General features: G+C 35.5%; 1 pseudogene; it reads left to right on the top strand.

Annotated features, from left to right (window-relative positions):
- The first annotated feature begins 36,960 nt into the window (after positions 1-36,960).
- Positions 36,961-38,407, top strand: LOC132366666 (microspherule protein 1-like; annotated as a pseudogene).
- The last annotated feature ends 33,682 nt before the right edge of the window (positions 38,408-72,089 follow it).

Below are 72,089 nucleotides of genomic sequence, written 5' to 3'. Positions count from 1 at the left end.
TTATTCATCTTAAACTCTCCTAAACTATTGGAATTATGCCATCAATGATACTGAGTCCATTAGACTCGGTAACATATACAGTATTCCAACATTCAGGCCTTTGTTGCTGGATTGTAAGGAGCCACACCTGCATCTAAGCAACAAGGTTAAACATAATCCACAGTCCTCAGGCAGCAATTAGATACAGTGATTGGTAGAGATCTGGAGATGTCTACTTTGCAGAGAGTTGAGCATCGTTTATTTTGAATGTGGGGTTAGGGTAGTAAAGTATTGTTTGAATGTTGTTCATTCATTTTTTCAACAAACATTAAATTCAAAATTACAAATGTAAAGAGTATTGTGAATGAGATGTACATGAATCTTTGAGAGGGCGTACTAGAAAGATTTCACCCCATTTAGAAAGTCAGACAACATACATACCTCTGAAGAAGTGACAACTGAGTTGAAATCTGTAGCACCTGTGGTTACTTGGTGAGAATGGCAAGGAAAACCATTCCTTCATAATGAAAGGTGTGGAGTATGTGCAAAGGTCCTGTGGTATGAAGGAAGAGTACATGCTAAAAACTGAAAGAAGGCCTATGGCTCTTGAATGGAAAGACAGTGACAGGAAGTGGCACAAAATTAAATCAGAGAAGTAGATAGGAGTAGACAGTGTGGGATGTTTCAGGCAGTGTGTTAGATTTTGGTTGCTGAGTACTATTATTTGAATTTCAGGAAATTTCTCTGGCTGTACTGGGAAAGAAGAGATTAGAAGACAGAGGAGAAGATGGTAGGGAACCTACTGGCAAATGTGGAGTTCCAGGGGTGAGGTGACAGTAGAGTTGGCTTTTATAGTGATAATTAAGATGCAATGAACCACTTAAGGGGTTAAGTTTACAGAAGGTAGAAATACACCTAATACGAGTGGTAAGAGAGAGGAGACAGCAGGCATGTGTGGCGGTAGACGTCACACACTGAGCCAGTGACACTAGAAGACTGTATCAGTGCATGTGTGGAAGCTTGATGGAGGAAGAAGGGGAAAATAACTTGTTTTTAACTAGGGAGTGTTTAATTAAAGGTGCTCCTAAGAACCCCAAAAGAAATAAAAATATTAACACAGCAGTTTGGTATAGGATCTGTAACTCAGAGGGAATTCCTCAGTTGAGTAGAGTTTTAGTCATCTCTGTATACCTATATTTCAGGTATATCTCTGTATACCTATACAGAGTTTTAGTCATCTCTGTATACGTATATTTTAAGACATAACCATGGAGGAGATTACTTATGGAGGGAATATAAAGTGAGGAAAGAGAAGAGGGCCAAGCACCAAAATTCATGGTGCTCCTGTATTTAATATCTGGAATAAGGAAGATGAACCTGCAAGAAGCACTGAAAAGGAATTAGTCAGGGATGCTAGGAAAATCAAGGTAGTATGGAGTCACTTTTTGCGAGGGAAGAAACTTCTTCAAGAAGTCAAATTCTGCTAGGATGTCAAGTTAGGTGAAAACAGAAAAACAGTTTCTTTGATTTAGCAACAAGAAAGTTAGGTATAGCCTTAACAAGAACGGTTTCAGTAGAATGATCTGAGCTAGAGAAGTCATGAAAGCAAAAGTAGTAGAGGCAGCAACTTTAGGAGACTTTCTTCAGAAATCTGCATGTGAAGGAGGGAAGAGAAAAAGCAGTGGCTGCAGAGTTGGAGGATGATATTCAGTCAAGATAGGAGTGTGTGTGTGTGTGTGTGTGTGTGTGTGTGTGTGTGAGTTAGAGAATTGTGAACATGTTTAGAGTCTAAGGGAGGGCATATGCATTCTAGAAATGGCCTTTGTGTGTGCGTGTGTGTCTGTGAGTCTGTGTGATAGGCTAGATTTGGGAGGCCAGGCACATGGACTGTCTTGGTTTACTCAGCAGCCCTTCTTTCCTTTCTGTGATAAGAACACCCTGGGCTTCTGGCAGAATGTCCACCCTCTTTGTCTTGTCTTCCCAACGGTGCCTGACTAATCAAACCATCCTAATTCATGCCCACATAGATTCTGGCAATTAGTCTTTTTAAAAATTTTATATGCGTGTGTAATGAGAGGGAGTTTTCCATTTCTTCGGGTTGTTTGGTGGGATAATGTAAGCCTGGCCCCAGAGACTCCTGCTAACTGCATTTAGGCACAAGCAGATGGGTGATTGGAAGATCAAATTCAGCCTGAATGCCGCTGGCCAAGCCATGTGCCCTGGCACAGGGCTGCTTTCCCCTGAGAAAGAGGCAGGCTTTTCTATGACCTGTCATTATCGAGCTCATATGGCTGAGCTTATTTTGAAGAAGTATGTTTTGTTAATTTATTTACCTACACAGATACCTTTTCAATTTCACACAGAAGTTCCATATAGGCCGGTCAGTGGTGGCCTCAGCTCCAGCTCTCTCTGGCCATTTCCTGGGGACTTAGTTCATAGAGACGCGCCTACATAAAGTTTTGTATCAGGTCTACATAGAGGGAAAAGGAAATATGAGTGAGAACACGGCACAAGAAAAGATTAGAGAGAGATCTGAACTTATATTGTACATCCCTCTCAGCTATAAAACCCACACCACACCTGGATTTCCCAGATACAACAACTAGTTTCCTTTAAAATGTTTCTCATATTAGAGACACCAGCTAGTTTGAGTTAGGATTTTGCCATTTTCAACTAAAGCATTCTGATTAATATACTGCTTATTTTATAAATTTTTTAAAAATATTGCCATATTCTCCTTGATCTTTCTATAAAAATCATTTCCTAAATAAATAGTTTGTGATAAAACCACATAGAATCAAAGTCAAAATCACCTATGTCTTTATCTTACACCTAGAGATAGGATTCCTCAATTCCCTGGTATCATAACTTTTCTTTTATGCCATAGAGAGTATAGGTTTCCTCTTTTATTCTTCTGTTAGAAGGAAAACTTCCTGTTAGTTATCTGGTTGGCATAGTGCCTTCTTATCCATGGCCACAGTCTACTGGTGTTCATGACCAAAATTCCTTCTGTTCACAGCTGGAGTCACTTCAAGCTCCCTGTAAATCAAATCTCCCTCAGTCTCCAGGTTCCATCCTGTCCTTCACTACTGATGGTGAACTTTTGCTCAATAGCTACATTACTCAGCCTCGAGAATGGATTCTCTCTGACCTCCAATTCTATTGGCTCTTTTCCTTCTTTATTTCTTGACCAGAAACTTGATATCTATCACAGTACCAATAAGTATGTGTGCTGAGGTGTGGGAGGGATGGTTTTTCCCAGGCTGTCTCTTCGGGTTTCCATGATGTGCGATTTTGCTGAACACTCCTAGTCTCTAGCTCCATTGCCATGGGCTCTACTTCACGAGGGAAGTTGGAGTAACTTTTGAGATAGTGAGATTGGAAGCCCAAAGCCGAGTGAAAGCACTTTTTCTGCTGTACCCTACCATGCTATAAGTCATATATGGTTTGGTTCCCCTATGCAGAAAGCCTGTGATTACTCCTGTGATTGAATGGATAAGACTCTAATTCTGGGTTTCACAACTAAGAGGCTTACTGAAGGCCTAACAGCCAATCTAAGTTCTATCAGTAATAGCCTTCTTGACTCTTTTCTGTCTATTGTCTCACTTTATACTGAATAGAAACAGAGAAAAGGGTGCTATATTGTGACCTCTCAAATTCTAAACGGGTTCTCATTATATTCTCTAGGTCACATCCCTTGACTCTGAAGCCTATATTCCTGCATCAAGTTGTTTAGCACCATATTCCTACATCTTTCCTGAGTCTTGATGTCATATCCAGGGACTCTGTGATGCTTTCACAGAGCCTAGCTCCTTGTACTTCTGCCTACATCCTCTGATACCGTCTGCTGTCCAATTGTAAGGATACTTGTCAGTTAACTGTTAACTTTTTCTTGGGATATTGCTGCTTCTCTGCACTGTCTTCTCCTGAGATATGTGACTCAACATTTCCTGACTTTCTAGCACCTCTTGCTCTGTCCCCTTGTCTAGGTCCTCTTCCATCAACCTCTAAATAGTAGAGTTCCTTAATTCTCTGTTCTGAGATTTCTTCCCTTCTCTCTGCATTCTCTTTCTTGATTATTTAAATGAAGTCTTCATAATAGTGAACTAAATGTGTGTTCCAGTCGACCAGCCAACCCGTTCTTTGAGTTCCATATGCATATGTTCACCTTTCCCATCTAGACTATCTTTCAAGAGTATTAAGCTTACATCCAAAACTGAACTCTTGATTTCCTTTCCATTCAAATTAATTTCTTTCTCTGTTTTTCTCATCTACTCCAATCTTATCAGTATTCACCTTAAGAGGAAGTTTGGGAGTCATTCTTAACCCTGCCTTTTTGTATCTTAATTACATCCATCTTCAAATTCCATAATTGTCTCACCTAATTTCTCATATTTATTCACTTATTTTCAGTGTCACTGCCACTACCTTAGAGGTGAAGATATCTTTCTCTCACCAGAACATTAAGATAGCTGGTCTGCATTCCTACCATGTTTGTGAAACTGTTTCAATAGCTTCTCATTGCACTTATATTAATATCTAAAATTTTAAACATGGTTTAGAAGGTACTACATAATCTATCATATCCTCATATCCATCCCATTTCATTTGGAAACAATCTCACTATACAGTACACTCTAAACACATCATTCTTCTTCTTTATCCTATAATTTGAATGGCCATATTCATTGCAAAGCTCACCGTTCTTCTTTTAATTGCCAAAATAAGTAAGCTCTTTCCTGGGTCAGGTCTTTAATACACATAGTTCACTCTCGCTGGAGATACTTCCCTCAAATATTTGCATTTCTGCCTTCTTCTTATCCTCAGAACTCATCTAAATGCCAGCTCCTCAGAGAGGCATTCCCGTGGTAGCCACCTAAAAAAGACAGTCCATAGTAGTCTGCAAGAGAACCTTTTGTTTCATTGTTGTTACCACAGTATCTAATGATATTTATCTTGTATTAGTTTATTTCTTCACCTGTTAGCTTATAAACTAAAAACTGGGGATTGAGTTTGCCCTGCTGATTACTATATACCCTGGTACAGCACAGTGTTTGGCATAGACTCTCAAAAAATATTTGTTAAATGAATTAACAAATGTATTCAGTAATGATTTTCATGAAAATATTTAAAGTGTTTATGTGTGTACATGAGTGTGAAAAAGAATTGTTCTGACAGCTCTTCAAACGATTATATCTAGTAGTCAAATGGCTTGGCAATTTAAGTTCCTTGACCAGTTAGATGACTTTTAGTGCATACACACCTCTTAATTGTCACTAGTTGGATATTTCATAACGCACAGTACAGGCATGCCTTATTTTTTTGCACTTTACTGTGCTTTGCAGATATTGCATTTTTTTTTTTTTTTTTTGCATTTTTTACAAAATGAATGTTTGTGGCAACCCTGGGTCGAGCAAGTCTATCAGAGCCATTTTTCCAATAGCATTTTCTCATTGCATGTCTCTGTCACATTTTGGTAATTCTTGCAAAATTTCAAACATTTTTATTATTATTGTATGTGTTATGGTGATCTGTGATCAGTGATCTTCGATGTCACTGTTGTAACTGTTTGGGGCTATATAAGAATTCGTTCTGACTGCTCCACCCACTGGCCATTCCCCTATCTCTCGGTCTCTTTGGGCCTCTCTATTCCCTAAGAAGCAACAATATTGAAATTATTCCAATTAACAACTTGGTTTTTCCTAGGATGCAGGAGAAGGGAGGCAGAGAGATGGGAGAGAAGATAATAATAGCAGCCTCAAATGAGGAGGAGAAACACAGATGAACTTTGATCTCCCGGGCTGCTCTCTCCCTTTTCTTTCTAGTCACAGTGGCCCCTGTGTTTCCTTCCCTATGATTACTTCAATACTTGTCCCTCCAAAACATAACCCTTGTAAAAGAAAATAAATTGATTACATGAATGATACTTATTATGATTCCATTCTTAAAAGAGTTTCCTTCAGTTATGAAAATTTGATTCCAAAAAGTATTTGTAAATCTGTCTTTATTTCTAATAATCGAATCAAAGAAAGAGTTTCTTGACAATATTAATTTAACTGTTTTTCAAATTTTCTGTTAATGAGAAAAACCCTTGTGATTTGAACAGTAAAATCCCGCATGATTTTTTTTAATAAGGCCATTTGATTCAACAGAACTTCAAAGATGAGTGGGTAAAGATGCAAATTAATTTAATGGATAAGCCACTAAAGGGCTGACTAGGAGCTAGTTATTGACACTTCTTTAGTTGATTGCAAGATAGATTCAATAACTAGGAGTGAAAAGGAAACATAGAGACAACTTTTTTTTTTCTTCTTTGCAAGACTCTTGAAAATAAAAAGGGAATGTAAATGGTCACATTTATCTTAACATAGTCATTCTGAATAGTGTGTTAATAATTGAACCTTTGCATCCTAAAAATACAGGCATAACACCAATGCTAAGGCACTGTTAATCAGAGATGCCTCCAGAAACTGGCAGCAATTCTTTTGATGATCTGTTGCTGGTGCTTTTGCAAGGCAAAAGTCACCTTCTTGATATTGTTGAATTCAGTTGCCTTTTACAAAAGGTTTTTTTTTCCCTGTCATTTTGCATGAAATTAGGATTTAATTTCATAATTTAAATTCTTATAAAACTGTGTATTATATCTGTGTAAAAATAAATACATGTGAAATGTATGAATATATTCATAACATATCTAAAATATATAACAGATCTCTGTTAGTAATTGCAATAAAGTTTTAGAGTCTGAGGTATTTAATCTCAAATACCTACCATCCAAACTGATGAATTACCTATTTGATTAATACTTGAAAATTTAACAACAGTGCATTTTTGAATTATTATGAATTATGATGAGCATCAGGTTGGCATATTACCTTCAGTTAATGTGATTCTTTCTTTTCGCTATGAGACAACTTAAAATAAAAATGTCTTTTGAAAGCCCATCTCTTAAATCGTTCTTTCAATTGTTCCAAAGTAGTATTAAATTACTACTTAGCTTTGGGTAATATATCATGAGTAGACTGAAAGAAATTTGTGAACTCGTAGATTTAATTTTTCATAATGTTCCATAAGCCCGATTATCTTTCTATTTCCTTCACAGACCCCGCCAATCAATTTTTCTTTTGTTTCCATGTTGATATCACTTAATTACCCTGGTACTAATCTTTTTAATGATTATGCTTGTCACGAGAACAATAATTACCCCAGTTTGCATTGTTGGACATAGAAAAAAGAATGGGCAGGGAAAATTTGAGTTTGACACCATTTGGCCCCATTTTTGGCTTTTTCCTCCATTCTGTCCTCCCCTGTTCATGTTCCCCATCACTCTCTCCTCTGGGGGGCAACAAAATTAACCACCTCTCTCACTATGTACTTCCTTGATTTTCCTGTTCTCAAAGCTAAGTAGATTAAAATGTACTTTTTATAATATATAGATATGTGCCATAAAATATATATGTAGTATAATCACTACCCACAAAAATCTATTCATACAATTTAGAGAAACAGATAAAATAACAATAATAATAAATAAAATCTTGTATACTAGTCAATTCTCCCACCCCCCAAAAAACAAAACACTACAAAAGCCTACTATCCTAGAATCCCCTATGCTTTCTTCCCTTGTCTCATTCAATCTGTCCCCCACCTTGAGTTAAAAGCTGTCATAAACTTGGTGAACAATTCCGTGGTATTCTTTTCAAATAGTTCTAATCATCTATGTGTGTTTTCTTAGAGTATACATTGTTTACTTTTCCATGTTTTAAATTTTATTTAAAAGTAAATATATGGTGCATATTTTTCTGTGATTCACTTCTTTTACTTACCACTAAAATGTTGTAATGCAACTATGTCAATGTATGTAACCCTGGTAGATGTCTTTTCATTGATGTTTTGTTTAATGATTGGCCCCAATTCTTTACTGCTTCCTGCATCCACACCCTTGCTAAGGCCTCATCATGAGCAAGTAAACTTCCCTATACATTGAATGTGGGCTTGACCATGAAATGTTGACATGTTTTGGCCTTGAACCGAACAAAATCTTAAAATATGTGGCATTGGACTTGCAGAACGAGTCAAGGCCAAATCATCACAACTTTTTGTAAAGAACTTGAAAAGAATTATGGTGACAACTTATCATTTCAACTGAAAATAGGCTCCAAGAAAGATTGGGAGACTAGACTTACAGAAGCCTGATATGTTCCAAGTATTTCTACTTCACTCTAGAGAGAGAAGCACACCTGAACAAGAATTCTGCGGGTGACTTTAGGCACACTAACTTGATTAGAACCAAATATCCAAAAACCTTTTTTTTAGAGAAAGCCATATTGGCAAAAAGTATTGGCAGCCTGAACTAAAAGAGAATGAGACATTAAGTGATATGAGAAGACATTTTAGCCCCCAACTTTCTACAGGCAGGGAGCAGGGTATGCAAAAAGCATATATTGCAAAGTCCTCTTTAGAAATGTCAAAGGGGGATAATAGAAAAAAAGGAAGAAACTTCCAAAGAGCAGAGTCGAGAGCATGGGAGAAAAATGGTTGAAGAGGGCACTCCCAGGTTGTAGAACGGAAGACTGAACAAGGTACTTTTCCTACTCTAAGTAAGGGTATTTAGCAGCCTTTTCCCAGTGGAAATTCAGAATTTCTGTGGACTAAAGACTGTCACATGCTTCCCATTCTATCTTTTTTTAATTGAAGTGTTTGTTGTGGTTTTCCTGACAAAGGGTCATCACTGTTGATTGAAGGTTGCTTTTGTGCAGAGCAGATACAACTTTTTAGTTCACAGGTCTTTGGATCAAGAGCAACTTCACTCAGACCTGAGGGCCTAATGTATTTGATGAGATCTTGGTCAGGATTAGATGAGGTCTACAGGTCCTGAAATGAGGGTGATTGCATTTTGCATGTGGGACGGTTATGAGTAATTGTGCCCAAGAGGGAAGACTATGGTACTTTGAACTACTGGCTACAATTCTTTACCTCTCACACCTATAAACTTGGCGCTGCCGCAGGATGGGGGAGTTGGTGGGGTGTGTTTCCTGTCCCCTTGACTTTGGACTTGATTATGTGATTTGCTAGGGCAGATTAGATGTGGCAGAAGTGAAAGTACCAGTTTCGAATCCAAGTCTTAAAAAATCTTGCCCTTTTCTAGCTTGTCCTCATGTACTTCTGCCATCACTAATATTGTTACTGCTCCTGCAACCTGAGCTCCAACACAGACCAGAAATTGCTAGACTTGGACCTCAAAAGAGGGCCACCCACTCCAGTCAAGCCCAGCCTAGGTCAGCCAACTCCTAGCCCACCCACAGATAAAGGCTGCTGACCTGTGAGAAACAAACGCTTTTTCTTGTGTTCCAATGTTGTTTTGTAGAAAGTGGTTTTGTACAACAGTTAACTGATTCAGAAGTATAGTATATTACTTATTAACACACCATAATTGCATATCCTTAATGCAATGGTGGACATTTAGGTTCTTTCCAGTTTTAGCCATTATTAGCTTGTTGATCTTCAACTCCAAACTTGTAACTCTACACCCACTCTGTGATTCAGGGGCTGGAACTTCTGAAAGTCACTTTTCCACATTACCAGCTGACTCTGGTTAGGTACCATTAATGTGGGGTGTTCTGGGGAGACTACCAAGCTAGAGGACGAAGCATGGTCTTACATTTTCCTATTTGCTTCCTGTTGCTTCGCTCTGCTTCCTTGAGAATCATCCTAGCAAAAAATCTCAGCTATAGCAGTTCCTTCCTACAGCAATAGCTAGATCCACTTTGCAGTTTTACCAAAACTCACAGAACTGCCTTGTCTTCCCTCAGAGAGACATGAACACCAGGTAACAGGTGCCTCTTACTCAGAGGTCTAGAGCCAAGCCCACCACTCTTTCCTCCCTCAGAGACCTCAGCTATCTTTCAGCTCTGTAGGGTTTTCTCCCTAAGCTTTTGAGTTTTAATACTTCCAATTTTTTTACTTGTTCACCTTAATCCTAGGGTTGTTAGCTGCTCACTGCAGTTTGTACCTTTGTAAAAGCTTACTGTTTTCTTTCTGCCTTTTCTGATACCTACTTTAAACATTATATGTAGTTAACATTCTTTTATATTTAATTCTCTCTGTTAAGACAACTGGATTCCTCACGATTTTTTTTAAAGATTGTTATGAACATTTTTATGCATTACCGTGAATGCACATATTTAAGTTTCTCTAGCATTTATGCTTAACATAGGCTATTCACATGTTTAACCACAAGACAACTCCCACTCTCTTTACAACATGGTTGTGTTCATTTACACTTCCTACAGTAGTAAATGCGAGTTCCCAGAATTCCCCATTGCCGTCAATACTGTTAGTCTGACATGTTTTTCCTTCCAATAGTGGTAAAATTAGATCTCATTGTCACTTTAAGATACATTCTTGAGATTACGAATGAGTTTGAACATCTTTATATATGTATAAAACCATTTTATGTATTCATGGTGGGCCTCAAAATTAAGTAATGGTACATTCAGGGGAATCACATATTTGCTCAAATCACCCCACCCCCAAGTTCAGCACTCCAGTAGAAGCATCGTAAAGGGTGAGTGATCTTCCTAGACTTTCACACAATGCAGCAAATGTAGCTTCAAGGCTACTGTAAAAAGAGATGGTAGGATAAAAGTAAAGCAGTTGTAGAAAAGAAGACTCGTAACATGAATCGAGTAAGAATGAAAGAAAGCAACTCCACCCATTTTCCTCAAATGTAAAAGTTCAAAGGGACCTTTGGAAGGCAGGGAATAAGCTGCCTAATAAGAGTTTTAAAGCACTACCCATTTTAAATTCATAGGAAGTATCTCCGGAGCCAGGATCTCAGTGAAAATTGAGGCAATTGTCTTCTTCTTGGCTGCTTTAGCTAAACATATGCCCCTCTATCCAATATTTTTATAGAAAACATGTATGCTTTAGTGTGCATATGACCACTATGTAAAAATTCAGAAATGGGTTAGCAGTGAAACTGTTTCTTAAATACAGAGATAATATAGCCCAAACCATGATATTACTATCTCTCCATCTAATTTACTCTACATAATTAGATTTTGTCCTAATCTTACAAAGGTAAAACACTTTATGTCTATTCAGATCAGTGAAGAATAGATGTTAATTACATAAAGTCATCCTCAGTACTGGAGAGATATAGGCACCAGCACAAATAAAATCTCCAAATGTGTGTCCTCTATCCATACAATCCTCTTTTAAGTCAAAGTACAAAGCATGAAAATATGATTTACATGTGCCCGAGACAAGGGTTTTGCTATGCAGAAAAAATAGTTATTACTTCTAACATAATTTTTTAAAGTTTACTGGAAACAAAGTGTACAGAGCCTTTGGAGATTTATCACATGCTCAGACTCCAATATTTTGGTCAACTAATCACAAATCTTTGAGATGAAAGTCATGTTTTAGGAACTAAGAAATATTTATTTTGAAGCAGGTGATTAAGTTACCTAGGAGAAATTTTTAACTTTGTTCATAGTAACAAGACCTGCTATAATGAGAAGGAAAATATTGCTAGCTCTGGAACTTGAATACCGAAAAAAGTAAAATAGAATCAAATCAGACATGTTACTTTGATAAGGAGTTTTTAATTGTGACGTGACTTCTCAGTGTCCAAGGTTTACATTCTGTCAATGATGCTAACAGTGAGGGTGTAAGCACAGATTTCAAGAGTGATTTGACCTCAGAAACACTGTGACATCATTTCTTTTATTGGTTTGATGTTTTGTCGGCCGAGGATTCTCTGTGCAGTGGGCTCTCTTGTGGCTGCATTTTCCTTCTAACTCACACCTTTGGGAAGCTCACCTGTTTTATGTTCATTCTAGGGTTTATCATGATTATCTTTCTTCTTTACCTGACAAACAGATGTGACAATACTCCTTTATTCTTTTTGGGAAATCTGTGACAGAAGTGTGCAATTGGGTACAAACGTTCAGAACAGCTTAGATCAAGACTGGCAATTCTTTATTTAACACAAATGACATCCAATTAACCTTCCACTTGTAGCGTGAGTGCTGGGTGTTCTCAGGATTTTCCAGTGCTTTCTCCTGACAGAGCTAAGATCCCCTCTCAAAGAACAGCTTTAGAATTTTGTCCTAATTAGAAAACCAACAAACAAAATTCAGAGTACTTTCAACCAATTATGCTTCATGGATTTTAAGCCAATCTAATGTTAAACTTGGGCTAAAAAGTATGTTTGTGTTTTTCTCCTGATCAGTTTAACAATATGATGACCACATTCACTTTTGACTTCCTTTTTGCAGACTATAATGTACCAAAAGCAGTTTCTTGTCTTTCCTTTATGTTTCTGTTGGATCAAAGTTGATATGCGAACATCAGAACTACGGTTGGGAAAAAATTAAAAACTGACATAGACTATGATAGAAATAGCTGATTATTAAGGTGTTGTGTCTAATTAATTTACATGTGTAATACAGAAAACAGTACAAGTTTAATATAAATATGATATAGTTCTGTCACATAGACATAGTTTTGTCACATAGCCACAGGTACTCTGTGTGCAAAACAGAGGCTTATGTCTCTATACCTCTAATATTTGTGTAACGTCTGTGCATATACACACACATGACCCTGCATACATATACTCTCTTTAGGTGTGTATTTAGTCACTGTTTCTCTTTTATAAACCATTTATATTTTATAAAGTACCTCTATACATTTAGTATCTTATCCTCTGAATAATCTTTGAAGAAGGTATGCCATATCCTAATACTCACGTTCTACATGAGCAATCAGAGCTATAGCTAATTTAAGTAACTTTCAAGACGTGTCCTAACCCTAAGCCCATTCTTCCTCCGGTACACCTCTTTAAAATATCATGATCTTTCTTAAAGACATTATTTACCTGCAACAATTTCTTCCATAGCCACAGAAGGATAGTGTGCAAAACTTAACACACTGTAGGCTATTTTTAATTCTCTAGGCAAGTTAAGAGTTAAAACAATTATTTATATAATAGTGAAAGAGAGCTTGTTGAACAAAAGATACCTGCTCTAATTAGATGCTGAAATTATTTTAAAAGAAGAGAATGCATTCTGAAGTAATTTCCCAACTGATTTAGAACTATTTTAAGAGAAGTGTGATGTTGCATATTTTAGTAGTTTTGTCAGTTCATTAATTAGAGTTCAAATAAATATAGATTTTTAGGTGATTAGCCATCCTTAAGAATGTTTTTATTAGATATCCTTCTTAATATAATTAACTGTACTTGCTTTTTTTTTTTAATTTTATTTTATTTATTTTTTTTATACAGCAGGTTCTTATTAGTCATCAATTTACACATGTCAATCCCATCAGTGTACACATGTCAATCCCAATCTCCCAATTCATCACACCACCATCCCCACACCCACACGGCTTTCCCCCCCTTGGTGTCCATATATTTGTTCTCTACATCTGTGTCTCAACTTCTGCCCTGCAAACCGGTTCACCTGTACCATTTTTCTAGGTTCCACATACATGCATTAATATACGATATTTGTTTTTCTCTTTCTGACTTACTTCACTCTGTATGACAGTCTCTAGATCCATCCACATCTCAACAAATGACTCAATTTCATTCCTTTTTATGGCTGAGTAATATTCCATTGTATACATGTACCACATCTTCTTTATCCATTCATCTGTCGATGGGCATTTAGGTTGCTTCCATGACCTGGCTATTGTAAAGAGTGCTGCAATGAACATTGGGGTGCATGTATCTTTTTGAATTATGGTATTCTCTAGGTATATGCCCAATAGTGGGATTGATGGATCATATGGTAATTCTATTTTTAGTTTTTTAAGGAACCTCCATACTGTTCTGCATACACCAACAGTGCAAGAGGGTTCCCTTTTCTCCACACCCTGTCCAGCATTTGTTGTTTGTAGATTTTCTCATGATGCCCATTCTAACTGGTGTGAGGTGATACTTCATTGTAGTTTTGATTTGCATTTCTCTAATAATTAGTCATGTTGAGCAGCTTTTCATGTGCTTCTTGGCCATCTGTATGTCTTCTTTGGAGAAATGTCTATTTAGGTCTTCGGCCCATTTTTAGATTGGGTTATTTGTTTCTTTAATATTGAGCTGCATGAGCTGTTTATATATTTTGGAGATTAATCCTTTGTCCGTTGATTCGTTTGCAAATATTTTCTCCCATTCTGAGGGTGGTCTTTTCGTCTTGTTTATGGTTTCCTTTGCTGTGCAAAAGCTTTGAAGTTTCATTAGGTCCCATTTGTTTATTTTTGCTTTTATTTCCATTACTCTAGGAGGTGGATCAAAAAAGATTTTGCTGTGATTTATGTCAAAGAGTGTTCTTCCTATGTTTTCCTCTAAGAGTTTTATAGTGTCCGGTCTTACATTTAGGTCTCGAATCCATTTTGAGTTTATTTTTGTGTATGCTGTTAGGGAGTGTTCTAATTTCATTCTTTTACATGTAGCTGTCCAGTTTTCCCAGCACCACTTATTGAAGAGACTGTCTTTTCTCCATTGTATATCCTTGCCTCCTTTGTCATAGATTAGTTGACCATATTTGCGTGGGTTTATCTCTGGGCTTTCTATCTTGTTCCATTGATCTATGTTTCTGTTTTTCTGCCAGTACCATATTGTCTTGATTACTGTAGCTTTGTAGTATAGTCTGAAGTCAGGGAGTCTGATTCCTCCAGCTCCGTTTTTTTCCCTCAAGACTGCTTTGGCTATTCGGGGTCTTTTGTGTCTCCATACAAATTTTAAGATTTTTTGTTCTAGTTCCGTAAAAAATGCCATTGGTAATTTGATAGGGATTGCATTGAATCTGTAGATTGCTTTGGGTAGTATAGTCATTTTCACAATATTGATTCTTCCAATCCAAGATATATCCAAGATGGTATATCTCTCCATCTGTTGGTATCATCTTGAATTTCTTTCATCAGTGTTTTATAGTTTTCTGCATACAGGTCTTTTGTCTCCCTAGGTAGGTTTATTCCTAGGTATTTTATTCTTTTTGTTGCAATGGTAAATGGGAGTGTTTCCTTAATTTCTCTTTCAGATTTTTCATCATTAGTGTATAGGAATGCAAGAGATTTCTGTGCATTACTTTTGTATCCTGCTACTTTACCAAATTCATTGATGAGCTCTAGTAGTTTTCTGGTTGCATGTTTAGGATTCTCTATATATAGTATCATGTCATCTGCAAACAGTGACAGTTATACTTCTTTTCCAATTTGTATTCCTTTTATTTCTTTTTCTTCTCCGATTGCCATGGCTAGGACTTCCAAAACTATGTTGAATAATAGTGGTGAGAGTGGAAATCCTTGTCTTGTTCCTGATCTGAGAGGAAATGCTTTCAGTTTTTCACCATTGAGAATGATGTTGGCTGTGGGTTTGTCATATACGGCTTTTATTATGTTGAGGTAGGTTCCCTCTATGCCCACTTTCTGGAGAGTTTTTATCATAAATGGGTGTTGAATTTTGTCAAAAGCTTTTTCTGCATCTAGTGAGATGATCATATGGTTTTTATTCTTCAATTTGTTAATATGGTGTATCCCATTGATTGATTTGTGTATATTGAAGAATCCTTGCATTCCTGGAATAAACCCCACTTGATCATGGTGTATGATCCTTTTAATGTGCTGTTGAATTCTGTTTGCTAGTATTTTGTTGAGGATTTTTGCATCTATATTCATCAGTGATATTGGTCTGTAATTTTTTTGTGTGTGTAATATCTTTGTCTGGTTTTGGTATCAGGGTGATGGTGGCCTTGTAGAATGAGTTTGGGAGTGTTCCTTCCTCTGTAATTTTTTAGAAGAGTTTGAGAAGGATGGGTGTTAGCTCTTCTCTAAATGTTTGATAGAATTCACCTGTGAAGCCATCTGGTCCTGGACTTTTGTTTGTTGGAAGATTTTTAATCACAGTTTCAATTTCATTACTTGTGATTGGTCTGTTCATATTTTCTATTTCTTCCTGGTTCAGTCTTGGAAGGTTGTGCATTTCTAATAATTTGTCCATTTCTTCCAGGTTGTCCATTTTATTGGCATAGAGTTGCTTGTAGTAGTCTCTTACGATGCTTTGTATTTCTGCAGTGTCCATTGTAACTTCTCCTTTTTCATTTCTAATTTTATTGGTTTGAATCCTCTCCCTCTTTTTCTTGATGAGTCTGGCTAATTGTTTATCAATTTTGTTTATCTTCTCAAAGAACCAGCTTTAATTTTACTGATCTTTGCTATTGTTTTCTTTGTTTCTTTTATTTCTGCTCTGATCTTTATGATTTCTTTCCTTCTGCTAACTTTGGGCTTTGTTTGTTCTTCTTTCTCTAGTTCCTTTAGGTGTATGGTTAGATTTTTTATTTGAGATTTTTCTTGTTTCTTGAGGTAGGCTTGTATAGCTATAAACTTCCCTCTTAGAACTGCTTTTGCTGCATCCCATAGATTTTGGATCGTTGTGTTTTCATTGTCATTTGTCTCTAGGTATTTTTTGATTTCCTCTTTGATTTCTTCAGCGATCTCTTGGATATTTAGTAACGTATTGTTTAGCCTCCATGTGTTCGTGTTTTTTACATTTTTTTCCCTGTAATCCATTTCTAATCTCATAGCGTTGTGGTCAGAAAAGATGCTTGATATGATTTCAATTTTCTTAAATTCACTAAGGCTTGATTTGTGACCCAAGATGTGATCTGTCCTGAAGAATGTTCCATGCACACTTGAGAAGAAAGTGTAATCTGCTGTTTTTGGTTGGAATGTCCTATAAATATCAATTAAATCTATCTGGTCTATTGTGTCATTTAAAGCTTCTGTTTCCTTATTTATTTTCATTTTGGATGATCTGTCCATTGGTGTAAGTGAGGTTTTAAAGTCCCCCACTATTATTGTGTTACTGTCGATTTCCTGTGTTATAGCTGTCTGTTAGCAGTTGCCTTATATATTGAGGTGCTCCTATGTTGGGTGCATATATATTTATAATTGTTATATCTTCTTCTTGGATTGATCCCTTGATCATTATGTAGTGTCCTTCCTTGTCTCTTGTAACATTCTTTATTTTAAAGTCTATTTTATCTGATATGAGTATAGCTACTCCAGCTTTCTTTTGCTTTCCATTTGCATGGAATATCTTTTTCCATCCCCTCACTCTCAGTCTGTATGTGTCCCTAGGTCTAAAGTGGGTCTCTTGTAGACAGCATATAGATGGGTCTTGTTTTTGTATCCATTCAGCAAGCCCGTGTCTTTTGGTTGGAGCATTTAATCCATTCACGTTTAAGGTAATTATCGATATGTATCGATATGTATGCTCCTATGACCGTTTTCTTAATTGTTTGGGTAATTATCAATATGTATGCTCCTATGACCATTTTCTTAATTGTTTTGAGTTTGTTTTTGTAGGTCCTTTTCTTCTCTTGTGTTTCCCACTTAGAGAAGTTCCTTTAGCATTTGTTGTAGAGCTGGTTTGGTGGTGCTGAATTCTCTTAGCTTTTGCTTGTCTGTAAAGCTTTTGATTTCTCCATCGAATCTGAATGAGATCCTTGCCAGGTAGAGTAATCTTGGTTGTAGGTTCTTCCCTTTCATCACTTTAAGTATATCATGCCACTCCCTTCTGGCTTGTAACGTTTCTGCTGAGAAATCAGCTGTTAACCTTATGGGAGTTCCCTTGTATGTTATTTGTCATTTTTCCCTTGCTGCTTCCAATAATTTGTCTTTGTCTTTAATTTTTGCCAATTTGATTACTATGTGTCTCAGTGTGTTTCTCCTTGGGTTTATCCTGTATGGGACTCTCTGTGCTTCCTGGACTTGGGTGGCTATTTCCTTTCCCATGTTAGGGAAGTTTTTGACTATAATCTCTTCAAATATTTTCTCTGGTCCTTTCTCTCTCTCTTCTCCTTCTGGGACCCCTATAATGCGAATGTTGTTGCGTTTAATGTTGTCCCAGAGGTCTCTTAGGCTGTGTTCATTTCTTTTCATTCTTTTTTCTTTATTCTGTTCCGCAGCAGTGAATTCCACCATTCTGTCTTCCAGATCACTTATCCGTTCTTCTGCCTCAGTTATTCTGCTATTGATTCCTTCTAGTGTAGTTTTCATTTCAGTTATTGTATTGTTCATCTCTGTTTGTTTGTTCTTTAATTCTCCTAGGTCTTTGTTAAACATTTCTTGCATCTTCTCGATCTTTGCCTCCATTGTCTTTCCGAGGTCCTGGATCATGTTCACTCTCATTATGCTGAATTCTTTTTCTAGAAGGTTGCCTATCTCCACTTCATTTAGTTGTTCTTCTGTGGTTTATCTTCTTCCTTCATCTGGTACATAGCCCTCTGCCTTTTCATCTTGTCTATCTTTCTGTGAATGTGGTTTTTGTTCCACAGGCTACAGGATTGTAGTTCTTATTGCTTCTGCTGTTTGCCCTCTGGTGGATGAGGCTATTATGTACTTGCTTATTGATACCTGAGTTTACCATCCTTGAGATTAAACATGTGAAATATGGGATATTGTTAATGTTCCCTTTAAATTGAGGCTATTTCATTTTAACAACATATAGCAACAACAACAAATAATTCAATTGTAACTAATCTATTATTTTATTAAAAAACATTGCTATCTAAATGATCAATGAACTTTTAGGAGAATACACAATTACTATAAAACTAGTGCAGTATTTATATGCACAGTACCTTTCCCGTCAAGAAAATAATATTCTTTGCCCATTCATCTTGTAGTTTTTATGATATGAACATACAGGTAGCATTGAAATAGTATCATATAAAAATGTATTACATAAAGAGTCAATTTTCTAAAAAAAATTCTCTATTATTCTATTTTTTACATTAAAATCCTGAGTTCAAAATTCATTTAAATTTACAAAATAATTTAAATTCTTTATTTTCAAATAAAGCATGGAAAAGTGGCCATTCTGGTGCAAAATACATATATGACTAAAAAACAAAGAACACAAATTCACAAATTTTTAATTTGTCTGCTCTTCAGATATTTTAGTTTGATGACCTATTTACATCAGGAGAAATGGGAATTAAAAAGAATAATTGTTGAGCTGTAGATGGTAACTGACTTTTAAATTTTTGGTAGAGTTCATTGAGATAATGGATAATAGAAAATTATATATTCTGCATATTTGAATCCATACTTGAGATTCAATTCTATCCTAATGTATAATACCAAAGATGTGGCCTACTTGTGAATAGCTCATTTAGTTTCTACTTTTTTTTTTAAATTTTTTTTAAAACATCTTTATTGGAGTATAATTGCTTTACAATGGTGTGTTAGTTTCTGCTTTATAACAAAGTGAATCAGCTATACATATACATATATCCCCATATCTCTTCCTTCTTGCGTCTCCCTCCCTCCCACCCTCCCTATCCCTCCCCTCTAGGTGGTCACAAAGCACTGAGCTGATCTCCCTGTGTTATGCGGTTGCTTCCCACTAGCTATCAGTTTTACATTTGGTAGTGTATATATGTCCATGTCACTCTCTCACTTTGTCCCAGCTTACCCTTCCCCCCCCCCGTGTCCTCAAGTCCATTCTCTAGTAGGTCTGTGTCTTTATTCCCGTCCTGCCCCTAGGTTCTTTATGACCATTTTTTATGAAAGTAATTGATTATGTACAAAACATATTGAAGCATCCTCAAATCCATTCTTCAAATAGTTCAACATCAGATGGGAAATTACTTCCAAAATGCATTCTCCTTTATTAAAATACCAATGTGGTACTTGAGATTCCACACATCTTTTATTCTTACTTTCATAGATATTTTTTACATAAAAAATGGCACAGATAAATCTGGACTATAGACATGGTGTGATGTCCTTGATCACATCAACATCAGGAAAAGTCATACAGTTTCAAAGGCAGAAATGTCACAATTTTCAAAGGAAGACCCTGGTGGAACCAAGATTGGGGATGTTAATACAATTACTATCAAAACCAATTCAATTATTTTATCATTAGAGGGGAAAAAAAAAGAGAACTGGGAGAAAACACAGGAATTGAATAGCATTGGTGTACGTAGTTTTCCTTATTTTAATTTTCTTTCTAGAAAAATAATGACTTTTTAAATTGCGAAATTAACTAAAATCTTTATCTCAGCAAAGTTTGACATAAGGAATATGGTATAGAACCTTGATATAATGTTTCCACATCTAATGTGTTACTCACAGTTGGGTAAACTAACAGACATATAGGGAGCTGTGATATCTAGAGAGCAAGTTCTCTCTCTGACTGGCCTCAGTTCTCTAATTCCTATTGCTCTATATTCTGCCTTCTTTACTCTTACAATGACTTTATTGATTGTAAAAATAATATCAAAAATTAGCTTATTTTGTTAATGCCAGAGAAAAATAAACGAGAAAAAAACTTAAAATTGCTCCTAATATCACTAAAGTCACTATTTGCTAAATTATGGTATATTTAAATATTTTTCTAGAAACTTACAATTTTACTTAAGTTTCTGCAGATATCACTTGGATTTTCATTTGTTTGTTTTACTGTTTTTTGGTAGTAAATAACAGTAACCAAATCTGATTAAGAATGAAAGAAAATGCAGAACTCTTTAAAGATACCTGGATGGTTACAGAATCAGTTGTTATAATTAGAGATAGAAAAAGAAAAGCGGATAAAACATGAACAAAATAATCGATTATTAAGGTACCAGTGTTAGTATATAAAAATTCAAATGTTTCATTCTACCCTGCTTCATTGTGTTCAGAATTCAAAATCTTTGTAAAGAGAGTTTACTTGCCTAAATCTAGTCCACGTGGCTTCACTGTGATTCCTCTGGTGAGCCAGAGCTTCAAGAACCCCAAACATGTCCAAAGCCTGGGTTGGATACCTTTATGCTGTTTCACAAGACTAGCTATTTAGCTGTATATGATTTTCAAATTTTATGTGAGTTCATTTTAACTATGGGTAATATAAACTAGATATTCTGTGTATATTAAGCTATATTTAAAATTCAGCATTTCCTAATATATTATTACAAAGATATTGCCCATGTGAAAGTAAGACACAGAAAATTGTGAATAAAAATATCAGGGCATTTGTAAGAAAGCGGAACATATAGTAACATATTTAGCTTTTCAATTGGTTTTGTTTCATAAACTTATTCAGCATTAAAATTTTAGCTTTGCAATGTATTATTAAATATTCTTTGGAATCATAGTTTTAATGATGATATACTTGTACCTCAAAAGTGTACCTGATGCTCTCTTTTTTGTTTGCTTGCTGATTATAAAAGTACCCTACATTGAGTGTCAGAAATTGAAAACTTGAAAAAGCAAATCACATATTTCTTTTTCTTTATCCTAAGTAAGACAATCCCCCCCATTATAGTTTTACTGGAATTGTGGTGTAGCATTTACTTGATATATACCTCACCTCCATTTAGTTTTAGCTACAATTACTTTACAATCAATGACATATTAAAATTGATAAGATGTAGTCTAGAACCATTGGACTTTAAGTATTTAGGTCATCCCTGAACTGCAAATGAACAGCTGGAGGGGCTAATTGAACACAAAGTAAGTTAATAATGTGAAGGCTAGAAAACAGATCCATTCAAAAAATAAAATAAACAGAGATCTACTTCATCTATCCCCATGTGCAGTTGGGTGACATCCTATGCCCTCTGCTAGAGCAGTGTCAGATCTGTCCTGGTTGAGTTAATAAGGATTTACACCACAGCCCAGGGGTTAAGAGATGACCAAACTCCTCCCCTGTAGTATCACTAGAGGCCACATGGGGAGCAATAGGAGGTATTCCTGTCCCTTCCAGTCTAGGAAGTACACTGAAGTTCTCCTTGGGAGCCAGAACAGCCGCTCCTACCCAGCAATAATGAAGATTCCCCACCACTGGGGGTCAAGGAGGCAAAGTGAGGAATTTGGACTTCTAGTGCAAGAATAGTTTGGAAGATACCAGCTACAACAGAAGGATTAAATAATATCCAGATTCTCATAACACAATATCCTTAATATCCAAATTTCAATAAAAAATCACTTAGCATCAGAGAACAGATTGGTTGTTACCAGAGGCAGTTGGGCAGAATGGGTGAAGGGGGTGAAAAGGTACAACTTCCAGTTATGAAATAAATAAGTCCTGAGGATCTAATGTACAGCATGGTGACTATAGTTAATAGTACTGTATTCCATATTTGAAAGTTGCTAAGAAAGTAGATCTTAAAAATTCTCATGAGAAGAAAAAAAATTCTGTAACTGTATGGTGACTGATATTAACTAGCATATTGTGGTGAACATTTTGCAATATGTACATACAAATCATAATATAGTACACCTGAAACTAATATAATATTATATGTCAATTATATCTCAATAAAAAATTCACTAATCGTACAAGAAACAGGGTAATCTGAAACTGAATGAAAAAAAGCCAATCAATAGATGTAAACATCAAGAGGATAGGCATCACAGAATTATCTTACAAAGATTTTGAAGTAGCTATTATAAGAATGCTACAATGAGCAATTACAAATATGTTTGTAACAAATGAAAAATAGAAAGTCACAGTGAAGAAAAAGAAAGTTTCAGCAATGAAATAAAAGTACCAAATATAAATTTTAGAACTGGAAAATACAATAAGAAAAAAACACAAACAAACAAACAAAAATCCCAAATCTCAATCCACACGCCCAGCAGCAGAATAGGAAAGACAGGGAAAAAAATCAAGGAACTGGTAGATAAAATAATAGAAATTACCCAATGTGAACAATAAAGAGGAAATAGACTAAAAAAATAAAAATAAAGAACATGGCCTCAGAGAATCTGTAGGACTATAACAAAAGACCTAACATTTGTGTCATCATGGTCCCAGACGGACAAGAGGAAAAGGGTGAGACTGAAAAAGAGCTCAAAGAAATAATGACTGAAAATTTGGCAAAAGACCCAAACCTAAAGATTAAAGAAACTGAGTGAAGTTCAAACAGGATAAACCCAAAGAAATCTCCTTCAAGACACATCATAATGACACTTCTGACAACTAAAGACAAAGGAAAATCTTGAAAGCAGCAAGAGAAAAATGACCATAGCTTTAGGGGAAAACAGTTGGATTGACAGTAGATTTCTCATCAGAAACCCTAGAGACCAAAATAAAGTGGCACAACATTTTAAAGAAAAGAACCGTAGATCCAGAATCCAAACCCAGTGAAAATAACCTTCAGGAATACAAGACAAAGAGAAATCAAGACATTCTATGATGAAGGAAAATTAAAGAATTTATCACTAGAGACCTAACCTAAAAGAATGGCTAAGGGGAGTTTTCCTAAACAAAAAAAGAAATGAGAAAAGAATGAACCTTAGAACATGAGGCAAGAGGAACATGATAAGCAAAAAATATGGGAACTGCAGTCTTCCTCTTTTTGAATGTTCTAAATTATATTTGTTTGTGGAAGCAGGATTTTAACACTGATGTGGTTCTAAATGTACATAGAGGAAATATCTAACTGAAAATATGTAAACAGCTCATACAACTCAATATCAAAACAAACAAACAACCCAATCAAAAATGTGACAGAAGGTCTACATAGACATTTCTCTAAAGAGGACACACAAATGGCCGACAGGCACGTGAAAAGATACTCAACATTACTAATTATTACAGAAATGCAAATCAAAACCACCATGAGGTTTCACCTCAAACCGGTCAGAATGGCTATTATCAAAAAGTCTACAAACAATAAATGCTGGAGAGGGTGTGGAGAAAAGGGAACCCTCCTACGCTGTTGACGGGTATGTAAATTGGTGCAATCACTGTGGAAAACAGCACGGAGATTCCTTAAAAACTAAAAATAGAGCTACCATATTAAACTAGCTTATTTTAAAATTTATATGGAAAGATGAAGTAGAATGGATAAACTGATTTTGAAAAATAAGAATGTCTAAAATTAAAAAATAGTGACAATTTCAAATGCTGATGAGGAGGCAAGGAAACTGAGTCACTCATTCTTGCTGCTTGAAGTATAAAACGGTACAGACCCTTTGTAACACAAGTTGTTATTTCCTTAAAAAACTTATCATACAACTACCATATAAGCCAGGAAGTTCACTCATGGACATTTACACACAAAAAAATGGAAACTTATGTTTACTCAAATGACCTGTACACAGATGTTTATAGCAGCTTTATTTTAAATAGCCAAAACCTGGAAAGCTGTCCTTTAAGGGGTGAATAGTTGATAAAAAAGAAAAACTGAGGTGTACCCCATCATTGGTTGCTTTCAGCAATACGAAGGAATAAACTACTGGTATACACACAGTGTGGCTCAGTTTCCAGTAAATTATGCTGAGAGAAAAATTAACATACTGCTTGGTTGTATTTATATACCATCCTTGAAGTGACAAAATTATTGAAATAGGGAACAGACTAGTGATTGCCAGGGACTAAGGAGGTAGTAGGGAAAGGAGAGGAAGTGTCTGTGTCTATAAAAGGACACCATGAAGGATTGTTGTGGTGATGGAATTATTCTTCTCCTTGACTGTATTGATATCATTATCTTGGTTGTGATATTGTATCACTACTATAGTTTTCCAAGATGTTACAATAGAAGAAAACCAAGTTAAGGGTACACAGGACTTCTCTGTGTAACTTCTTACAGTTGTATGTCAATCTACAACTATCTCAAAATAATAACTCAATTAAAAAGGAAAACATGGTAAGGATATATATTTTTTTAATTACTGAAAGAAAGAACCAGGCTTACCCACTACCAAAGAATAGTCTTCAGAAAAAATAAGCACCTCTGAGGAGGCAATATGCATAGTCCTACCAGGAGCCTGATAAGGGTGCTGAGAAAAATATTGTCACATAAAGTGTGTAACCTTTCTAGAGACTCAAGGAGATAATATGGGCAGCTACATGTTGAAGAACCATAAAAGCAGTTATACGAGATTAGGACACCTTTAGAACATGAAATGGTACCAGAATTATATCACATCTTCCCCTGAATAGAAATTTTATTTTATTTTTTCTATTATCAACTTTTTGTTTTCATTCTCTTTTTTGTTTAACATTGAAACCAGATAGGGTTAAAAGGTTATAGTATTAGGGACTTGGTGTTTCATAAACTGATTAGGTGAGCAGCATTTGATTAAGTGTTGATTGAAATAAAGACTAGAATTCCATTTTTTTTTCTTTAACTCCCCCCGCCTCAGGTGTTGTCTCTTTATTTCCTATAAAATTCTTTTATTTTCCCTGAAAACCTAATAATGTTAATGCCTTAGATTAGGGGAAGAAAGGCATAGTTGTACTCTTAAGAGTGTTTAAGGTTTGGCTTGGCATCACACTGTCAACACTGGGAAGAGTCAGCAATGTGAGTTATGTGTAGAAGAGGAGAAGCCTATGGAGAGAGTAGTCTGAGTTGACCATATAGTCAGTCATTTCAAAGGGATATTTCTGTACACCTGTAGAAAGCATTCTGGCATAAAAGACTGCCAACAAGTTTCTTTTTCTCTCTCTCAATCTCTCCCTCTTTTTTTTTTTTTAAATCAATTGCACATTTTTTTTAAATTAATTAATTAATTAATTAATTTTTGGCTGTGTTGGGTCTTCGTTTCTGTGCGAGGGCTTTCTCTAGTTGCGGCAAGTGGGGGCCACTCTTCATCGCGGTGAGCGGGCCTCTCACTATCGCGGCCTCTCTTGTTGTGGAGCACAGGCTCCAGACGCGCAGGCTCAGTAGTTGTGGCTCACGGGCCTAGTTGCTCTGCGGCATGTGGGATCCTCCTAGACCAGGGCTCGAACCCGTGTCCCCTGCATTGGCAGGCAGATTCTCAACCACTGCGCCACCAGGGAAGCCCCTCTCCCTCTTTTTATTTACTGTCTCTATTTCATTCCTTTCTTTCCTTCCTTCTCTGCCTCAGTATTTTTTAAGCTTCTATCTTGGTGTTTTGGTTTTTTTTTTGGAATGAGGTCATTGCACCTGAATCAAATTCTCTAGATAATCCTTAAGTTTGGTTCTGTGTTTCAGGAAAACAAATAATATTAACTTCTGGTTCGCATTTCTAGTGGTCACGCATAGTGCAAACATTGTTCCATTATTTATCACATTCATCTCCCTGTAGGCTGAAGATAGAGATTGTTACAGTGGACATACCAAAAGAAATAAGTCACTTTTAAAATAATATCAGAAGCAAGAACTTATATAAGTTCTAAATCCTAAATCTTTAATGCTCCTGCTACCCGCTCTGTTATACCGAGTCAGGCCTGGTGAACTAGATCAAAGACTGCTCCAAACCATTGTCACTTCAATTTTTCTCCCCATTTGTCCACCAATCCACTGAGCTTTTCTTTTTTTCCCCAGGTGATTCTCTATTGAGTTTACATAACAAAATTCATTATTTCAGTAAATCTCTAGTCAATACACTCAAGCATTTCTTCTCTTCTTCCATATTAATATAATATATGCATAAAAAATATTCACATAAATATAAAATAAAAAATTATGAAATAGAGAAGAAAAGTAAAATCTTTCTATGTTTGGTGATTTCCTACTTTCCAACTGGGCAAGTCAAAATATACACTTAGGGTCTAGTCCAGCAGTAAAGATCACAGGGGTGTTTTTATATTTAAAATAATCTTGATAATTCACTTTTTGGCTGACATGTCAGAGATGATTAGATTAGACAATTATTTTTTCCAATCATTTTTATATTGTACTTTGATCTTATTAGTAGTATATTCAATATTTTTGGAAAAAAGATTTTAGACCATTTATTCATTAATGAGTCTTAGCTAACCCTAGATAGTGTAATATAAATGTATTTTACTGGATGCATATGAATTTCTAAATGATGCTATTCACCGTGAGAAATAAAAAGAGAAAACATGACACTTTTCCCCTCTGTATTCTACAGAACTTCTTTTTTCTCAAGATATTTTACTTCAAATATACTCTTCTTGATCTCCATAGATTAGAGAAACCAGTAATATATGAGAATTTCCCTTTCCTCATATCCCTAACAATAGTTAGCATTCTCACACATTTTGAATTATATAAATATGGTGGATATAGGCTGGTGTCTCAATAAAGTGTTATTTTATACTTACCTGATTATTAAATCAAGTTACTTTTCATGTTTATTCACAAGCTTTTCAGCTTAATCTACCTCTTCACTGAGCAGAAGATCAAGGTCACATATCTTATAAACATGAATGTGTTAAAACCCCAATCTCCATTCATAAGTCCTGTCTCTTGAGCTGTCATGTTGTCAGCTCAGAATTGCTATTCTGACTTGTGTTTTTGAATCCCCTCTTAGTTTCTGGTCGCTCCGTAAAGAAGCCTTTCCTCATTACTCCTTCTGATTGGGCTAGCATGCTGTTTTTTCTTCATTTATTTCTGAAAACCATTCTGAATACATATTACGTGCCAGGCACTACGTCTTTTCTACTTTCTGAGAGCACACTGAGAAAAACAGCTTTAAAATGTGATTATATAGCAATACTTATCATCTTGTTAAACTTCTTGTTTATGTCCTTGTGTCTTCATTGGACTCTATGCTACTTCAAGTTATAGTCATTTTCCTTTAGGTGTTTATCATTGTAGTGACCTCGTGAAAATCCAGTATTAAAAGAATTAGCTATAAAAAGAGATTCAGTATATATGCACATGTCATTTGGTGTAGTTAATAGTGCTTCTGTTTCTGACATGCAAATACTATTTCATATGATACTCAATAAAGCATCAAATTGTTTTAATTACCTTCCTTTCATCCCATTGTTAAGGGAGGGGGTTCCACCCTAGGGTTATGAGGATGGCCAGACCTGACACACTGCATGGGACAGATGAGACTGACAGCAGGTGATTAGTCACATATACTCACGGGTCAGAGGAAGAGGACACCATACACTAGGCAGGGCCATATGGGGTTGTACTTGAGAACAGGGTAAACCAGGGGCTCTGGGAGGTTGCTGGCTTTGTAGTGTCAAGGGGTGGGGTGCCCCTGTTTCCCATGGAAGGATGTGATTAGCTTGTCTGAATAATTCCAGAGACTGGCAGAGAACTGAAACTCACTACTCATGTATAAGCAGGAATTGTGTCTCAACCCTTAAATAAGGAGGGTTGTTTTTCTGGGGAACCTTATCCATGGGAACAGAGTGGGGAGGCCTACTTGAAGTTAGGCCATTTGAGGCCATCCCAATTTTACTAACTGTCAAGGCAGCACATAATATTGACCTTAGTTTTAGGCCTTAAACATCACACAAATCCAGATATATAAACTGAGTTTATTCTAATTAATGTTATTTTCATGCAGAGATTAGCAGGTTTTTGGTTCCTAGCATTGGTTAGAATTTTCAGTGACCACAAACTAGAAACATTATATGGAATTTTATTTAAATTTTGTTCCTATAGAAGGAGTGTATTTCCACAAATTAAAATCATTCATAAATAAAGTTTTCTTCTTCTTAGTTGGTCTTTACAAATCCACATGATTGTAGAGAAATCTGCTCTCTGACGGTTGTTGAAAGCTGCCTCTCAAGGTGAAGAATATACACAAGCTAAAAAAATAATGCCAGATGCACATTAGTTATCAAAACGAATGCTGTACAAGCACTGAAGGAGGAGAAGTTCCCAATATCCACAACTGTTCCCTGAACACGATTCAATGAATAAAAGTACCTGTGAAATTGCTGAGTCTCTAGAAGAACTAAATATAAATAAAAGATTTATGCCATTTTCAGGGCACTACAGAAACATAGTAGAAAGAAAAGTTTGCGTAATTCAAATTTGGATGATACAGTGAATAGTCAGGGGAGCATAGTGAGAAGGCTACGTACTTGTAAATTGATAAAACAATGTCACAGCAATAAATGGGTATTGGAAATACACGAGTAAAATCCAATGGGAATAGTAATGAAACATTTAGTTCATTTTTATTTTGTCAGACTCAGAAGGCAAGTTCTGTTCAGTCTAAATTGATTGCTATTTTGATGGATTACATCTTACAAAGTTAACCAATGTGCAAAATGTAAAACAAAAATATAGTATATTCAGTGGGGAAATCAATTTGTGGGTATAGGGTACTATAACAAAACTCAAATTCTGAGAGGAACACAAAACATGTATGGAATTAAAATAACTGTGTTGAAGGGATAGAGGACATGACAATTTACACAAGGTTATACACTAAATCAGGTATTGAATAATTACTTTCCATAGAAGTTCCAGATATATAATTAGCTTTAAGTAATATTTCTTGATTTTTTAAATTTGCTCAGTCATTTCTTCTACCACTAATTCATGAAGGGTTTACTATGCATAGACTTTCTGATAAAAAAACTGCAAACAAAGTAGAGATGGTTTCTATTGTCATGAAATGTACAGTATAATATGAAATTTATGACTGTAGTTCAGGAATCAGATAGCTGTGGTTAAAGTTTCAGGTTACTTACTATTTCTATCTCATTAAATAGCCAAATAGAATCTTCTGTGATGATGGAATGTTCTAAATCTGTTCTGTCCACTAATACTGAGCACTTGAAATGTCACTAGTCAGACTGAAACTTTAATTTTGTTTAAGTTTAGTTAAATTTAAATGTAAATAGCCACATGTGGTTACTGGCTACCACACTGGACTGAGCTGTAGAACTACTGTAAATATCAAATATGCATATAGCAGTTAATACAGTGCCTAGTACATAGTAAGTGCTTATTATGAAGTAACTATTAACATCCATGATGATAACGATAATGTAATTTGGGGGGAAAGAGATTAAACAGTTTCAAAATGAGAAAACTTCTCACAAAACCATCTAGATATTAAAGTTCAGTAATAGGCATTGATTTCTGAGGAATCATAAGGTAAATATTTATCACTGATGCTTATGGTTACAGTACTGAAATTTAATATGCATACAATGAGTATATTAAAAAAAAACACAATAAGATATAATCCTTGAGTGGCCAAAAATGATGTCAGATGCAAATAGCATTCAAGCGTTGGGGCAGATACTGATATCCACAGATGGGAGTCCTGAAGATTCTTTTCCCATTCAAAAAAAGGGATATCTATAGAAACACCTCTCCAAAGAGCAGTAGAATTATTCATCTTCTTCAAGTCTCAGCACTGCAATTTACATTGGTGTAGTGATGCAATGCCTCAAAATCTCCTACCACGTAATGAAAATGTTCAATAATTATTAGAAATAGGTCACACTGTGTGTGTGCTAGCTTTGTAATGTTTGGAAACTGTTCATCTCTTTAATGATACTGTTTCTTAGGGTACAAATATTCTATAAGGTAAACAGATTTTCAAAACAGCATGATATCTAAACTGGCTCAAACTTGAACTAGAGAACATTCTTCACAAAATGGTACACACTCAAAAGGACTGTCACTTTCTTCATCCATACACTTTTCCAACTTTAGAAATGTGTGAAGGATTTCAGTCTTTCTCTTGGAAACCTTCTGCAATCTGCTCCACCTCCACCATCCATACATCACCATCATGGTCTGTGCTCCAGAAAACAGTTCTGTTCTGACTAAACTCCCTAATCCTTTGGTTTACGTTTGGGATTTGGAAAATAAGAAACTCCAGAAAGAGATTAGGGGGTGGGAAGAATGAATCCTTACCCTATATTTTCAGGGCTAAGGAAGGTAAAATTTCCCTTATTTCATAGCCTTAGGATATCTTATTGGTAGTCTTAAACCTTGTTCATAATTTTTAAAACTTTTGCTTATTAAATTTGTCTCAATTACTTTACAAGTGTGAATTGTTTGCTGCCAAGCCCCTGACTGATACATGAACCAGTCTTGGTATAAAATTGTGATTTTTAACTCATGGAGAACCAGGATAAAATATTGGACGCATGTTTGCATGAACAGACCTTTAAGAATTTCTTCCAAATCTGTGCTTTTGGGATTATAAATCTTAACTGGATAAAAGACACATTTTTATATAAGACAATTTGCCAAACAGCTAGATCATAAGACAGAGAACAAAAATATGGACAAAGAAAAAGAAGAAAGAGACTGAATAAGATCAAGTGGAGATGAACATTACGGCAGGGCCGTCATCACGATAGGTCTAGAGCAGAAAAGTCATCAGGATATTGAGAATGAGACAGCAGGTGATTACGTGTAAAGGAAGACAAGGTAATTGTATTATTAAAATTTGTAACTACAGGCATAAATAAAATATAAGGAGACATAGAAGAAGAATAAAAATAAAGCTTAGTCCTAGATAATTATTATTTTTATATATTCTTGTTTGTTCATATACCCAGAACTTCCATGTACAGTAGAACAAGTTGTGTGGTATTTCAGGTTAAGTGAAAAGTCAAAGTAACAATGAAAAATATTAATTTGCATATTGACCTATTTTGTGCACCACTAGAGTATATGAAAATTAATTTTAATTCCAGATATAGAATAAATAGAAAGTATGTGATGGTATATGTATATTTACTTTATCCTATGAATTAAAATAACTTTATGTCATAATTCTAATCATGACACCTCTTCCCATTCAACCCACTCCATCTTAAGACCCCGGACAACTGAAAAAAGAAATTTTTGGTCAATGTTGCAAGTTCCTCCACAAATTATATTTCCACAGGTTTTTCTCTCTTATACTGAACAACACAAAATGTAAGGCATTCTAACAATACTATAGTGCACTGCTAGAGATAGACTCTGAAGCCAGATGTCTTGGTTTACTTTCCAGTCCATAGTTGCTATGCTGCATTGGTAAAGTTACCTAAGCTCTCCATTTCCTTATTTAGAAAACAGAGATTATAGTAGTCCTAAACTCTAGTGTTGTTATGATTATTAAAGTTACTTCATATAAAACCACTATAAATATTAGTTATTCTTTTTATTTTGGCACCATTACAAAGGGCTGAATTTCAGACTCATGATACACAAGCCTTATTCAACTCTGAGCTTTACTCACAATTAGCAAAGTATGCTACTAATAAGGAACCACAACAAAGCTGCATCACTAATCACAGGGCTCTGAATTTGTCAAATGCAGCTTCCTACAAGCACTTTTCTCCTCAGGATGTGTTTTGTGTTCACAGAGATGAGCACCAATCATGCATGGTACAGTCAGTGCTGGAATTTCTACTTTTTCATGTATTGCTAGTCGTAGCTAGAGATATGATAGATTCTTTCAGTAGTATGCTGTGCGGCATGGAAAATGAATAAACTATAGCAATATATGTTTTCAATGCATGAATCTAATAAATATATGAGTTAAAGAATAAAGAGACAAAAGCATACTTAATGTATATTTTCATTTATAAAAGGTTTGGAAGTAGACAAAGCTCTAATGTAATGCATATTCAGATATAATCTTGTAAAGAAAGATATGATTACTTTAAGCCTAGATAGTGATTTCCTTTAGGGAGACTGATGGATTTATGTTTGGTGGGAGAAAGTGGATTGCTTCTGGGGTTCTATTTCTTATCTTAGGTGATAATGATATGGGAAGGGTTTTTCTTTTTGGAGAAGGGGTATGATTTTAAGTAATCCATATTACACTGGACTCTTACATTTTCCAGTTTTCTCTACATAGATCTTACTTCTCAATAAAAGAGCCAAAAATAATAGACTAAATTTATAAAAAGGAACGAGAGGGTATTTTTTCCATAAAAATAGATGTGTATTGTGCACTCAACTGAATATAATTTTTAGTCACATCTCTGATTGGTATGGAAATCTACTTTTGAAATATTTTTTGACTCGATAGGGTAAAGGTTTGCATTGGAGTAAATACGCAGATTAGTTGTCTGCATTTGTGCGGTTTGTTTTGTTGCAATGGCCATTTATTGGTTTTGCAGTTTGAAAATAATCGACAATAAAATATTTAGAGAGAGGTTCTGATTGACTACTATCTCAGACTTTTGCAGTGACTTATCTTTAAATACCATGTCTCTATATCTTAGGAAGACAGTGGATACTGTTGTCTGCTTCACTCATCTGCTACTACATCATTGTTTTGCAGTGTTGTAGTATGAGTGAGTTTGATTCCATCTCCCATCTCCTAGAAGGACCATGATGGCAGATCTTTTTGCAAAGTTTTCACTTCAAAATCTGATCCTAAATTATTCTAAATGGAATCAAGCCCAGAACGTTGGGTAATGGTTGAAAAAAATGAAGTTTTCTCTTCTGGACAGTGTGTAAAAGGAATGTGAGATCTTCAAGTTGCAGCATCAATTTTACTACTACCATATAAGCCAGCCTGTGGATGAAGGTAGCACCTAGAAGAGTTCAGAAATGAGATAATTTCAGTGATCTTGAGTGGTCACTTGTTCTAAAATAATCTGGGTCTTTAGTGATTTGTGAGTTGGAAAAGATCATCTCTGTGGACCCTGTTCTTTGTGAGAACATGAGGCAAGTACCTAAATATCCTTTGTCATTTGTCAGTGTGAGTTGGATTTTCTGTTGTTTGCAATTGATCATATTTTACCTGATGTAATGAAGACTGGATAGTGAACAGAACATCGTCTATTATGCTTTCATATATTTTAGATTTTATATTTGTGGATCTTTAAATTGTTTCAGAGAGACTTAGATTTTCAGTAAACAAACATTATCTTCTATTCACATCTGAATAAAATCACAATGGTATAGGATGCTTAATAAGTAAGCAAATGCTAATCTAAAAACTCTCTGCTATAGGTGATTCAACTCCGTAATCTTCAGATTTTGACCTATTTTGTCTTTAAGCTATATTTCAAGTTTGAAAAAAAGAAACTATCTCTGAATGGTAAATATAAAATCCTTGATAATTCCAAATGAATATAAAAGGCTTTCTATGAAACTAAATGATTTTTGGCATGTGTGCAGTTGTTCATCACAATTTTATAAAATAGTATTTGTATTATGTGAAGCATAGATGCAGTTATTTATTCCTGCCAGCCCTGACATCTCAGACATTAAAAAATTTAACTATATGTTCCTGCCCCAAATCCCTTTCATACATGTTTTCATAGCTCTAGCCCCACTCCTATGACCTAACAGAAGAATATCTCACATTTGAACTCACAATGGTATTTGTACAAAAATCTGACTTTTCAGGAAATATTAGAGATTGCCTTAAGAGACAGAGCTTAACAAGAATGTTTTGCAATTGTAGTAATTAAAGTCCTGGTTCTTAAAATTGGCCATTGAGTGAAGCCAGAGTCAGCAACAAAGTGAGTAACTATAGGCATAACCTTGTTCCAAAATGTAGGTAAATAATGGAAACTGAACTATTAAAAAAGACTAATACATTTCAGTAGAAATACATGCCTCAGTCTGAATTGAAAAATTAATTCTAGGATTTGTTAGATATGTTAATTGGTTTTGTTAGATATGTTAATTGGTTCAAATCGCAATTAACATATGAAAAGGAAAGGAAGAGACACTGAAAATAGACTGTGAATTAAAGCAGCAAAAGAAGTAATAGAAATAAACCTTACATGTGACAGCTTGTCACCTCCATAAAATAGGGCTGTGTGGCAATATGGCAGCCGTTGCAAAGCACTGTGACACTGATATTCAAGAACCACACCAATGTTGGTCACATAGACATTTTCTTTGCAAATATTCATGTCATTAATCTTCTTTCAAAAATCGCTGAGGTATAAACATGAGCCAGACTTGCATTTGTGCACAAAGAATGTGCACAAAAATGAGTGTGTTACACTCACTTTTACTGTTTCTGTTTTACATACATTATAGCAAGTATATGCAATATGAGATGAGGCCAGATGTTCTGAATAATTGGTTTACCTGCCATATACATAGAGCTCACACTGTATACTAAGAAATTCAGAAACTCATGATTTGGTATGTACTATGTCTTTTGTTTGTTTTACAAAGTCTTTCCTAGAATGGGTTCTAAATGAGATTTGCATTATAGCAATCCCATTTATTTCTATATTGTGGTATAATAAACTATTCATTACTTATGTAAACATATACCCACAGCTATAGATGGAGGGAGAGAGAGAAAAATTATTTAAATAAAATTTAAAAACACAGCATACAATAGAAAACACAATACATATTCATTAATGTATACAGTTAGCAAATATCTACGTATATGCTCAAAGCACTGTGTAAGAGGCTAAAGAAGGACGATGAATTCCTGCGAAGAGACTCATCATCTCGGATTCCAAGCAAAAAGAACAAATCAAATGGAATCCTGTTGGTGCTCTTTTTGGGGTGTAAGCAAAACATTATTGAGGTAGAGAGGAGAGAATCTGTTTTAAGAAATGGCAAAAGGCTTTGTAGAAATTTCCATGAAAGAAAAGGCATGTGCAATTCAGGTAGAGGCACAGTATATAGGGCAGATAGTCATATGTCCAGGCTATTACGAGTAGCTTATTCTGGCTCTGATATAGTTTGCATAGGTAAGTACAGCAAGATGATTCTGGACAGCTTTGCTGGACCCAATCACAAGGAGTTTTTATATCTCCTGGGGAGTCTGAAAGATCACAGTAGGTTTAAACAAGGGCAAATGCACACACTAAACTCATTTTAACTGCAATGCTAAAGACTAAATGCGGCGGTACAGGAAGGCGGCAGAGAACCTATTAAGATATTAGTGTTATTGTAAGTGAAATTTGACAGGGGCTCTGAGTAGGACAGGGGCAGTGGGGATGAAATAAGTAGAAATGTTTGAAGAAGGTATTTAGAATCGAGTACGCACGGGATTTAAAGTTACGTTTAGGAGTCAAGGGAAAGAAAGGCACTCATGACCATCCAGGTTGTAACTAAAGTGACTGGAGGCTGATGATAAGGAACACTAGACATGAAATATTTTTTAAGGAAAACTAAAATGAGTTTAGACTTCGGACGTACATATTGAGATTCTTATGGGACATATGGGCTTGTGTTTGGTTTTCAGTTAGTAATAATTTCTGAAATTTGAGGCATAGTTTAGCTCTCATATAGAGGCATTAAAGTTATTACTAAATTATATATATAATATATAATGTTATATATTTTACTATATTACTATATAAAAATAAAATATCTTGTCAATCAAAACCAAAGGTTCAGAACTATAACTTATGAGAAGTTACAATGATTAGAAAGCTAAATTTAGAAACTATGCAAAGATAGTCTGATCTTTACTGTTCAACGATCTAGCTGACCGCTGTTATGTTGACCTTGTGTGCAGAGAAAGGACACTCAACCAAGGAGGGGGAAGAATGATATAAGTCATGAGTTAAGTGATTACTATAGGATTTTAGATTTTTCCCACCATCAGATAAAATTTATTTCACATAGTAGGTAAGTTTACTGAATATCTTGTTTCAATTTTTAGGAATACCAACATCTTTTGCTAAAATAGTAATATACAAATCTGTTGTGTTTAATTTTAGTAAGAACTTTTCATGCTAACAGACTCACAAAATCATTTGTCAACATTGAGAAGGATTGTAAGATTAAGGCCCTAGAAACCATGAATAGGTGTTCTTAATGGAACACTCACCCCAAAACTTTTAAAAGGATTTGAATGTAAGCACCTTAAGCCAAAACATCTACTTCCTTCTTGTATGATTTTGTTGTTGTTGTTATCCCAAATTCTGTACCTGGGACATAGCATGCACTCAATAAATGTTTACTGAACTGAGCTCTGCAAAGTACCAATATTACATTAATTTTACTTCGTACAGTTTATTATTATAGATACAGAAATTATATATGTTGTACCATATTATTGTTAGATAAATTCATTGAAATGAAGCAAACATGTTATTTCTAATTTACTAAGTCAAGCCATGTAGAGTTAAAGAATTTGGGCATGGTTACATGGAAACAACGGTACAGTCAAGACTAGAACCAGGGAAGGAGACGAATCTCAAGGAAGCCGGCTTCGGCCCTGCGGCTGCTGCCGTCATCACCGTGGAGAAATTGTTGGAGCTGGCAGCCTAGGAATGAATCTCCTCTCAGCCTCTAAGCTCACCTGGTCAGAATCCTTGGATGCGCCTGTGGGACCCTTCCCTCTAGCCCTGTGGTTTGGAACCAGTGGCTCTGGGGCTGTAAGAGGATGGGCAAAGATTCTCAGGGGCTGCTGGATTCATCCCTGCTGGCATCAGGCACTGCCATCCGCTCAGAGGATGAGTCGCCGCTGACAGGGCAGAAGCGGGCCTCCTCACAGGCTTTGGGCACCACCCCTAAACGGAGAAGCTCCTCCAGGTTCATCAAGAGAAAGAAGTTTGACGATGAGCTGGTGGAGAGCAGCGTGGCTAAGTCCTCTACCCAGGCGAAGGGGGCCAGTGGGGTGGAACCAGGGCGCTGTTCCGGGAGTGAACCCTCCCTCCTCCAGAGAGAAGAAGAAGGTGTCCAGGGCCCCCATCATCCCTGTGCCACCCAGCGCAGCCCCAGCCCCTGGACTCACCGAGCGTGTGAAGAAGAGCAAACAGCCACTCCAGGTGACCAAGGATCTGGGCCGCTGGAAGCCTGCGGACGACCTGCTGCTCATCGATGCCGTGTTGCAGACCAATGAGCTGACATCTGTCCACCTGGGCGTGAAGTTCAGCTGCCGCTTCACCCTGCGGGAAGTCCAGGAGCGCTGGTACGCCCTGCTCTACGATCCTGTCATCTCCAAGCTGCCCTGCCAGGCCATGAGACAGCTGCACCCAGAGGCCATTGCCGCCATCCAGAGCAAGGCCCTGTTTAGCCAGGCTGAAGAGCAGCTGCTGAGCCAAGTGGGGTCGACCAGCCAGCCCACCTCAGAGACCTCCAGGACCTGCTGCACAGACGCCCGATGCCTTCTACCTGGCCCGTACTGCCAAGGCTCTGCAGGCCCACTGGCAGCTCATGAAGCAGTATCACCTGTTGCAGGACCAGACAGCCGCTGCCCAAGGGGGACCAAGTGCTGAACTTCTCCGATGCAGGGGACTTGATTGACGACAGTCAGCTCAAGGACATGCGAGATGAAGTCCTAGAACATGAGCTGACAGTGGCTGACCGGCTCCAGAAACGAGAGGTTCGGCAGCTGGAACAGGAACTGCATAAGCGGCAGGTGTAGTAGATAGCATCACAGGCACGAGCTCTCCGGACTTTGACAGCCTGCCCCTGGCAGCGCTGCGGGGCCGCATGGGGCGGTGCCTGAGGCGCTTGAGAAAGATCACCTTAGGCAGAGCAACCGAGGAGAGCCAGATTGACGTGGACCTGTCTCTGGAGGGTCCGGCCTGGAAAGTCTCCCGGAAGCAAGGTGTCATCAAGCTGAAAAACAATGGTGACTTCATTGCCAGTGAGGGCCGGCGGCCCATCTACATCGATGGACGGCCTGTGCTGTGTGGCTCCAAATGGCGCCTTAGCAACAACTCCGTGCTGGAGATTGCCAGCCTGCGATTCGTCTTCCTCATCAACCGGGACCTCACTGCCCTTATTCCGGCCGAGGCTGCCAAGATCACGCCACAGTGAGAAGTGGTGGCAGGACCCATGGGCTCTCTCTGGCCTCAGTTTCCCCTGCCATCCCAGACCCCTGGAGCTGGGAACTCAGGCTCCTGGAAAAACCAGAGGGGGCTGTGGGAGACTCAGCTCCTGGCCCCTTGATCTGAGCCTCTGTGGGAGGGCGGGGCTGGCCCTGGGGAAGCCCCTAGAGGCTGGGACCCTCAGGCTTCCTTGGTGCCAGAGCCCCTCCCCTTCTCTCCCTGCAGAGGACCCTACCCTTTCCCCCAGATTCCCACCTTTGCCCCGTGTCTCCAGCTGATTAGCTTCACACTTTTCCTTTATTATTTTTCTTTTGTAAATACAAAGCACTGAGTTTCAAAATAAAAAAAAAACTAGAACCAGGTATGTTTACCTCTAAGGTTAAATTTCATTCAACTATAGTTATCACATTTGTGACACTGCAAATGCATAAGTAGCCTTATTTATACCCTTCAACGAAGAACCTATATAATAGAAAACATATACAAAACTTCAGAAAGGGATATAATAATTTACTTCATTTTAAACTATTATTATGAATGATACACTTTTAAACCCTCATGTAAAATAAAATATTACTCTTCCATTTTTAAGAACACATTATTGAAGATATATTAAACAAATAGTAACATACAGATGATAATTTAATGAATATAGTAATTTGGTAAAATTGTTTGAATTTATAAAGAAATAAGACATTTTACATATGGTTGGAAATTCTTTTGCAAACTTCCCTAGCATCATTCTCCTCTCACTCAAAGGTAACATTAAAATATTCTAAAATTAGTATTTAAGATCCTGAACATATTACTTAATATGATGGCAGTCATAGATAGTAGAGTGTATTGTAATTTTTCCTTTACAGTAACAAATACTTATTAGGATACATAATAAAAACAAAGACACTGCATACAATTATCAAAAAATGATAAAGTGTCAAACTACTAATAGAGCATATATAAAAGTTCTGGGGAAAATTTAAATGTTTTATTAAAATATATGAAAATGACCATGTATAAATGGATAGGATATCATATTTATGAAAAGGATACATCTATATCATGATTATTAACACTTTATAATTTGTTCTACTTAAAGGACTTCTAATAAAAATTTTAATAGGTGTTTGTGTCTGTATTTATGGGTGTGTAAAATTCAAAAATCTTTTATAAACCTTTGACGTAAGTTCTTAAATTAACAATAATTAAAAGAAGAATTATATTGAGAAAATTGCTTTACAAAATATGTAAAAAGATATATAGTATAATATTAGCACAGGGATAAAGAAGACAAAGGAACGTATTAGAAAACTGAAGGAATTGTTCCACATATATATGGAAATATGTAGGTCAAGAACAGCAGCATTAAACTGAGAAAATTCATTCCTTATAAGGAAAATAAAAGATATCTTCTCACACCACAGCTAGATGTACATTCTGTGTGGATTATAGATATAAATGTGAAAGCTAAAATTCTAAAACGTGACAAAGACAACTTCTGCTCTTCAATCTGTTCTCACTTTTCATAGTAAACAGCTTAACAACAACAACAATAAAAGACGAAAATATGGCTCACATGTGGGCACATAATAAAGAAACATATTCAAAACTAAATTGTGTTTAGTTTTGAAATTAGAAATTAGGTGTGACCACGTAAGTACATTTTCTATAGTAGAAAGCAAACAAAGGTTATGTTCAGAAATTCTGGGATAAGACACTTAAGACATCCTGTGTGCATGTCTCTTCTCGCCTTTCATTGGTTGGACAGAGATGATAGATGCTCTGCAGGGGACGATCCCAGAATGACTGCTGTACAGCACACTGGCTGGATCTGAGTAGGCTCAAACATTATGACCAGGGCTTCCCTGGTGGCGCAGTGGTTGGGAATCTGCCTGCCAATGCAGGGGACGCGGGTTCAAGCCCTGGTCTGGGAAGATCCCACATGCCGGAGCAACTAGGCCCGTGAGCCACAACTACTGAGCCTGCGCGTCTGGAGCCTGTGCTCCGCAACAAGAGAGGCCACGATAGTGAGAGGCCCGCGCACCGCGATGAAGAGTGGCCCCCGCTTGCCGCAACTAGAGAAAGCCCTGGCACAGAAACGAAGACCCAACACAGCCATAAATAAATAAATAAATAATTTAATTTAAAAAACAAAAAACAAAAAACATTATGACCAGCCGTAGTGTAGAACTCATTACTCTAGAAAAATGGTACAGATGAACCTATTTGCAGGGCAGGAATAGAGACGCAGACGTAGGGAACATGTGGACACACTGGGCAGGGAGAAGGGGGTTGGGATGAATTGGGAGATTTGAATTGACGTATGTGCACTGCCATGTGTAAAACAGATAGCTAGTGGGAACCTGCTGTATAACGCAGGGAGCTCAGCTCGGTGCTCTGTGATGACCTAGATGGATGGGATGGGGGGTTGGGGGGAGGTCCAAGAGGCAAGGGACATATGTATACATACAGCTGATTCACTTCATTGTACAACAGTAACTAACACAACATTGTAAAGCAACTATACCCCAATTTAAAAATAAAGTATATCACTTTGTTAAGATCCACATATATCACGGTGTTTGCCTGAGGCTGAACGTTGAGATAATAAAGGCATATATTCCTAATATAAATGGTTACGCAGAAATCTGGTGCCTCTTTTTAAAATAGCACCTTGGCAAGAGCTTTCTCATTCCAGTTCCTGCAACACGAAAGAAGTACAAATACGTCCAAATAAGAGGAATTAATCTATGTACCCAAACTTTTATGTGTATGTAGCTGACAAGTATGGCTGCCACAGGAGAAATTACTGTGTGAATGAGTAAGTGATGTGAGCTAAATCTACTTTTCCCCATTTACCTTCTGTACTTCCTAAATTTTTAATATGTGCATATAAACCATTCAAATATATACGTTTCAATATTTGTGTGCATTACATAAACACACACATTAAGCAAACAAAACAAAAGTTTGAATTCACACTTTGGCAAGGGAAGGAAATGAGGAATTAGTAAATTCAAACATTGATTCTTTGATATATATTTGTAAATTGATACAACTTTTATAGGGAGCTATTTAAATATTAATCTCTTTTAATTATAAATACACTTACCCTTTGACCCAGAAATATATTTCTAAACATATATTTTATTGATAACCTTGCACATATATAAAATGATTTTTTCTGTTTAAGATGATTATTTTCAGGATTATTTGAAAGTTTAAAAAATGAGAATTAATCTAATCCATCTATAAAGACATTGTTAAATAATTATGATAAAACCCAACAATGATACACTATGTACCTGTATCAAAGAATAGGTTGTTTATGTTCTAAAATAGAAATTTCTTCAAGATTACATAGTAAAAAAAAAATTACATAGTAAAAAAAAAAATAGTGCAGTATGGAACAATGCGTTTAATGTGCTGCTATTTGGGTAAAAATGTAAAGAATCTGTACTTGCTTGTGGATACAAACATCATTTTAAGAGGACTCAAAAGGAACTAATGGTATTATCTTCCTTCTGGGGAAAAGAAATGTGAGGCTGAAGGAAGTAGCCACAATGCAGACTTAAACTTTTAAATGTTGCCCTATATGAATATATGACCCAATAAAACAGTAAATTAAAAATATATATATACATTTATGGGATAGGGAAGAGATGGGAGGCAATGAAGCAAGTCTTCAAAAAGAAAATGGAAAGAGTATACTCTATGACCCAGCAATCCCTTTCAAGGTATATACCTTTGAGAAAACTAGTCACAGGTCTCTAAGGGGATATGCAGGAAGATGAATTATGAAGAATGCATACTATAGGATGCTTTTCTGCATTTAGAGAAAAATAACACTAATTATAAGCAAAATTGGTAGGTCTTAAAAACATGTTGTGGAAAAAGGAAACAGAATGGCATCTATAGCACAACGGCATTTTTATAAATTAAAAATACATGCACAAAAAGCAAAATTATGTATCTTTCAAGGATATATACTCACAAAAAATCAATGTCAAACACATTAGCATGGGTGACTAAGGTGAAAAGGAAAGTATTAGTGATATATTGCTTCTTAGCAAATAACTCCAAAGCTTAAAGACTTAAAGCAATAATGATTTTTACTTCACAGTTTCTGAGGGTCAGCAATCCAAGAATGGCTTAGTAGGGTGATTCTGGTTCAGGATTTCTCTTGTTGCAGTCAAAAGGTGGGTCAGCCCTATAGGCATCTAAAGGCTTAACTGGGACTAGAGGACCAAATTCCAGAATGGCTTGCATAGCATATGGCTGTTGGCTGGTGACCTCAATTTCTTACCACATGTGCATCCTCACTGGGCTTGCTTGAATGTCCTCAAGACATGGCATCTGGCTGTCCCCAGTGCAAGTGAATTCAGAAAGAAAGGGAGCAAGATGTAAACCCCAAGGTCTTGTAAGACAACATCAGAAGTTAACATAACATTACTTCTGCAATATTCTCTAGGTCACACAGCCCTACCCTGGTAGATGTGGCAGGGGGCTACACAACAGTTGGTAGGAATCATTAGGGGCCATTTTGAGTCACAAGTAATAGATAATAAAAAGATCAGAAAAAAGGGAAAAATTAATATACAATCAAATAAAACAAAATTAATCATATACTGCCTGATGATCATAGTGCCATGAAATGATATGGTTAGTTTAACTTTATGTACATGGGTAGAAAGGAAAACACACATACAAATGTGTTATTCATACATATGCACATAGCTATTTATATATTCTCTTGCTGATAAACTTATTTCCAATATGTTTTTCTATTACAAATAATGATACAGTAAAAACTTCTGTATACATCTTCTTGTGTACATGTACAAGAGTTTTAGTGAAAGATATATAGTTTTAAGTGGAAATATCAACTTTTGTATGTACATCTCCAACTATACTAGTTGGTGCTAAATTTCTTCCCAAAGTGGACATAATGATGGGCAGTCCCAACAGCAGTAAGTGAGAGTTCCCATATTTATTATCCTTCTTAAATTATGGTACATACCAACTTGAATCTGGTGGATATGAAATGGAATAATATTATTGTTTCAAATTAGTTTTTCTTCCTGATTAATACTGAGTTTGACACCTTTTCACCTTTATTTCATATTCATATTTCCACTTCTGTGAATGGTCTTTTCAAGCCTTTCTTTTTTATTGGAGTTTTTTGTTCTTCTATTATTTGAGAATTATTTTTATAATCTGATTACAGATCTTTGAGTCTGCAATGTTTCTATAATTATCTCTAAGTCTGTGGGTTGTATTTTTTATTTTGTTTAGAGTTTCTTTTGACGGATAGAAATAATCATTGCATGGTAGTCAAATTTATACAGTTTCCCTTTATGGTTAGTACTTTTGTATTTTGCTTAAGGAATCCTTACCTAAGATTATAAAGATTCTTCTCTACATTTCTAATGTAAATTTAAAGAATTTATGTTCAGTTTAAATTTTTAATATGCCGGAAACAAATTTATGTATGTTGCTGTAATAGCATAGAATTATATTTTAATTTCTAGGGTGACAGCCAATTGCCCTACAATAATTTTTGTAAGTTCTGACTTTTTAATGTATGGTAAATACATCAGCCTAGACGTATAATAGTAAAAACAACAATGACAAATGTACCTACTCACCAGTCAGACTCATTAACTTTGGACTTTGCGGTCATTGGCTGAGTCACTAGAACTTGAGCTCTTGTGGATTCCTTTTTTGGTCTCTCACTTCAAACCATTTATTGTCCTGCTGAAAGAAGAAATGTAAGAAATAGGACTTAAAATTTCTTGAAGTCAGTGGTTCATCCTGTCTAGGAGTGGCCCAGTATGATGTTTAATTGTATATGTCAACTTGGCTGGGGCAAGGTGCCCAGACATGCGGTCAAATGTTACTCTGGATGTTTCTATAAGGGTGTTTTGGATGAGATTAACATTTACATCACTGGACTTTGAATAAGGCAGAATGCCCTCCATAATGTGGATGGGCCTCATTCAATCAGTTGAAGGCCTGAATAGAACACAAGACTGATCTTCCCAGAGCAAGAAGGAGTTCTACCAGCAGACAGCTTTCAGAACTAAACTGCAACACTGACTCTCCCTAGGTTTCTAGCCAGCACACCCTGTAGGTTTTGGACTTGCCAGCCTCCATAGTCACATGAGCCAATTCCTTAAAATAAATTTCTCCGTATATGTATACATACATCCCGTAGGTTCTGTTTCTCTGGAGAACTCTGGATAATACACCGCATGTGCTTTGGTCTTTGCTAATTGACCATTTCACTGGTGCTACTGGCAACAATGTTATATGTTCTAGTCTCACTGTTTAACTGGTATCACAGTTAAACCCTCTCGCCCCCATGTCCTGCAAGAAGAGAAATAATGTGATGGAATTAGTTTCCATTGTTTGCCTCTTTGTTAATTTTATTTTATGCCTTAGAAGATCAACAACACCTTACCTTTCTCAAATGCATTGGAGAACCTCAGCTGGGAGGTCCTCAGCTACCCAGTTCTAGCACATGCCTCTTCCTGAATACCTTCTCATGCATATGTATATAACAGGAAGTACCTTTCTTTATACTGTACATCTAGTGTCACATTGGGGCAATTCTTGACGTCCATACTCCACTAAACAAACGTGATAATGTCCAGTTCCCAGGGCTACTTTTGGGACAACTCTTTATTTTTTTCTTGTATTATTAAATTATAATAATATTATCCTTAAATTATAGGATTTATATCCAAGCAAGGTCTGCTACTAGAGGAAACTTTTATTAAGTATGATCTTATTGATATTACGTCAGATATTACTCTAGCAAAATTAAATTTGCATGGGGATATTTGTTAAGTTTTACTTGTGAAATTTGTTAAATTATAGATTTATATTTAGGAGTATTACTTCATGTTTCTCCCTAATAAGAGCCTGAAACTGATAAACTATTTTGATCTTTTTAGTTATATGGCATGGTATGACTTAATGATATAACTGTTCCCACATTTAACTCTGACTACTTTTTTGGAATACATAATTCTTATGTTTATTAATCCTACCTTTGTCAAATAATGTGTTTTGTAAAATATCAGTTCACTAAAAAACACAATTACCTGAAGTTTATATTTTACCTTTTTTCCCTGTGTAGTTAATGACTGACACATTGCTTTCTTCCAAAATGGATAGAAAAGAGCTTGAAAATGCATAAAATACAACAGTCAGCACTATTAGTCTAGATAAAGAAAATGAAGTGATAAAATAAGAGGAAACAAACCTGAATTTAATAATTCAGCCTAAGAACTTGTTTACATTGTGGAGTTTGACCACACATCTGTGCCTCAGTTTATTAACAGAGCAAAAAACAAACTTCTTCATTTTAGAAAAAATTCAGTTGCTAAGAAGAAAACACTCAATTCTCACACACTGAAACTGAGGCATTATGAAAATACACACCCAATTATGAATACTGGCTTCTTTTGTGATTTAATTTAAGAAATGTGAAATAAAGTTCCAAAAGTCATGTAATGCTGTTGATTATTTCTATTAGCACCTCTCTCACTTTTTATATTAATATGACACTGAGTTCCGTAAATTTGTAAGTTCCATAAACTTAACTTTTGTTTTGGACATTGATGTTATGATCTGCTAATCTGAAGATGCGTGTCTGTGTGTGTGTGTGTGTGTGTGTGTGTGTATTTTGAATGTACTTATGAATTATTCAAATATTTCTCAGATTCATTAGAATTCATGAGCTGACTTCCTAGTATTACTTGACAAAGTTTTGTAATGTTTTAACATTTATGAAAAATCTAATCTCTAATAATGAATAACTTGAGACAGATATTTCCTATTTAATAATTACAATTATTTATTTCAAACAAATATCATAGAAAGAGACACTCCTCTTAAGGGGCAAATACAAGGACACTCAAAATGCCATTTTCTGTTGAAGGCATATCAGTATAGTTAAATTTGATTCTATTCAATAAGTACACATTGAGGAACTAAATCGGGAGCTTTAAAAGCTATAAATTTGGTTTTCATCTTCAAAGAGCTTACTATTAAGAACTAGTAGACAGGTCGTGAAAAATGGGCTGGGACACAAAACTTGAAGAATGAATGAAAATTTAACAAACTGAATGAAAATTTAACAGACAAAATGGAAAATGTAAGCTCCTTGCAGGCAGTAGTTATCTGTTTTATTTAATCTTGTGTATAGTGCCTGGAACAGTGCAGAAAAAAACAGTTGATTCTCCATTAATGTCCACTAATATCTTAACTGAATTAAAAAATTTCAAGAAAATGCCTTTGTTAGCATAGGAAACAGCACAAATGGTTTGTGTATGATTTTTACATTTTAATTAAAAAAAGATCCAATTCTTCCACGTAATAATTTCCTGGAAAAATACCACCATATTAAAGATAGCAAGTAACTTCTCTTTTATTCAGTAACTTTATGTCTTTAACATGATAATTGACTTGAAGGGTGCATTAGAAATAGGTTATAAATGATATAAATGATACACAGGTTAAAGAAAGAGAAAGTAATGGAGATGACAATGGAGATTTAGCAGATACATGTTCTATTTATTTAGCTTTCATTCTTCAGCTTCTTCTATGCGGTCAAAGGATGGCATATCTGTTTTGCTGTGGAACAAATCACTTCTCATACAGAATTCACATATATATTGGAAACTAAAAACCTCTACTTTCATTTCCAGTTTAAAATGTCATCTTGCTAGTAGGCCTGAAGCAGCCTCCTCTACCTTTTCACTAAAGTAGTTAGGAAGAGACTTAAAAAGATGAAATTGCACAACACTGTGAACTGAGACTCACTGTCAACTTATTGTTAGAACACGAGAGGAATTTCCATTAACTACAAAGCTAAGGGGAGTGGATTAAATACATGATATAGTACGATGCTGCTAGTGTGCCTGCCTGCCAGAAAGTAGATAGAAAGACCTTTATTCCTTCCCTCTTTCTCTAATTCCTGGATCAGAAACAAAATCTCAACAAAGCAGAAAACTGAATAGCCATCCTTCTACTGACTGCATGCTAAATTTTAGGCAATGTTTCAGTTTCCCATGCCCCCTGCCCTGACCCCTAATACTATGTCTCATTCTTTATCTCTTCAGATATTATAATTTCAAAAAAATGGAACAAGGGAGGGAAAAGAATTATTGAAAATGACTTGAAAGCTGAGACTGATTCTTGTGACTAGAGTACTAATTGAGGAGGGGAAAGGAAAACATGGTAAACCCTAATAGGACTCTTTTCTGTATTTGCTCTCCATCTGTTAAGACTGTTAGACACATTTAATGTAAATGAGAGAAGACCCACATCAACAGATGAAAACACTCATCAAATAAATGGCAGATATATGTTGGAAATTGGGCTGGGAATTATGTATACTACAATCTGTAACTTTATGCAATTATTTGCCTAAGTTGACAGGATTTGGATATCCACCTCCCTTTTTAATGATAGGAAAACATGAATAATGATATTAATAACAACATCTATCTGAGATGCCCCTCCCCTACACACATGCACACACATTGAGTCACTCAATTTCCTATTATCCTGCAATATTTTTCTTTATAGTACCTATGACCTCTGAACTATGACTTTTTATTTATTTCTGTTAATAGTGATTTTGCTGACGATTATATGCTCAATGAGTGCAGAATCCTTTTCTGTTTTGTTCACTGTTCTCTTCTCTGCACTTATAAGAGTGTCTGACACCTAATGGGTGCTTGACAAATATTTATTAAATGAAAAAGTGAAAGAGAATGAACGAATTCCAAGAATTCAGAGGAGAGAGCCTCACTGAAGTGACCTACTCTAAAAATACAGTATTTTAGACAGTTTAGCATCCTTGATAGGACATGAAAAGTAATGTCATATATTAAACGGGTACAGGAAGCATAGAACACCTGATTAAAAAGCCAAAAACAAAGCTAAAATGGAGATTGAGGGGAAAAGATTGCAGATAGCAAAAATGCATAGATAGGTAATTATCTCCTGCTAAGCCTTAGATCATGAAGTAAACTTATACCTGTCAACATTTACTGGAATTTCTAATGTCTTTCCTAGCTGTACTCAACTGATTTAGTTACGTAGTAATGCCATACAGACTTTAAAATAGAAGGCTATTCCTAAAGACTATCAAAATATTAAAACATGATACAAGAAACTTCTTCCTCAAACCTTGACCCTAATTATAAGCTACTCCGTGCAGATATATTTCTGAGGTTATATGATTAAATCCCATTTCTCTGAGGCAAAAACAGTGATTATGATGCTTCTGATGAATCTTCAGAATGAATATAGGTCAGGACCTCTTGTTCGACCCTGATTTTTTTTTTTTTTTTTTTTTTTTTGTCCAGAGAAGTCAGATCTTCAGGATCATCATAGAACTCCTAGCAAAATTATTTAGTGCATTTATCTTAGCACTAAAACCAATATTCTGGATTTTTTTCTCCTTATTATGTTTGTCATAAATGAGACATACTATAGCATTTGTATGCCATATTTACACATAATGTTATATGCTTTCTGCTAAAAGATCTTATTATATGAATTAATATAAATATTTCAGTAGAAGCTAGAACTTATATCTGTCATAAGGTGTATCAACAAATATAAAGATTTTAAATTATATCCTATTTTGATTATCATAATAAAGTTCATATTGGATATATTTAAAAATAAGATATTATGATGTGGAAAAACATATCAATGATGTTGATAACCAACTTAGCGTTCTTTTCCAGAATGAAGAGAAAAGATATGAGAGGATGAAAAAATTGGAAAGAGCAGTTATAATTGAGGACAGAGAATCGAGATCCAATATAAGAATATAAAAGTGTTTTTGACAGAGAAACCTGACAAATTTTTGGAAAATTATCATATAAAACATAGCTGTGGGGAGTTCACTGGTGGTTAAGACTCCGTGCTTTCAATGCAGGGGGCGCAGGTTCAATCCCTGGTCAGGGAACTAAGATCCCACTAAATCCTGCATGCTGCATGGCACGGCCAAAAAACAGCTGTGAATTTACTGGCTTAAAAATAATATATAAGCATTTAAGTTGCAAGTCACACTGCATTCAACAGCAAAATTAATGAGAGAGTCTAAATGATAACACACTTCCTGGTCACATTTTTGTTGTCTTCATCAACTTGGGACAATAAAAATGCTAGAAGGAAAGTAATCAATGCTTACAAAATTTTAAGGGAAGACAATCATGTTCCCCAAATTTTATATCCTGGGAGTTTTCTTTCCATGTATATTATCAGTCCCAAACATACAACTCAGAAACTATTCTACTCAACTTCTCTTATTCTTAAAAGCAAGCATTCATACAAACAAAACCACCTAGGGTTTTTAGAAAAAAAGTAAAATCCACAAATCAAATCTGGATAGTTTAATCAGTAAATTGATTTATTAAATGATATTAAGCAATTTTCAGAACTGCTTGGAAGTTTGGAGGAATCAATGCTTTACTGCACCTGCTATTGCTGCTAGCATTGATGTGGTCCCTTTGCTGGAACCAGGTTTGCTAACACTGAGAATTTGTGGTCACTACAGATAAGTCTGCTACCACTGAGTGTTGATATTCTGCCCCTCACCTTGCCAGCAAAAGTGAATGTCCTATAAAAGCCTATTTCATCACATGGGTCACTTCTGAATTAAATTCTTATGCAGGTGTTCTGATTGGGAAATTAAGTCACATAGGCATGATTTTACTGTAAAGGAGAACGGGTACTTAGCTCTGACTTTTCTGTGTGAAGAGCATGTCAGATTGAATACATAGGAATTTATCCAAATATTGAAAAGATTATTCACAAGATGAGAGACAGTCATGAATATGGAAATTACCCATGACAACACCACCACAAACAGCAAAATAACACAGGAAAGCAAACTAATCAACCCATCAACCAACAACTGAGTGCTAATAAATGAGATTTATTCCTGTTGGTGGAGGCATGAAACATTAACATCTCAAGAGTGGGCATGTCATGATGCAAAATAATTCCACCATTTGGGCTGAACTATAAACTTAGGAACCTTGAAGCATCATGTGTTCTCAGTACAGGTTGTGCAACCAGGAAATGAATGCTAGACCTACTTCCCAGAGCCATTCCTTTTCTGGTCAGTTTCTTTGGAATTAGGTGATAACATGCCTTGCTTCACATCTTTCAATCAATAATTTAGAATACATTTTATTCCCAGGATTAGTAACATCTGAAAATGAATCTTCCAGGACTTGTTAAAAAGTGATTAAACCATTGACTTGTTTGGGAAAAAGGTGCTAGGAGAATTACTGAACAAAAGTTTCAGGTGCTAGAAGAATTAATGAACAAAAGTTTGTTTCATCTTCAGAAATGCAGCAGTGCATAAAGCGACATAATTGCCTTCTGCGTTTCCAAGAAACTTGGAAATTGTTTCCTCACACTTAAAGATCTGATTAAGTATGTAGTTATTGGATTAAAAATATGTGAAATTGTAGCTACACAACACAGCCATACAATTGGAAGGGAACCCCCAACTTCTAGGGATAATATACAGCGTCAGTTTAAATCACATGTGTGAATTAGCTTATGATATGGAGGGATATGGGGCAAAAGCACCCAAATTTTTAGTAAATATAGTATAAGATGGGAATGGTGATGCTGAATACTTTATAGTTTTTCTGTAACCCCCAAACCATTATTTTCTCTTACTGCGGGAAAATAGAAAATAACAATAGTATGACAAAAGAAAAACTAAATATGCTGGTTAGCTAGTATCTGTCAAATTAATTAACAGAGATTGATGACAGTGGACATATGGATACTAGTTTTGGATAGGACATTAAACATTAAACCGCTTTAACTCTCAATTTCCCCATCTGTAAAAACGTAATAATGGTACTTAACTCACAAGATTTTTGTTAGAATTAATTGCCATCCTTTACAAATAGCAAATACTAAATAAATAGTATATCATCATTATTATTATCTTTATCGTTGCTAATAACCCACCTTACCACATGTATTAAAATAATGATGAACACTCTACAGAGAAGAACCAAGTGAGTCATATCTCAGTATTCAATAAGTGATAATTGAATAAATCAAATAGAATTTCCCTGACCCCTTGACATGGGCATGTAAAATGAATAACTTCATTGACACATTTCTTGTTTAAAATTAGAAATCTGGAATTAGAACATTTTGATGTGTCAGACTACTGTAAGATGAAATAGACTTGAGTGTGTGTGTGTGTGTGTGTTTGTGTGTGTGTGTATGTGTGTGTGTGTGTTATTATTCCTCCTAGTTAATTGTTTATGAAGTATTGTGGTCAGGAAAGAGTGGTTTCCACTGATTCAATAGAACTTGATATATCTAGACTTTATAGCTAAAAAAGTGTGATCCTTGCTTGTGTCATGTACATAAAGAAAGCTTCAGCCCTAAATAGGGACGAAACTTCTTGAAATGAAAAGTATAACAATGCAAGGAAGCTTTAGAGTAAAATAAAATATGAATTCTCATGCTAAAATTCTAAGGTTTGCAGCTCCAAGAGTTGTATTTTAGAAAATATGTCCATATAGTTGCAATAAACAAATTATTTCAACATTAATCTGCAACTTTAAATTTTAACAAAATAGCAACTGTGTTTACCAATAGGTTAGTAACCAGGTATTCCCTACACTTCAGTCCTCATAATGAGGCCATGAGGAGTTATCAGCCCCCGCATTATATTAATGAGGAAACTGATGCTCGCAGGAGCTGACTTAACCAATAGAACACAGAGAGTAAGTAGAGAGGCAAAACACACCTTAAAATCTGGCTGCAAGCAGTGCCTTGGCTTTGATGCCATTCTGTATGCATTCAACAGTGTCACCAACCTTCTCATCAGTCATTTTGAAATGGCAATTTATCAACTAAAATACCATGCCTTAATTGATGAAGCAACATAGAACTGAAAAGTTAAGTATCTAAGCTCCAAAATATTTCAAGTTGCCAGGCTATGAATCCTGGCTCTGCCCCCTCATATCTCTGTAAACTTGGCCAAGTTTATCTTTGTGCCTCCATTGATTGATTAATTGATTGATTGATTTATACAAGTCAAAGTGTTGATTTTAGTTTTTATTTTTTAAATGAAGTATAGTTGATTTATAATATTATATTAGTTTCAGGTGTACAACATAGTGATTCAAGATTTGTATAGATTATACTTCATTTAAAGTTATTACAAAATAATGGCTATATTTCCTGTGTTGTACAATATAACCTTGTTGCTTGTCTATTTTACACATAGTAGTTTGTATCTCTTAATCCCATACCCTTATCTTGCCCCTCCCCCCATCCCTCTTCCACTGCTAACCACTAGTTTGTTCTCTGTATCTGAGTCTGTTTCTGTTTTGTTATATACACTCATTTGTTTTATTTTCTAGATTCCACATATAAGTGGTAATATAGAGTATTTGTCTTCCTTTGTCTGATATATTTCACTAAGCATAATACTCTCTAGGTCCATCCACGTTGTTGCAAATGGCAGAATTTCATTCTTTTTTAAGGCTGAGTAATATTTCATTATATATATATCACATATATATATATCACATCTATATATATCACATCTTCTTTATCTATTCATTGTTGATGGGCACTTGGCTTGCTTCCATATCTTGGCTATTGTAAATTATGCTGCTATGAACATTGGGGTGCATGTATCTTTTCAAATTAGTGTTTTTCATTTTTTGTTGTTGTTTTTGGATATATACCCAGCAGTGGTATTGGTGGACCATATGGTAAGTCAATTTTTAGTTTTTTGAGGAATCTACATACTGTTTTCCACAGTGACTGCACCAATTTACCATTACACCAATAGTATACAAGTGTTCCCTTTTTCTACATCCTCACCAATATTTATTATTTTTAGACTTTTTGATGATAGCCATTCTGACAGATGTGAGGTGATACCTCATTGTGGTTTTGATTTGCATTTCTTTGATGATTAGCAATGTTGAGCATTTTTTCTTGTACCTGTTGGCCATTTGTATATCTTCTTTGAAAAAAATGTCTGTTCAGATCTTCTGCCCAGTTTGCAGTTGGGTTGTTTGCTGCTTTGATATTGAGTTGTATGTGCTGTTTACATATTTCCTGTGTGCAAAACTTTTAAGTTTAATTAAGTCCCATTTGTTTATTTTTGCTTTTATTTCTTTTGCCTTAGGAGGCAGATCCATAAAACTATTGTTACATTTTATCTCAGAGAGTGTCTGCCTGTGTTCTATTCAAGGAGTTGTATGGTTTCAGGTCTTACATTTAGGTCTTTAATCCATTTTGAGTTTATTTTTGTACATGGTGTGAGGAAACGTTCTAATCTCATTCTTTTACATGTAGCCACCCAGTGTTCTCAGCATGACTTATTGAAGAGACTATCTTTTCTCCATTGTATACTCTTAACTGCTTTGTCATAGATTAATGTCCAAGACTGTGTGGGTTTATTTCTGGGCTCTCTATCCTGTTCCATTGACCTATGTGTCTGTTTTTGTACCGGTACCATGCTATTTCAATTACTGTAGCTTTGTAGTATAGTATGAAGTCTGGGAACATGACACCTCCAGCTTTGTTCTTTTTCTCAAGGTTGCTTTGGCAATTCGGGTTCTTTTGCGGTCATTTATTCTTATTTAAAATAGAAAATAATAATCACTCGGTGCATACATTTTGGAGATAGTTCAATAATTTAATACATATAAAGAACTGACAGTGCTCTTATATGTAAGAAGTGCTGAACACAAGTTTATTATTATTATTAAAATAATTATTTATTTTTTAATATTACTTTTTTCCATATTTATGGTCTTTTTGAATGGAGTCACTAAATTATATACAATCAATTAGTAATATGGAACATCCATTCCATACCAGGAACCATAATCTGTTATACAACTTTCAACAGAAAAATTTTACATTAGTGCAAACTTTCTGCTTGTTAATAGTATCCATAATTATTAATATAAAACATTTCTAAATTTCTATTGCCATGTTTTTATAAATAAATCAAGTAATATGCTTATATTCACAGTATCTGTAAAGCTAAGGAAATCTAGGTATGTAAATATTTTTACAATTATTACAGTGCAGACTTTTCCTTCCCCAAAGTAAATGACACTGTGCCAGCAACCCTGTAGATAATTAACATATGTTTCTTAAATTACAATGAGATATTAAAGTGTTTTCTGTCACTGTCTAAACCTAAGTGGCAACAGATTGTTAAAATGTACATCCTGTACTTCCAGAATACATTACACAGTTGCTCTGTGTACTTGGAATCTACACAGTGAAGATGCATTTGAATCTACTACTACTCTTGAAGGGCTTTGCCAATTTGGAAGCAGAGATTATTATTATTAATCTGTGTCCCTGCTAGAAGTGAACCTCTTCTTGGAAAGTTTTCCTTTATATTCTTCAATTGTGATTGTGCCAAAGGAATATAAATTAAATAATGAGATCGCTGGAGCTCCCCAGATGCTTGTCCTGTTACATGATTTTCATGGCCACAATTCAGACCCTATGTATAAACAATAGTTCTGACAATTTTCCCTGTGGAAGTGCCAATAATTGTGCATCGGGGGAACTAAAGCAAATAGAAAAGCTTATATAATCAGAAAGTTTACTTTCTCCAAGATATTCTTTAAAATATCTCTAAGATATTCTTTCAAATAAATAGATAAACCTTAAGCCAAACTAATTTTTTCTATATTGCAGTAAATCATAAAATATATACATTGTAAGAATGGAGAAAGGAAGGAACTGGTAAATTAAAAGTGAAAAGCAAAGGGCAATGCAAATGAGGGAGAAAATTGTAGCCATAAAAATAAATTCTTAAAGTTTATCTTGAAGTATAATTTTAGAAATAGATAATTTTGTTGATAGAAATATATTGCTACATTAAGAAGACAAGTTTTGATTTAATAGAAAATAAATAAATCATTTTCTAAGTCTCCATACCGTTTAACTATGAATACTTCAACAACAGTTTAGCACTGAATTTGAAAACTATATTTTGTTGTTCTTGAGAGAAGAAATATTTAATAAATAATTAAAATAAACAGTCAAAAAATGGAGGACCTATTAACCTCTAGCATATATAATAAAAAATAAACTTCCTACTATATACAGTCAACAGTTATCAAAATATAGAGATTTACTAAGTTCCTTTACATTATACTACCAGTTTTTATAAAATTTGATAACCTTCTTTAGGAATATAGAGAATAGTTTTTAACACATTTTAAAAACTACAGTTTTTTGGTATTTATTCAGAAATAATCTGGAAAATGCATATGTTTTAAACTACACCAGGACAAAGTAGTACTTATTTCTTTTTCTTTTTTTCCTTTTCTTTATCTTTTATTTTATTTATTTTTTTGATAAATGACTCGGAGGAGGCCTCAGCAAAAAGATAACATATCTTAAAATTTATTATTGTCAATAGTCTGCATGACCTTTACTTTAACTGCATTGTTGCTGTCAGTAATAATCCAAGGCTGCACTTTCAATGATAAAATGAAAGACTTTGCATATTGAATCTCTGGGTCTCCTTGAAAGTGTTCAGATATCACAGTCATTTATTCCCATTGTCAGAGCAAGGTCCATTATGAAAGGCCATCTGTCTTTACTTGAAGATGAAGAGTGGAGAAACTCCACTTCTGCCTTGAATCAAGTACTAACTACTTCAGGGCCCTCAGATGTATCAACATACTGACTCGCTGTAGGTGTGAGATATTTCTCTCTCTCTTTCTCTCTCTGTGTATGTGTGTGTGCCTTCCTCTTTTGGCTCTGGACATGGGTCTTTAAGAGTTTGCTTTTCCTTTATAATACACAATTTCAGTGGCACATAAAATAATGCTTTGTCACATCCCTGAGAGTATCTTTTGAACAGGGCTTTTCGTTTGTCTAGTTTGTTTGTTCTTTTGTTTTTCCCAACTTAAACTGGCAGCTAGATTACTAGCAGAATTTTGAAAAAAGCTTGCTTTGCCATCTTTAGTAATAATACCAACAGGAATCATAATAATACCTTTTATAAATATGCAATTTCAAAATTTTACTTTGAAATAGGAACAAATTTCATGTATTTATGATGAAATATTCTTATTTAATAATTGGCCAGAAGATATAACAATATCTAAATACTGCATGGAACTAATCATCCCAACTTATAAGAAAATATAGGAAATATATACAGAATAAAGATAGTAAATACCATGGTGCACATACTATTAGATGATGCATTTGCCCCAGACTCTAAGTCAGATAAATATCACAACTAAGTCTGTCATAGGGAATCCCTATTTTCCTAAAATTGTCATGTCTGAATAACTTCAGACCAAGCACTTAATTTTGGCTACTTCACTCCCTATTCCAACAGAAAAACTTGTGTCTCAGATTTTAGTCTCAGACTTCTTCAAGGTAGGGAAAATAAAGAAAAGATTGAAAGAATTTTAATTTGTCAACATACCTGAACCTTACCTAGCTGGACACTTGACACTCAGAAGAATGTAAAAGAGAAGGAAAATGTCCAGGCCTTTGCCAGAAGAAAACAGCCAGGGGATGAGACTTGAGTTTTCCAGGGCTGTTGTATCAAATGACTAAAACCTGGGTGGCTTAAAACAAACGAATTTATTCTCTCGTAGTTTAGAGGCCAGGATTCCAAAACCAAGATGTCAAAGTCCATGCTGTCTCTGGAGGCTCTGGGAGAGAACCCAATCCTTGTCCCTTCTAGATTCTGGTGGCTGCTGGCATCCTTTGGCTTTTGGCGTCATCACCCCAATCAGTACCTCTGTCTCCACATCACCTTCTGCTTTGTGTTTGTGTCTAATCTCCTTCTGGTTCTCTCTTATAAGGACACTTGTGGTGGCATTTAGGGACCACCCTGATAAGCTAGAGTGTTCTCCTCATCTCTAGATCCTTAATCATAGTGGCAAAGACCTTTTTTCCAAATAAGGCCACATTTACAAGTTCCAGGGATTAGGACATAGACTTATCGTTGGGGTATGGGTGGCATTTTTCAATTTACCCCAGGCTATTTACCATTATTGGCATGGAAGCAAAAGGAAAATGCCACCTCTAAATGGTGATCTTTTTACACAGCTTCAATTATGGTGAAATACATATCCTCACATATGACCAATTCTTCAGGGGGTAAAAAGAGGTTTTGGAGAGCACTGACAACTCTTTTATGCTATAGCAAAATTAATATTGAGCATTTCCAAAGTACTAAATAGTTTAGAATAATATGGAGGTTTTTGGACAACTTCCAAAAACTCCCTTTAGAATATGAGCATATTTACTTGGTTCTGATTGATGCAAAATAAGAACTGAGAAAACCACTATTTTTACTTACTTAATATTTTATATAGAAATATTGCAAAATAAATAAAAGTGAGATTGCATAGATAAACATCTAATACAATTGAATGGCTAGTATATGTCAATGGCAGGAGTAGATAAGAGGTGGATTTTTTAGTGACTTTAATGATGTTTGAATTGATTCCTGGGGAAAAAAAAGAACTTACATTCATTTTCTGTATGTAATGATAAGTCTTTAAAAATGTGAATTAATTTAATTAGCCGGCGGTCCTTGATTGTACCTTAAAAAAAAAAAAAAAAAACTTTCTGTAATGCTTTTGTATTTCTTTAAAGAGCTGAGCTAACTTACTTTGATGCAGAAGTCGGCAAGGAGAACTCATCTGCTAAAATGCAAACTAGGGATGCTTTTCTATAGCTATTCTTGGGTGCTCTCAAATCAAGCTTTTTGAATCCTAGATCAGCTGCCTCAAACACCCCCTTATTTACATAAACTCTGGGGCTTTTGCAGTCATCTCCATTGTGCAGTGGAGTTTTTCTGCATGCATTCTGATTAGACTTGTGTAAAAATGCATAAATTTCTCTTCCAATCAAAGGCTGACCTGGCGAAAACTGGCAGGGAGTGGGCAGAGTGGCAGATTACTAAATTGGCAATACCTTTTTAACTCTAGTTCATTTGGATGAAATGAACCAGATCTTAAAAAGGGCAGCAGTATTGGTCTAAATAGGATAAAATGCCTTTGACTCCTGGAAAGGTACTGCTGCAAGAAACATACAAAGAATCATCAGGAATAGAAGATCAAAGATCAAAATGGGTATTTTTCTAGAATATAAAACAAGTAAGATAGCCCAATGAATATGTGAATTCTTCATATTCTATAACAATGTATTTGTTATAAAGTAACTTACCAAGACAATAGATTCATTATAATTTATTACTTCTTCTTTTAATTTCTATCAAATTCCATTGGAGAAGGAAAGGTTTGACCGTAAGGTTAAGTATTGTAGATTATTTACACTTTTTGTTATCATGTCAGATGTTTGGATAGCACTTGATAATAAAGCACACTCAAGAAGAAGGTAAAAATCCCCATGCATTTCTCTGTATTCTATTTCAAACAAATATGAATGTATTATAGGGCATTTTGAACTGTGGAATGTAAAGAATGATGAAAATATATAAAATATATTAAGAATAACACCCCTATAATTATCATGACTACTTAAGTATTCTAAAATGACTCTATATTACTTAATTTATTGAGAGGAAATACACATATTATAAAAGTTTTCTCTTAATCTGATAAGAAAGGGTGGTCCTTAATGACTATGATTTTTATGAAATACCATCAAGAATTTTTTTATTTTCAAATCTTACCAAAGCTAGAAATATCTAAGGTCAAATCAATCATATAATATTATCAGTTAAAGGGATATGGGTCGTTGCAAACAAAAAGAGCAAGGTGAGGGATATATATTTTGGAAGCAAATTTATAATATGCCAGAATAAAAAGTTATTGAATAGTACAATGATTATTAAGTGAAAGTTTGAAAATGTTAAATTATATTTTAAATTATTTTATTGGTAATACAAAGGCATATATGAACATTTATGTGGTATGTGCATGAGCCTCACTTTAGATTATGGTACAACTGAAAGAGATGTTAAAGAAAGTCAGAGCTGGACAAGAGTTAAAGAGGTAAAATGAGATTTTATTCAGAAACTATTGCAGTAGGGGAAAAGAGACCTCAGTATAGAACTGGGCTCAATTCTGCATATGACAAAGGGCAGTGGGGATTTATAGCCAAGGTACAGGGTTGGGTGGCGGTCAGAGGATGGAAAATTACTAAAAGGAGACATCAGAGGTAGAGGGGATTCTTCTAGACCTCCAGAACAAGATTCTTGCTGAAGGCAGGCCAGAGGGATCAGGTATCACCTGGGTGGATTGTGGAGGGTGAGACTTGATTAAATATGGAGAGTGATCAGATAGCAAGGGTGGGAGATTCACTCTACACTGACTACGCAGGATTCTGGCTAAAACCGGGCTGTCTCAGACCTGTACAGCCTGGCAAGCATGGGGCCTAGTGGAGCAGAGCATCAGAAGAGCCTGACTAAAGTTGAGTCAAGGAGAGGGTCTTTGTCAGGGCTCATCTGCATTTATACTGACCTTGTTTGAGCTATCCTGTGTGTATGAGGAGAGGGAGAGAGAGGGAAGGAGAGAGAGAACCCTATATGTACATATATATATATATATATATATATATATATATATATATATATATGATTCAAATGTTAAAAGGTCCTTAATTTTCAAGTGGAGTCAGTCAAAGTACAAAGCAAGTTTTCTAAATAGGGAACCTACATTCAAATTGGAAACACTACAGAGGAAACAATAGAACGATAAAACTAGCTTCCCTGAAGGACTAATTGGGCCATTAGATGCTCAGCCATAACCTGAGGCCCTAATTACCTCTGCTTTATATAGAAATTTCTGCCTGAGAAGACATCAGTGGATTCCTGATCTAAATGTATTGTTACAAAATATTTAGCTTGTATGAAGAAAAGTACTTGTCTTCTCCAGAAAGAACAGTAGATAGCCGTGCAGAATATATTATGCCTTCTGTCTTTGCTCCTCTGCAGTGATTTATTTTTTAAATTTTTGTCTTCTTTTATGTTTTTTACATTTCCATTCTTTTTTGAAATATTTCAAGTTGAGGAGAAAAACCAAAAAGGGATGACATGACTTTCGGTAATTACAATCTCTCATCATAAAGTGTCAGTCTAGAGTTCTTCCAAAATGTTCTCTCACCCATGACTTCAAACCCCAAACCTATACTCCCCTCCCTATTAGCTTATCAGTACACTAATATTACTCCCAAATATTCACGGGAGTAAGAACACAACAAAACCTTTTTCTTCCTATCCACCATCCTTCTCTTATTTCTCTAACAGCAAAAATTTTAAATATATGTATTTCATGATTACTACTTTCAAGTCATCATTTTCCACTGCTTTTTAAATCCAGTAATTATTGGCTTCTATTTCAAGCTGTCACTGAATTAATAGTCATCAAAGACCTCCTACTATTAATTTCAGTTCCCAGCTGACACGTTACTCCACTGCAGTTGCTTTTAGCATAGTTGTCTAATCTCTGCTCTGAAACCTGATTTTTTAATTTATGAACACTACTCATTCTCAGTTCCTCTGCTTTATGGGCCTCCACGTCTTTCCCTATGTTCAAATATCACCAATCATTAAAATTCTGCCATCTTTCCTCTTCCTAATCTAGATTTACTCCGAGTGATTAAAGCTACTGCTGCAGCTTTAGTGAACGCCCATACGTTGAAGAGTGAAAACCCTGAATCTCTATTTGAGGCTCCAAAATCGTATATGCCACTGTGTAGGCAGAATCTTCCACAGAGATTTCTCACTCATTTACTCTCCGTAGAGGACATGTGTCATTGTTTAATTATTTTATTTTTCAGCCAACTAACATCAGAAAGCACTTTTTATTTGAGTAGAACACCTTAGATGTTTTCCTGGGTGACAGAGCAGGATTTTGTCTTCTAGGCAAGAAGCCAGAAACCTCTCCCCAGTGCCCAACTATGACATGTTATGTAGGCTTGGCTGGTTACTTAGCTTTTATCTGAGACTTGAATCCATAGTGAAGGGCAGGGAAATTTAGTACAAAATTGTCCGTAGTTAATGGTGCAGGAGGCTGTGATGACACAGAGACCACCAGCCGGCATGCCACAGCGATGCTTACTGACACTGTCCCTGCATGGCACAGTGGCGTGTAAACTTCCACTGCCTCACATTCGAAGATTTCTGCCAACTTTGTGAGCCTAGTTCTGTAGACGTCATTGATTTTGTAACCCATTCAATAAGATTCGAATAATTTCAATTTTCTGTTTAAAAATAACCGTTTCTATTTGAAACGTTTGAAAAAAGAAGGTCTGATGGACACCATCCCCCAACTTCCCTCTCAGGCTAGCTACACACTGAACATTTCACATCGTCACTGTTTATTATTGTAGTGATTTGCACTTTCACCCAAAAGTCATCCACACCAGAAATATGAGTGCAATCTTTGTTCTTCTCTCTATATATCTAATTCTTTGCTGAGTGCTATTAATTCTATAGATCTTACATATCTTTTATGCCCAATGCCTCCTTACCAGACTAATTAATCTCTTCTTACTGAAGGCCCTAGTAATATTTCAACTAGAGTGTTGTGAAGCTTATAACTGCATTCTTTGTTTTCCTTATCCAAAACATATATTAATGCTGGCAAAATATTAACATTAATGACAGACAAATATTTCTAAAATACAAATCTAATTATTTTATTAGTCATCACCTTTCTATAGGTTGGTCAATGGCTACCCATTGCTTTTTTTTTTTTAGTGTAATCTTTTTTTTTAATTTATTAATTTATTTTATTTATTTTTGGCTGCATTGGGACTTTGTTGCTGTGCAACTATCTGTAATTGTGGCAAGCGGGGGCTACTCTTTGTTGCGGTGCGTGGGATTCTCATTGTGGTGGCTTCTCTTGTTGCGGAGCATGGGCTCTAGGTGCGCAGGCTTCAGTAGTTGTGGCTCGCAGGCTCAGTAGTTGTGGCTCTCGGCTCTAGTGCACAGGCTCAGTAGTTGTGGCACACAGGCTTAGCTGCTCCACAGCATGTGGGATCTTCCCGGACCAGGGCTCAAACCCATGTCCCCTGCATTGGCAGGCCGATTCTTAACCACTGCGCCACCAGGGAAGTCGCTACCCATTGCTTATTGGATAAAAATCAAAACCAGAATTAGAACCAGTAACAACCGTAGCATTGTTTTGTTACATGTAATACAGTAAGTACATAGACATACACTTGTTCTCTCATTAACACACAATGTATGTGACTTACATCCTTATCATAATCATGATCTTGTGTTGGACAAAGTCTCCAAAGTCTTCAAGCAAGGCCTTCTATACTGAGCTCAGAAGATTCAGATTACCTATACCACCACTTTATTGGAAGTGTACTGCTGCAGCCTCTGATTAAAGCATAGAGCTAGGAGGCCAGATGACCAAATGTTTTTTGAACACAGCTTACTGACTCAAGGGTGGGCATTTTACCCAACCTAAGCCAACTGATTTCTCTCAAATTTGAATTAAGAAGCACATGGTTAGGTCTATAGTGACAGCCACTGGATTTAAGAAGTTCATGTTGAGTCAAGGACAGAACTGGGCTAGTGATAACCAAAACCACTTCGCCACTGTGAAAGAATAGACATAGCAGCCTTTAAAGAACAAAAGCTGACAGAGAGAGAGAGAGCGAGAGGGGAGAGCAGAGAAAGGAGAAGGGTTAGGGAGATTAAACAGAGAAAAGAGATACAGAGAGTCACTTAGCCCCGCTGTGTTAAGAGTTTCCTACAGTGAGGTCCCATGGGTTGTTCTGATGCATTATCATATTTCCTCCTTTATGTAAACCCATTTCATGGGCTCTTGTCCTTTGCAACTTAGTTATCCCTAGATTAGATGCTATGCCAAATCAATGTTTCCTAAATTTAAGGTATGTTCTTTATCTTCTCTTCATCTCAAAACATTTCAAATACTCTAACATTTTATTTTCCTTTTCTTCTGTGTTGGCGACTATTAAAGGATTATTTCAATATCAACTTTGACTTCAAATTTAAACCGATGTTTTCTTGTGTGTGATGTTTATATTACTTTAGCACATTATCCTGTGAGTATATTTGTGCTGATTATTTTAAATTAAAATAATTTTTCTAATATTCTTTCAGGGTGCAGCTTTAGTTAGTAAGACTTTTCTCCACTCGCTGCTCTCATAATATTTTTTCTGCTTTTCTCTTGACCCCTTTGAAATAACATAGTCATGTTTGCTGCTTTCAAATCCTCTAGAATCTCTCCCAAGTCTAGTGAACTTTAAAAAATGTCAGTTAAAGGTTCACTGGTTTTCTTGTTCACTTCCTTTAAAATTCATGGAGAGCCGCCATCAAGATCGCTGCTCTGTCTACTTGAAGCATAGTGCCCTTAGCAGTTCTGCTTTTTATCTATACCTTTCTCGCTCTTTTTCTTACAATTTTATGAAATCTATTCTTGGTTGAAAATATCTTATTTCTTATTTTTTCTGAACACAGATTTAAATAAACATTTTCACTTCCTTGACTGAAATGATAATGATATAGTCCTGTTACTGGGGAAAATGGTTTTTAATATACTGAAATTAAAATAGCAGCAAATACAAGTAGTTTAAAACTAAGCGTTATTAATTATTTTCTAAATATTTTAAATAATTTATTGAAAGTTATGCTTATGTGGAAAGTTTCTGGGGAATTAAAAACCTATCCTTTTATTCCTTAGAAATCACGTGCAAAGCATTACTGCCTACTTTAAGATAAGCTTTTTTCTTGAGGTAAAGGAGTTCAGTGAAGCAATAGGTGTATATATATACACACACACACTCCCCTAAAAAGGAGACTCTACAAATCAGATTTCTATTATCCAAACACTATACATTTAGTCATGTTAGCTATGGCTAACCAAAAATTCCACATGTGAATATAGAGAACTATGTTGATATCTTAATCGAGATATATGTGTATATATATATAGCCAAAATAAGAGAAGAGTAATTCTCTAAATAAAGATTTAATACACACTGTCATGAATATAAGTTTATAGTTTCAATAAATAGTTTTAACTCTAGGTACATATTCAGAGACTTACTGTCTAGGTCTTAATTAATCATTTACTTGGAATTTGAGAAATTTTATATTAGGCAGTCCAAACTAATATTTATTTTGAAAGATTATAAGAAATATTTAATTTTTCATGTTATTTTATAGTAGTATATTTGTGGAATAATACAGTCAAGTCATATCATGAAATATCCCCAAACTTTTAAAACTCCTTAATCAGATAACATAGGCCACATAGACAGGCCTGAGGTTTATTGAAATGTTTGGTTTTCCATGACAGTTTAGATTAAAAACACCTGTTTATTTTTGTGGAAATTGTTCTACTCTCTGTGTGTTTGTAGGTTCTGTACAAGTATACAAAAAAAGGGCTAGTTTTTGTATTATGGACTCACCTGCCTGGAAATAAGTTACCATCAGAAATGTCTATTGGATACTGACAGATTAGATCCTTGCATTTTATGAAACATAATGTGACTCATGTTGTCAAGAAAAAATGTTTTATTCAACATAATTGCTTCATACTATATATATTACAAGAAATTAATGTGAATGAAACCTTGTTTATACGGCATGATAAAGAATTCAACTTTTTTTAATATGACACCTCACATTTTATTATTTTTTTTAATATTAAAAGAACAACATTTCCATATTTTCTTCTTCACCTTCTGGGGAGGTTTTCAAATTGAAATTTTCCTTGTTTTTGAGGAAAGTTCGACTAAAATTTGTCATGGCTAATGATTTAAGTTCAGAATTTAATAGACATTAAAGAGAAGGGGAAAAAAAAAACCACTGGCTTCGGATTGGTACAGGAGTGGAAGAAAGGAAGAGTGTTTGGTGGGAACTAAGGGAGGAAAAGATGGTTTTCCCCAGCAATAAATTGGGTCAACAAGTTGAAGAAAAATGTTTCAAAAGGTTTTGAGCTATTGAAGGGCTAAACCTAATGATTAGCCTGGAGGGGAAGCCCAACAAGGGGGAAGGCCTGGTGAGAAAGTGATTAAAGGCCCTGTTTGTGACAGTGGTAACTCATAGAAATGCGCTTTGAATCATTATCTACACTGCCCCATCCGCCTCAAGTGGGCAACACCACTGGCTGTGTCCCGGGACTGGAAACAGTATCATCTATTCCATTCCTCAATATCCACTTGCTCAGCACTCTACAGCACCTCCAGAGGGATCCAAGCCTTCCATGATGCAAGAATTTTCCAAATCACATTCGGCTTGGAAACCCTGCTTACAATTACACTGGGATACCCATTCTTGCCATTGTTGGTTCACATCCTCCTCCAGAGGTTCCTGGGTGAAATCTGAAAGGGACCCTGTACTCAGAGAGGGCAAGGAGAGGCCAAAGAAAGAGGCCAGTCACTCCAGATTGGTAGGTGGCAGGCTTAATAAGCAAGAAAACTTACTCAGGAAGCTTGTCTTGGGCGACCTCAAGATAAGTAGATTTCCACACTTGCCTGCCAGAATCTTAAAAGTTTCTGTAGAAGCTTCAACGGTGTTCAGTCACGTGTGCCTTGCAGATAGTCGCAACACCTCACTCTCCCAAGGTTATGTCCTTGGAACAGCTTACACTGTGGGAAGGGTAGGGAGAGCATACATTCCAAGAACAGGAGAGGGAGGGAGGAGCCTCCGATTGTCCAGGTCCATTTCTCAGGACAGTCAGTGGTCACATCCTCAGTTACCTCCTCCAACACCCTTGATGCGTTATTTTTTAATATACACTGATGGATTCAGTTTTCTAATATTTTTATTACAGATCTTGTATTCACATTGACAAGAGAGATTGGCCTACAATTTTTCTTCTTTCTTTATCCTTATGTTGCTTTGGAATTAGGTTTATAATAACTTATAGGTATTAAGGAAAGTGTCACTTGAAAAAAAATTCTCTAGAGGGATTTTTTTGTGAAAATTATATGTTTTTCAGCAGTTACAAAAAAATTCTCAATCTTTTCTTTTTAACCTTGGAAAAATTTAAACTATTGTTTTGTTTTTAATGATTATAGAATAATACAAATTTTCTTTAAAGTTTTCTCTTTAGTAAACTTTCACAAGTTGCATATTGTAGAAATTTTCCTTCTCCCAACTGATTTTGTTTATTCGTGTCTTTTATTTCTTGATAAATTTTGCCAGATATTTATCAATGTTTACAGCCTATTTCAGAGAAAAAAACTTGTTGGCTTTGTTGCTCTCTTCATTATGGTTTTATTTTCAAATGGATTCATTTCTACTCTCAAGTCTTCATATTTATAACTTCTTTTTTCTATTTTTTGTTCTTATTTTTTTTTAACATCTTAAGTGGTGGGCTTAAGTAAATATTAGCTTCTCTTCTTTTCTGATATAATCATTGAATGCTAAAAATTTCTAAGTACTATGTTAGTTTCATTCTTTCCAATTAAATATGTAATGATATATAATTGTTTAGCTCTAAAATTTTTAAAATTATTCTTATGATTTTTGATGCATGGTTAATTCAGAAATATTTAATATTTCCAAATAATTATAGCTTTTAAAGCTATGATTTTGTTAAGTTATATAAAAGCATTTCCAGGCTTTTCTTGTCATCTTTCTCTTCTTTGCCTTCATTTGGTTTATGTTTTTATATTTCTCAATTCATTTTTATTACCACTCATTTAGGAATTATTAACTCTATTACTGTCTTAAGTGGTTAAAACATAACTCTGATTACTTCCTTAGTGAATTACATGATGTTTTCTGATATTTAAACATTCTCTCTTTTTAACCCAATAATTGGTGCATTATTTTTACTAGCTTATATGGTCAGTGTCTGTTTATATTTACCTATAAAATTACTGTTATTTTTTGATGACCATATTTTTCTTGCATCTCAAACTTTATTCCAGGATTGTTTTTCTCCGTACTGGAATCCCTCCTTATGAATATCATTTAGAGTGGATCTGCTGATGGTAACCTCTATCAGTTTATATTTATGGGAAACATCTGTTAGTCCCATACATTAAAAAGAGTTTCACTGAACCATTCTCTATTGGCAGCAATTTTCTCACTACGTTCTACATGTCATAATCACATTGTAGTCAAACTCTGGAATACCAATGGCAATGAGAACCCGCAATATTTTGAAGAGCATTTCAAATAGGTTTGTTTTTCTTTTTTGCATATCTGCTTTTTCTTGAATATTGATTGACTTTTTACCACTTCTTATTTTGTAGTTTTATAGTCAGATCATTTATTTTATAGCCATTTCCCTCCCTATTCCTCTCAGTCTCTATGTCATCTTTATTTTCTTATATTTGGTTCATAATATGTAAACAGAAACTTTATATATTGATACTTTTTAAAATGTTCCCTGGTAAATAATTTCGTATTTTTATTATTTCTTTGATTTCTCATAGAAATTGTTCATTTCTCTTATGAAGCAAATTTTTTATTGACCGTACAATGCTTGTGTGTGTATGTGGGCGTGGGAGGAGCTTAGCTCATCTTTGAACTTGGAAAGATCTTTACAGACTTATTTTCAAATATGTAGTTTATGTTCTCTCTTTGAAGCTCTCACTTTACACTTGGGTGGTGATGGAGTTCCTACCTTAGACTTTTAATAGATGCCAAAGTGGCGTGAAAACTCTTTGGTCAAGAGTTTTCTAACCCAGTAGATTGGTTGAAATCTACTAGGCATTTTCTGGAATTATTTCACTTTCTTGCCTGAAAACATCCTTTCTCACTGTCAAATTTATGTAACTCTGAGGAGAATATTTGCTTTTGGTTAATTTCAGGCAGTCCCTATTTTTAAGTTTATTAGAAGTGATGCATTGAAAATTACAGAACCAGTTGTTCAGTGTACTGGGGCCTTTTTTAGTGTCTCCACACATTGCCCTACTATCCCTTGTTACAATGGGCCGTAATACACATCTTCAAATCACGGCCCTATAATATTAACTAAAGATTTAAAATAACTTTAGAAATAAAGGATATGTGGAATCTATAAAACAAACAAACAAGAACTTGAGCTCATAGATACAGAGAACAGATTGGTGACTGCCAGATGTGGGGCAAAGGGTGTGGGCAAAATGGGTGAAGAGGTCAACAAAAAATAAAAAGTAAGGCGAAAATTGGAGATTGGTCAGCAATGGAAGAGTGAATGGAAATGACCCTGTCCTCATCACAAAGCTTATGCTCACCATAGAGATAATGACTAATTTTCTGGCAGAGACAGATTCTGTGTTTTTGAAATAGGAGCAGTGCAGGTAGCTAAAAATCTTGTCCAATCCACTATCTGTGTTATTGTTATTTTCTTTCAGAGGTCAAAGTTCTATTTATTTAGAAGATGCTTATATTTCTTTTAAATCTCTTTCTTCCTGCTTTTTTTTTTTTTTTTTTTAATTGGGGTATAGTTGCTTTACAATGTGTCAGTTTCTGCTGTACAACAAATCAGCTATATGTATACTTTGCTTTCTCCTCATTCCTTCGCTGACATAATTTTCTGGCCTCCCTGTTTTTGTATACATTTTTAAATTTTATGCTCACGACATCCTTAGTATTTATTATGTTTTATTCGTCCAATTACCGTATTAATATAATAAGCCAAATTCAATGAGCAGCCATATATTGAATCTGTTTGCTATTTTATCCATAAAATCTATCAAAGTAAGTGGTATCTAGTTGTACTAACTTGATTTTATGAATAAATTGATTAAATAGTAACCAACTAGATTAGACTCTGAGATATATTGTATCTTGTTATCACTAATGTTGCTTTGTGACATCTTTCAAAGTTTAGTTATTTGGAACTACTTTTCTTAATGTTTGTTTTAAAAATTGATCTGTATGACAAAAGAGATTGAGTCTGTAATACCATCCTTGAAACATTATAGGTGCTCAATAAATATATGTTGAATTAATGAAGAATGGAATGCAGGCATACCTCATTTTACAGCACTTTGCTTTATCGTGCTTTGCAGATACTGTGTTTTTTAGAAACTGAAGGTTTATGGCAACCCTACGTTGAGCAAGTCTATTGGAACCATTTTTCAAACATCATTTGCTCACTTCCTGTTTTTGTCTCACTATTTGGTAATTCCATCAATAGTTCAAACTTTTTCAGTATTATTATATTTGTTATGGTGATCTGTGATCAGTGATCTTTGATGTTTCTATCACAATTTGGGTGCTCCAATAAACTGCCCATATAATCAGTTAATTCATAAATACACGTGTTCTGACTGCTCCACCGAACAGGTGCTCCTCCAGCTCTCTCCCTTTCCTTGGGCCTCCCTATTCCCTGAGACACAACAATATTGAAATTAAGCCAGTTAATAACTCTACAATAGCCTCTAAGTTTTCAAATGAAAGGAAGAATTGCATGTCTCTCATTTTAAATCGAAAGATAGAAACAGTTAAGTTTAGTGAGGAAGATATGTCAAAAGCTGAGACAGGCCTAAAGCCAGGCCTCTTGCACCAATTAGTTAAGCCAAGTTGTGAATGCAAAAGAAAAGTTCTTGAAGGAAATTAAAAGCACTATTCCAGTGAGAAAATGAATGACAAGAAAGGAAAACAACCTTATTGCTGATATGGAGAAAGTTTCATTGGTCTGGATAGAAGATCAAACGAGCCACAACATTCCCTTAAGTCAAAGCCTAATCCAGAGCAAAGCCCTAACTCTTCAATTCTGTGAAGTCTGAGAGAGGTGAGGAAGCTTCAGAAGAAAAGTTTGAAACTAGCAGAGATTGTTTCATGAGGTTTAAGGAAAGAAGCGATATCTCCATAACATCAAAGTGCAAGGTGAAGTAGCAAGTGCTGAGGTAGAAGCTGCAGGAAGTTATCCAGAAGATCCAGCTGAGATAATTAATGAAAGTGGCTACAAGAAACAATAGATTTTCAGTGTAGATGAAACACCCTTGTATTGGAAGAGGATACCATCTAGGGCTTGCATAGCTAGTGGGGAGAAGTAAACACCTGGCTTCAAACTTCAAAGGACAGCCTGACTCTCTTGTTAGGGGCTAACGCAGATGGTGACCTTAAATTGAAGCTAATGCTCATATACCATTCTGAAAATCCTAGGGCCCTTAAGAATTATGCTAAATCTACTCTGCCTGTGTGCTATCAATGGAACAGCAAAGCCTGATGACAGCGCATCTGTTTACAACGTGGTTTACTGAATATTTTAAGCTCACTGTTGAGACCTACTATACAGAAAAAAAAAAAGATTCCTTTGAAAATATCATTGCTCACTGACAATGCACCTGATCACCCAAGAGCCCTGATGGAGAGATTCAAGATGAATGTTGTTCTCATGCTTGCTAACACAACATCCATTCTGCAGCCCATGGATAAAGAAGTAATTTTGACTTTCAAGTCTTATTATTTAAGAAATATATTTTGTAAGGCTATAGCTGTCATTTATATTGATTCCTCTGATGGATCTGGGCAAAGCCAACTGAAATCCTCTGGAAAGGATTCACCATTCTAGTTGCCATTAAAAGCATTAATGATTCATGGGCACAGGTCAAAAGATCGACATTAACAGGAGTTTGGAAGATGTTGATTCCAACCGTCATGGATGACTTTGAGAGGTCCAAGACTTCAAGAGGAAGTAACTGCAAATGTGGTGGAAATAGCAAGAGAACTGGAGTTAGAAGTGGAACCTGAAGATGCGACTGAATTTGTGCAATCTTATAATCAAATGTTAACGGATACGTTGCTTCTTATGGACGTGCAAAGAAAGTTTTCTTGAGATGAAATCTGCTCGTGTTGAAGAAGCTGTGAAGATTGTTGAAATGACAATGAAGAACTTAGAATATGACGTAACCTTAATTGATAAAGCAATGGCAGGGTTTGAGAGAATTGACTCCCATTTTGAAAGAAATTCTACTGTGGGTAAAATGCTATGAAATAGCACTGTGTGCTACAGAGAAATCATTCATGAAAGGAAGAGTCAACTGATGCACAAATTTCATTGTTGTCTATTTTAAGAAATTTCTACAGACACCCCATCCTTCATTAACCACCACCCTGCTCCATCATCAGCCATCAACATAGGGGCAAGACCCTCCACCAGCAAAATGTTGAGACTCGCTTAAGGCTCAGATGATTATAACATTTTTTTTAGCAATATGGTATTTCTAAATTAAGGTATATACATTGTTTTATTAAACATAAAAAGGTGTGCTGTCACACACTTAATAGATTAAAGTATGTGTAAACATAACTTTTATATGCACCAGGAAACCAAAAACGTGTGGCTGGCTTTATTTTGATGTTCACTTTATTTTGGTGGTCTGGAACCGAACCTGTAATATCTCCAGGGTATGCCCATACTGTGTGCGCACGTCTTGGATAGTTATCTTAAAGTAATATTAATCCTAAAATCTTTGAGTTCAAATTTAGAATTTAATTCTTACTGTTTATCTTGAGAGGTCACAGCTTGAATAATCTTAAATATAAGTTGACTATTTCTTTACAGTTACCAAAAGAAAAATGTGGAGTGAAGTCTAACAGAGGTGCACATAGACAATATGTCAATAGCAATAATACATTCCTACAGAGGTTCGTAGGGACACACAGGGACCCACCCAGAATCAGGTCAAGTGTCCCAGTGGTGGTGGTTTCAACCCCCAAAGCAGAAATCATTATTTCTTTTTCCCTTATTTTGATGTCAAGCTTTGCCAGGACCACTGTCACCTGTACACCATTATCTAA

Source organism: Balaenoptera ricei, chromosome 5, assembly GCF_028023285.1.
Source record: "Balaenoptera ricei isolate mBalRic1 chromosome 5, mBalRic1.hap2, whole genome shotgun sequence".
NCBI classification, from domain to species: Eukaryota; Metazoa; Chordata; class Mammalia; order Artiodactyla; family Balaenopteridae; genus Balaenoptera; species Balaenoptera ricei.
Note: the sequence above shows the minus strand (reverse complement) of the source record. Positions and strands in the feature narration are given on the sequence as shown.